Source organism: Ursus maritimus, unplaced genomic scaffold, assembly GCF_017311325.1.
Source record: "Ursus maritimus isolate PB19 unplaced genomic scaffold, ASM1731132v1 scaffold_1, whole genome shotgun sequence".
NCBI lineage: Eukaryota > Metazoa > Chordata > Mammalia > Carnivora > Ursidae > Ursus > Ursus maritimus.
This window is the reverse complement of record NW_024423343.1, coordinates 34,903,066-34,975,154: the sequence shown is the minus strand read 5'-3', so window position 1 is coordinate 34,975,154 and position 72,089 is coordinate 34,903,066.

Genomic DNA, 72,089 nt, shown 5'->3' with positions numbered 1-72,089 from the left:
CCTCCCCTCCGGAGCGAGCGGCGGGGGGCAGAGGGCCGGGACAGGGTCGGGACAGCACCGGTCGCCTCCCACGGCGCCGCCCAGGGCTGGCGACGCGACGCGCGGGCCGGGAGCGGAGCGCAGCGCTCCCGACCCGACCGCACCCCGCTCCCCGGCCCTGTCACAGCGTCTGTTTCTCAGCAGCACTTGCCGGCTAGCTCGGCGACCCTCGCTCCTCGCGCCACAGCCCTCGGGGCCACACGACCGTTTCTCTGGCACTTCCCTAACCTGGTGTGCGGATCTTTCAAGTGCGTGGCAAATTCTACGTTGCGGGGCCGGGAAGGCAAGGATAAGTCTTGATAATTGCGCATTGGTCCAAGCTCGGGATACCTGCTTCTGAGGAAACCGGAATTTGACATTACAAAATAAATAAATAAATAAATCGGTAGTCCTGTTTTCAAAGTGTAGCGGGGCACTGAGTATGTTTTCGGGTAGTGTGGACTGATTTTACAGCAAAGCAAGCTTTAATACATTTAAATAAACACTAATTAAGTTGTAACACCTCTGAAAGCATTAAGCACACCCTTGGGATGCCAAGAACTTCCAGTAATTCGAGACCTTATTTCCGCAGCACCTCACCTCCATCTACCTACCCCTGCCCCTCCCCCACCACAGCTTCCCTCACCCACCAGGACACCCTGTGCATTGCCTGGCTCAGTGTAACTGCTAAATAAACGCGTTGGACCAAATTCCTACAAACTCAGCTGACAAGATGAACGCGAAAAATATAGATCTCTATTTTGCATATTCTTATTTTAATTTATTGGTAGCGAAAACAAGAAAAAAATGTTGACATTAAAAAAAATAACCCAAACCCATGGAATGAAAGTAGCAAGCCTGTAGCTACCCCATAAAGCACACCTAAAAAAAGAGTCATTATCCATGAAATAAACACACGCGTGCGCGCACGCGCGCGCGCACACACACACTCGAAGCTTCTGTATTCTAAAAATGTAGCAGGTACCTCCAAATCAGAGCTACGGCACCACGTTTCTTGGAACAAACTAGTCACCACAATAAAATTAGGAAAACAAAGCCCAAGAAAATTGAACAAGAAAACTAAAACACTAAACGGTGTGTTTGTATGTGTTCACTTTAGAAAAGACACTGAAATAATAATAAAATTAAAAGATTTTAAAACAGGAAAATTCTGTAACGTTTGCTTCATTTAAATTAATGTTTCAAGGAAAATGAGTTTCAACTAATTTAAATCTTTGAATGCTTTTTAAATTATGAGGAGACTTGACCACAAGGTTTGAGCAACTTGCATGGAGCCCTTGAGCTGGCTGGTTAGTCCTAGGCCAGAGATGAAAACTTAACTGTACATCTGTGAATTCTGCCTCGCTGCCTTCCTCCAGCAACATCGATGAGAACGGCGATCATTTACGACAACTTTAAACGGCAGATACTGAGGCAAACACAGGTAAAAATCACTGAGCAAATTGATCACAGAGAGTCATAGGAGTCCGAATGCCTAACTGTTCCACAAAAAACAATATTTCTTATTTTAAGAAGTGATTTTCTTAAACCATTTAAATTCTCAGAACATTATGGGTAGACCGAAAATATGCAGATAAACACATTAAAATATTTTTAAACTATTTCCTTCTTTACTTACTTTCCAAGACCTGAACTCGGGTTTATGCTTCTCTTAAAAGAATTCCCAAGCTTTCTTTTCCAAGCAGCAGGACTAGGCCTCCATCAGGGCCCTGTGATTGCAAGCTGAAGGCAAGAGAGAACACAGGAATCCGGGATCCGAGCGAACTCAGGTCTTCTTGACACTCAGCTCAACATCTTCAGGATTTGGCTTCGGCAAGAAGGAGGAAAGTCCTGATTCTTTCAGGACCATAATTTCTCCCTGAACACACCAAGTTTATTAGTTTCGGAGCTGTTAATTTGACACTTGCCTTCTTAGAGTTTACCTAAAAATAGAGTGTGGGGGAGGGGCAGGAAGGCAAAACCAAAAACTAAAATGTAAAGGATTCTGACGAGGATGGCAAAAATCATGTCATTTATAACATTTCAGTCAACAGGCTTACTGCATGCCACATCTTCATAGAAATCCTATTATCAAAGCCACCAGACACTATATTTGCTTCCTAATTATAGACCCTGAGCTAACAGTTACTTTTTCTTCCCTGTAATAACAACAACACTTTGTATTTATCTAGCGCCTTTCTTCCAACAAGCTCAAAATGCTTTGCAGACATTAACTCCTGAATCCCAGGCCTCTGGCAAGTGGCATCGGTGATGTCTCTCAGTCTCTACGATCTGTTGTTGGAGAAAGGAAGGCACAGAGCAGCCGAGGACTCAGAGAGGGGCCTGCGGAAGGAGTTGAACCCTTGGACTTGGAGCCTCCTCCACTGTTTGCTTCCACTTGGTCAAGTCCTACTCGACACTTGCAGCAAACCAGGAGAATTCTTGGGTCGGACGAAGCTTCCATTTTGGATATTTTCCTTTCTCCCTTGGCTTCCTGATCATGACTTGCAAAAATCTTTAGCAGAGCTGTTCATTAATTCTGATTTCGAGTTTAGCCACAAGGATCTCAATCACATCTATCATTCTCTACCACCACGAGCAACCCCTGGGGTGCTTAGGCCCCCCCAAAAGTGAGAAACGAAACACAGGCCTTCACCGGGGAGGCTGGAATTGCCTTTTAGACAAATTTAGCTGGAGGCCTGGGATTTTTACCTTACACTGTTACTGAAAGTTTCCAAATGGATTTCCTCAGTGGGCTCCTTTAAAACTTAACTAAAAATAAAACACAGGATTGTAGAATCTTGGAGTTAGAAAAAACTTGGAGGCCTTCTAGAATTCCCTCTCTAATATTGCTGACATACCATCGTTCAACTGTTGCCTGAACATTTCCAGTTTTCAAGGAACTCAGACAACAGCCCGTTTATTTTTATAATAACTCTCATTGATAGAAAAGTCTTCACATGGCTGAAGCCATCGGCCTTACAATTTCATCTCATTCAAGCTAGTTTTTGCCCTCAGAGAACCCAGCTTATAATCACTCTTCCATGTATCAGCTCTGCAAAAATTCAAGGATACAATAATTTTCCCTTTAAGTTTTCTCTTTGCTGAGTTAAATCCTCGGTTGGTAGTACTTCCTCCTATGACATGTTTTCCAGACCCTTTGCCTTTATCATTGCCCTGCTCTTGTTGCGCTTCACCTGTCAGCAGTGTCCCTGACACCGGGTCGGTTCTGACCAGCATAGATCACAACAGAGCTACATCCTCTGCTATATGGTCCTCTCTGCTTCCAGTAATGTAACATAGGATTTCATCAAATGTTGCTAGCCATAATGCTCTCCTGCCCACTGTTCATCTGGAGTTCAACTAAACCCCTGGGTCTTTTCCATCTTAAATAAGAGTAAAGCAGGCCTCCTTCATTCTGTTCGTACAGAGGTGGACTTTGAATCATTGCTTCCCATTAAAACTAATTTGGTTAGTTTCAGGTCCAGCATATTGAAATCCTTCTGGTTTTTATTTTGCCATGTTGGAAATATTCTCTCCATATTCAAATCCAAAACTCATTTGATAAGTCTTTTTTTATGCTTTCGGTTGTTCACTAATGTACAAAGTTCACCACGTAGGTGGTGCTATGCTAGGTAAGAGAAATACAAAAATAAATAAGGTAGTTGTCCTCAAAGCACTGACCATCTAGAGGGATGTAGAGATGGGGTGCGCGAGACATGAAGCTAAAGAGATAGGCTGGGGTCTGCTTGTGAAGGCCATCACTCACCCCATTAAGGAGACTGCACTTGGCCCTTCGGGCCTCAAGGGATTTTCAAACAAGGAGAATAACCTGACCACATGTCTGTGGTAGGAGAACATCTCTGTCAGTAGCAAGGACGATGGGTTGAAGGAAAGAACGCTGGAGTCAGGTCGGTTAGGAAGCTATTGCAAGATTCAGTCAGGTAAGAGTTAATAAGGACTGAAGTACAGCAAGGGCGAGTCTAGAGAAGAGGAGGGGACAGAAGTGAGAATTTTTTGAAGATGGAATCAACAAGATTAGGTGACTGATTGAAGATAAAGAGTAGGAAAGAAAGAGGTCAAGAGCAATAGTCTCAGGATTTCAGTTGCAGTAACTGGTATTATTCACTAAGTTTAGAAAGCTTGAAAGAGGCAGAAACTACTCTAAGGATTGATGGTTGGAATTGGAAGCTACAGGTTTGCAGTTTTCTTCAATATTTCTCAGCAGCCTGGGATCATAATGAAAGAAAAGGGAAGGCTGAACTATTCCAAAGGCAGGTATTGGTAGAAGGCCAAAGTCTGACGCTGTCATGCAGGTGAATGTCACCCGAGGCCCTAGGCCCAGGGGGAGGAGGAAGCGGATACGTGGTAGGTATAGGGAAGGACCAAGGCATGGGAAATAGGGAAGCACGTTTGGTGGAAATTCAAGAATGGAAAAGGCCAAAGCTCAGGAAATTGTGTTAGCCATCTAGGTCACTGCCAACAATGACATTCGCAGTAGTACATTACCCAAAAACCTGTTCTTGGGGCTGACTTCAGCCCTTAATCAATACCAGCTCTAACTACACGGCACAATCATCAAAGTAATAGCTCCTCACCTCCACAAGGCAGTCATGTGTGGCTTTATCAAAGCCTTACTGATAATGCTCATTATGTAGAGAATACTTCACTAATAACCCACTAAGAAATGAAAAGTCCTTTGTTGTGAAGGGTCTTAGTGATCCTGTGTTAGCACCTAGAAATCACTGCATTTTTTCCAGGTATTTATCTCTTTGATTACCCATTCTTGAAACTTGGAAATAATTAATAATCAAATTTACCATTCTATATTTTCCCCATTTCTGAAAATCAAGAACACATTTTTCCAGCTCTATTCTTTAAGCAATTCCCCCTTTCATTGTGATTTCTCAAAAACCCACAGGTGTTTATGAGATCACACCATGAACTGTTATTTAAAGTTCTGGCTGCGACTCGCCTGCGCCTTGAGATGTGAAACTGGTAGGTTTTGCTCTAGGACACAACACCTTCTCTATTTTCTTAACCAAACTTGCACTCCTCTTTCCAGTTTGAGGAAAATTATTTTCCTTAATAAACCAGATGGAGTCAACACAGGGGTTGAGGAGTTCTGCTTCCTATATATCACCTCTTACATTCCAAAATTTCCTAGCTTTTCCTTGTTTCTTCCTCTTTGGAAACATAGCTTGACTAGTTTTTGTGGGGGTTTTTTGTTTGTTTGTTTGTTTGTTTGTTTGGGCTTTTTTCTGTTTTCACAAGTCTCAGTTCCTTAAGGATTTTAGCTTTCCTGGAATAATAATTCTAATTCCTATTACTCTATTGTATATATATCATTGGGAAGTGTCTTAGGACAGGTTTTGTCAGAATGGGACCCCAACACAAGGCTGTGTAGGCAACAGATTTATTAATGAAATAAACCCAGGAAAATCTAGTGAGAGAATGGAGGATGTAAGACATCAAAGGGAAAAAAACCAAGCAAGGATGTAATTCAAACAGATGCCTAGCCTCAGCCTGACCCCACCATGTTTGTCCCCAGCCAAAGCAAGGAAACTGCATTTTCATAATCCTGCCCCGGTCAATCATTGACTAGGGGTACAGGGGTGGGAGGGGGTGGACAGTGAGTATGGGGGGGGGGAGTGTCAACTAACACGTTCCTCTGGCTCTCTGCATGGGGGTGTGTGTGTGTGTGTGTGTTCATGTGTGCACACACACACTAGTTCCTGGGCAATCTTCAGTAGTTCAAGACTAAGTTCAGTAGTTCGAGGGCAATCTTTTGACAGGTGCTAGCCGGCACAAGCAAAGGCACACAGAAGCTGCAGAGGGAATCGAAGGGGATTTGTACTAAGTATCAGCAGGGTTCACATATTGTCAATATAAGCCGATACTCATATTGTCATATTCAATATGTCCAATATTCTATTTTTACCTTTTTCATACTTTGACAACTGAGGTCATCAAAGGGTTCTTTGTGCAATCAAGTTGGTTTGCAAAGTGTGTCTGTCTTTCCTGTGACAGGATCGTTGGTGTCTGTGTTGTCTGAATTCCACTTTTGGAATGCACTGCTTGTCGAGCTGTCCTCTCCTGAACAGCCTGGGCAAGCCACCCCGCATCCCAAAGTTGCTCCCACCAGAAACCTGGTGTCACTCTCGAGTCCCTTCCTCTCCATCGGCAGCCCCCTCCTACACTCACATGCACTTGGAGAGTCACCCATTCCTGTCTTCCTACCTCCAAAACACGCCTCAAATCCATCTACTTTTTTTTCCATTTATACTGCCTAGTATAAGTCATCATCACCTCTTGCTTATATTCCCATAAAAGCTTTCTGTTCTCTAGATGTCCACATTTGTGCCCCCTAACCCATTTTCTACATAGTAACTGGAATGATCTTCTCACAACATCAAGCAGACCATGTCAGCCTGTCCTAAAGGATTCCAAGGCACTTAAATGAAAGTCCACTCCTTCCCGTGCTGTACAAAGCTGCCGCCTGCAACCTGAAACTTGCCATGGGCCCCTCATCCCCCTGTTCACCGCACTTCTGCCATACCTTCCTAGATTTCCATCCCTCTTCTTGACCTCAATGACTTCCTCCATGGTGTTCCTGTGTCTGGAATGTTCTCCCTTCTGCTCATCACTCAGTACTTCCGACTGATCCTTCAGATCTCTGTCTTTCCTTGCCCTGGGCAAAGTTGGTGCCCCAACCTGTTATTCTCTCCCATAATATGCACAACACAATGGAAAGAAAAGCTATGGCAAGGTTCTTTTCCTAGATAGTATTTAACATGGTTTGTAATTAAATATTCATTTATGTCTCCCCCCACTTAGACTGTAAGACTCATAGAGGAAAGGAATGCATCTATTTTATTCTTTGATGTATAGCCAATAATAGTTGTTGAATAATAAGTAAGTTCTTATTTTCCTAAATCATTTTGAAATCTGTCATCCTATGTTGAGGACATAGGCTTGAATTGCAAAACAACAGCTTCCACTTACAAAACATACATTTTACAATTAGCGTGAAGAAAAACCATGCTAAGGTGGCAGTTAGGACCTCATGAAGGGACCCGGGTCTTCTCATTTGTAGAGGCTCCTAGTGTTACAAAGAAGTTCTTAGGACTTGAAAGCCTCCCAAGGAGCAATAGCATAGAACAGGGGTATTATGGGCTGAGTCGTTGAATTCACATGTTGAAGTCCGAACCCCAGTAACGCAGAATATGACTGCATTTGAAGGTAGGACCTTCATAGAGCTAATTAAGTAAAAATGAGATCATTAAGATGGGCCCTAATCCAATATGATATCCTTATAAGAAAAGGAGAGTAAAACAGAGGCCCACATAGAGGAAAGACCGTGTGAAGACACAGGAAGAAGACGCCATCGAAAGCCAAGGAGAGTGGTTTCAGAAGAAACTAGCCCTGCTGATATTAGATCTCAGACTTCTAGCCCCCAAAACTGTAAGAGCATCAGTTTCTGTTGTTTAAGCTCCCCAGTCTGTGGTGCTTTGTTATTGTAGCCTGAATTGACTAAGACACTTGAGGGAGTAACATCTAAAGTGAAAAGAGCATTTTTCTTCTTCTTCTTTTTAAGATTTTATTTATTTATTTATTTATTTATTTATTTATTTATTTATTTAGAGAGCAAGAGCAGGAGGAGGGGCAGACACAGAGAGAGAAAGAATCCCGAGCAGACACTCCACTGAGCACGGAGCCTAACATGGGGCTCGATCTCACCATCCTGAGATCATGACCTGAGCCAAAACCAAGAGTCAGACACTTAACTGACTAAACCACCCAGGCATCCCCCAAAGAGCATTTTTCTTGATGCAGCTGAGGGCCCCACAAGTATGGGCTCACTCTACCAGCGCAGACCCAAAGTTTCAGGATTTTCTCCACACCTGGAGGTTGAGTTGGAGCCAGAGCCCAAAGGACTGCTTCTTACTATACCACCGGAAAAGTAAGTTTGGATCTGAGGTCCCCACTGCTGGTCCACTGAGGAGCAGGTTTGTCACTGGCCACAGGGCCACAGTGATTAAGGCAATGTGACAATTATATTCAGAGTTCTACTTTGGGTGAGTGTTTCACCTTTACACTCACACTTCAGCCTCTTCTCCCTATGCCCGCTGAAATAATCACTGTAGGCAAAGTCCCCACTTCACAAGAGAATTTATCAGTTTTCACTCATCTGAGTATATCTGCAATCCACAAAGGAGTGGATATGTCCACAAAACTTTCCATATGGGATCCTCAGAGACCCCATTAATTGAAAGTCTGACTTATTTTGTCTATTACTTCACAGTATTACCCTTTAAGATGCATTGTTTTAAGTTAACACATCTTCTGCCTTTTGAATGCTGAGGGTCCTGGGAGGAGTGTGTGTGTGTGTGTGTGTGTGTGTGTGTGTGTGTGTGTGTGTGTGTATCTATATTTGGTCAAACTTTTTGTGACATTTAGTTTGTCATTTAGGTTAAAGATTTTCTTCTAATCTTTCAACATATATATGATCAAGTGAGCTTAATATTTCATAAATTTTGACTCAAGTTCAAGAAAACCTTTGTTAGTATTTCTTTAGCCCATACCTTGGCTTCAGCCCAGCATATTCTAATCATTCATTAAACCGGTAGCAAAATTTTACAGGAAAGCCAATTGGGCATAAAAAGGAGGAGTAGGATGAAATCGAGCAAAGGAAAATATAGGATATAAATCAGGTGAAAATCTACTTGAAAGGGAAAGCTGGGTCATAGTGAACATTAGCTGGATAGTACATTAGAAATCCCTCATTTACTCAAAGAAGACAGGGATTAAAATGACTTGTTTACACTCTTTGCATGTTTTAGAAAACATATATATTCTTAAATGCCTAGAGAATTTTGGACAATAGTGAAAACATATTTTATATATTTAATCCCAGGACTTCAAACCTAGGTTTCCATAATAAAGCTTATTTTACACTTACAAATTATTAAAAGTTATGTGCTAAAACCTGGTCCCTGTGCACACACAGCAGCACCTTGTGAGTGACCCCCGCCCAGCCAACTGCATTTGTAGATAGAATAGGGAGACTCTATTTTGTGTGCTTCTAGGCATTCTAACTCTGCACAATTTTGCACATCAATTTTCCTCTGGCATGTTTTGAAATAAAAAATGCTACCATTATAGATGAATCCATATTAAAAGAATGATACTCTTTGGGAAAAATAATACATAAATGTTCACATTATTATTAACACAGTAGAGTTCGTTTAATCTCTCAGAAATCTTTAGCCTTCCAGCAAAGCTGATTCACACCAGGGCTGAGAGATGCGGCCTATCAGGGCAGTCTGCCTCCCACTGAGGCTGGGGACAGCTGGCCAGGGCCGGGAGCTGTGGGTTCTGCTGGGAGCGCCACACAGGGTTGACCTCTGTCTGTCTAGCAATTCAGCGCCTGCCCACAAGTGGGGCGGGAGCATCAGCAATGTGACAGATGGAAGGGCAGCCGTCCTCAGGGGGTTGGGGGGAGAACTGAAAGGGAGAACAGAACAGGAGGAAAACAGCAGGGGCACTGAGTTAGAGCTAACCACAGTGCAGTCTTATCTCTGCTCCATGACCTGGGCAATTCTAGAACTTTTCGAGGCCCTGGTTTCCCACCTCTCCAATGTGGGGTGATGGGGGAAGTAATAGTAACCTCCTGTCTTGGAGTGGGTTCCCAAGGAGACAGACTCTGAGATTCCTATGTTGGGTGCAGATGGCCCTTAGGAGCAAAGAGCCCAAGGGAGGCAGGATCGGGCATGGGGAGGAGTTAACTGTGATGACGTCTCAACAGCAGTCTCAGTTGGTCCTATAGGGATCTCCTGAGAACTGCCCTATAATTGAGACAAAGGGGCAGGTGTCTGAACCCCCACACCAACCAGTGCCTGGATGAAGATGGCTCCCCTCCCACGTAGGTGACTTGCCCCTGGAAGACGCAGCTCTCTTCAGCCAACTGCGGTCCTGGGAGGGACGCAGCTGAAGCTCAGAGCAGGCACTGATGCTGGCAGTTGTACAGGGTTTGGGTAGCACACAACATCCACTGCCTACATCCCCGAGCCACTCGTGGACCAGTACAGCCCATCTGGAAACGGCTCCTCCAGGCTTACAGGCTGTTTCTCTTCGGGAAAACGGACTTTGGGAGGGTTAATGGATGAACCACAGCCCCCACAACTGCAGCTGGTCCTAAGGCTGCACATGATACTTGTCCCCCTATTCTGCTACATGTTCTAGATTACCTTTACCTTTAGCATCTGTGCTGGTCTAAGTGGCTCAGATGGTGGAATGACCCAGATGCTCACTCCCGAGTGTTCTGAGCCCCTGGTCCTTACGTCCTTCTGGCTATGGCTGTTGCACATGACCATTTACAGTCAAACTTGGGTAACTGAGTACCAAGAGATGACCCAGTGGATCACCTAAGCATCATATGAATTCTTTCCTATTGTGTAGCAGCTTCCCTACTTCCGCTGATTAAATTCCACCTGCCCCACGATGACTCCCTTGTTTGCCTCTGGCACACATAGACTAAAGTGACCAGGTTGCAGCTGTAGCCTAGAGTTGAGAGGAATTCTTACTGCAAGCCCTCCTGGAGGCATTTCCCCCCCGAACCAGAACCACGAGATCCGCAGAGCCCAGAACTGCAGAGCTGGGCAGCACGCACGTTGGTACGCTGCACGGGTGCTGCAGCGCCTTCTGTGTCAAGGCTCTTTCCACCCTCAGTGGGCCCAGCAGTATATCCCTGGTCAGGTGGTATTGGGGTGTGTCCCTAACTAGAGATCAGCAGCCAAGAGGGGAGCTGGGGATAAATCCTAAGGCAGGGATAGTGTGTTTTCTTATAAGGTGGAGGACGCTGCTTCATCTTCAGACAAGGGGAGCACTGGCCTGGAGCAGGGAAGAGTGGGCTACTTTGGCAGGAGCCAAGGGTCTAAGGACACTTGAGCTTCCAAGGTTTTTTAATGCATCCACCCAGATGTCCCCATTCCAGGTCATAGGGTCCCACTCCTTCCCAGTCAGGGTTCTGACCTGAACATAGCTGACTTGCTGGACAGCAGACCATTCAAACTTGTCTGGTTCTCAGCTATGCTGGTAATTAAGTCTTGAGACTGATGCTCCTGCATTTTCTTCTCTCTGGCTGCAGGCGATGGGATAGTCCTTTCCTTTCCTATGCTTCTGAGAAGGCCTTCTGGATTTACACTTTGCCTCAAATTGGTGACCATTCACCCTCACTTTTTTATTGTCTTTCTTCAGTGCATTGATCTCACTCAGCAAGAGTAACCTAATTCCATTGTCTTTATAATTACTTCTTTTCCTGAGCCTCCCAAGCATCTGAGATGTTGTACTTGCCAGTGCCTTTCTTTCCTTGGTGCCTTCTCCCCAATCACAGTCAGTAGAAGTGTTAACAATTGCCCCGCTACAACATGCCAGGGACTGTCCACATCCCATCCATTACCAGGAATGGGGACCTCATTGCCAGTCAGCTGGCAGATGACCTAGTTCCAAAATTCCACTTTAGAGATTACTTTCCAGGACTATTCCTGGCACAGAGGTCTTTTTTTTTTTTTAATTTTTTATTATGTTATGTTAGTCACCATATAGTACATCCTTAGTTTTTGATGCAGTGTTCCATGATTCATTGTTTGCGTATAACACCCAGTGCTCCATGCAATACGTGCTCTCCTTAATACCCATCACCGGCCTATCCCAATCCGCCACCCCCCATCCCCTCTGAAGCCCTCAGTTTGTTTCCCAGAGTCCACAGTGTCTCGTAGTTCATTCCCCCTTCTGTTTACCCACTATTCATTCTTCCCTTCCTTCTCCTACCAATCTCCCTGCTATTTATGTTCCATAAATGAGTGAAACCATATGATAATTGTCTTTCTCTACTTGACTTATTTCACTTAGCATAATCTCCTCCAGTCCCGTCCATGTTGCTGCAAATGGATAATCGTTCTTTCTGATGGCTGAGGAATATTCCATTGTATATATGGACTACATCTTCTTTATTCATTTGTCTGTTGAAGGGCATCTCGGCTCCTTCCACAATTTAGCTATTGTGGACAATGCTGCTATGAACATTGGGGTACATATGGCCCTTCTCTTCACTACGTCTGTATCTCTGGGGTAAATACCCAGTAGTGCAATTGCTGGGTCATAGGGCACCTCTCTTTTTAACTTTTTGAGGGACCTCCACACTGTTTTCCAAAGTGGCTGTACCAACTTGCATTCCCACCAACAGTGTAAGAGGGATCCCCTTTCTCCACATCCTCTTCAACATTTGTTGTTTCTTGCCTTGTCCATTTTTGGCACGGAGGTCTTAAATTGGGTTCTCAGGGAGGCAGACTCTGAGATGGGGATTTGCATATGGAAATTCCAACGGATGTATTCCTGCAAACAATTTGTGTGGGGAGAGGGGAAAGAGAATAGGACTGAGCAGAGGGAAAAACTGAGCTGCAGTGAAATTGCAACAGAAGCCCCAGCTAATCTTCTGGGGGGATCTCTGGGTTTGAGATGGTCCTTCAGAGTTGTCTGAATTGAAGTGAGGGGGCTGGGCTGGTGATGCTCCCTTACTGACCAAAACATATCATTGGATGTGAGCTGCCCTTGGGCCAGGAACACAGAATTGCGTGAGGCCGTTCCCTCTAGCCAAGGGCAGTTCCAGGGGGAGGGCCTCACTAAGCACCAACAGCAAACAATCGTCTGGGCAGGGAGAGAAATCGCCATTACATCTAGCAACGCTGTTTTGAAAATTTCACAAGATCATGAATGTAGAAAGGCTTTAAATTTGTTCAACACTTTATAAATCCTTTATTTTTATTACTTCACAATTTTGACTTGGATTGGCCCAGGCAGGGAATCAGCTGCCGTTGTCAATAGGAATGATCTCTTTAACGATAAGTCAGACTGTCCCATGTTCCAAGTCATTGGCCTTCAAATAGTCCATCCTCTTAATCTAAGACTCCAAATTCCTGGTAGGTTTTAGAGAAATCTCTAACTGAGCATCATGTGAAAATGAATTTGACTTTTCTTTTCCTGTTCAAGATTTTTCCTTCATTGAGCAGTTTTAGAACATCTGAAGGGTTAAAGGCTAGTATCATTGCAAAGTTGAAACAGAACCGTAAGTTTAATATTATTTTAAAGTTAAAACGATTTAACATGACACCAAGCTTGAGTTAACATTCTACATGGTTGTAGAGATATTAGGGTTTAAACAGATGTCAGCAATTTTTTTACAAAAAGGAAATTGAGTTCTACAGATGGTGAAGACTGAGGAGCTCAAAGTGTCGTATAAAAAAATGTACATTCAAGTAAAAAGTAATCATCTTTATATTTCAAGTTTGAAGACGCCCTTTTGGTGATGAGGATAATTTTCAAGCCTATCAGACAGAAATCTATTTACCTTTCACTTCCATATCGTACTTTTTTTCCTCTGCTACGTTTTCTAATTATGAAAGGTATTTGTGAAGTAATTAGGACTTTATCCTTTCCCAGTTCCCACCCTTATTCTACCTAATTTTTCTGTTAGCACAATATTGTTCAACTTGCCTCATCATCACATTTTCCATAGCAACAGGCCATGGTGTGGTAAAAATCATTGCCTTCTAGATTTTTATTATTTTCTATATATAGTTGGACTTCTTTAGAAAGTTGTAACTTTCATGCACTTACTTAATGGAGATGCTCTTGCCATTTAAGGAAAGGTTTTCAAGGATGTAAGAAAATATTTAGATATGTCAGTTTCACTCATTATCACCAGTTCTTTAAGTTATATTATTTGGACTCAAAAGTATAAACTTTTCCATAAGTGATGATACAAAATCCACAATTTTAAATGAGGGAATGTAAAAATACATCATCTACAAAATTATCACTTCCTGTTTTCTCCCAAACAATCAGGTGTTTTGTTTTGTTTTTTTCCAAATGTATAATCAGTCTTGTGTACTTGAAACCCTGACGGCTGGAGAAGTTAAAAAAAATGCACCCCACGATTTTGCTTGAACAGAGAGATTTGTGAGACTGAAAAGAGGATGAGGGATCTGCCGTCCACTGTGGATAACATGGGGGTGCCTCCATTTATATATGTGCTGGTTTCTGGCTTTGGTGCCTAAGACCTCGGGAAAAGTGTGTTCTAACAAAGTACCGACGCTGCTGGAGAATATCTGTGCTATTTCCAGCCTGAGGAATATCCACACATACACACTACCACTGGTTCCCAAACCATCCTGCCCTCAGGGGCTAAAATTCTCCTTCACACACAGCTGCCCACCACCACACCCAGCACCCTCTTTCCAGTGGATTTAGGAAGGACTGCCAGAGCCATGAAGGAGCTGAAGACATCAGATGAATGTCTCTTCCAGCAACTCCCAGGGGGACCATAATCCCAGCTCATTCTACCCATCTCCATCTAGAGAGTTCTATCATTTTGGGTCTTTCTCTCTCTGGCTGGGCACTACTTATTGTCTTTAGAAAATATCGTTAGCTGTTTATGACCTGGTATCTTCCCTCAGCCATGGGAAGCAGGTTGCCTTCTTTCCCTCCTTCCATCTGCTTCTGAAAATTACCCTAAGTGAATCCTGTCTTTTAAGAAGTGAGGGCTACACTCTGTATCACTCTGATCTTCTTTACCATCACCATCTCAAACAATGACACCAGCTAGCTTTTATTTACATCACTCAAATAGCTCCATTCCTTATGATGACCCTGTAAGATTGAGTTTGACCTCACCTCTCTAATGAGAAAACTGAGACTCAGATAAGTAACTTACTCAATGCCACAAAGCTAATAAATGACGGCACTTGAATTAGACTAGATCTTACACCTCTCCCAGCAAAGGCTGTGGTTAAGGCGGCAGGCATCCATTCCCACCACAGTTCCTGCACACTCGAATGTAGCAACGTCAGGGTAGGTAGAAAAGAAGGACAGAGTGACTACAGACCAGTGAGATAGGGTATCTCTGAGTAGCTGTGGGGAGAGTAGAGTTTTTCAAATAACATTACTGCTACCGATGCCTCCCAAACCCAGGGCTGTGATTTACCAAACCAGCAAGTAGGTTGACTCAAGAACAGACCAGAGTTCTCTTAGACAGCCCCTGCATGGCTTCTCAGTCACTTCAGCCTGACAAGTGGAAGGAGATTCAAGACCCTCTCACTGTTCCAGCACTACCGGTCCTAATATCAATAGGATTGCAAAGATAATGGATCCTCATGCCTCACTTAAGATCTCTGGACTCCCCACACAGACACCATTAGGCCAGAATTAGCTATTAGGATCTGTTATTTCTTTCAATCTTATTGTTAATAGGATCGGCATTGCCTGAACATTGAGAGATCCTGGAACCTTGTTCTACTCAGCTCACTGAGCGGCAGATATCTGTTTTATATATGAATATCTTATTGCCATTTTTTGCCTTTATATTAAACCTATTTTAAAAGCATAGCCCAAAGCCATCTCTGCCTTTGGCTTCTTTCTCTTTGCGCTTTCTTTGAGCTAGGAACTGAGCACATCAATAGTTGCTCTGAAAGCTTTGATGCTTCTTTGGCAATGACTTCAGTCCTCTGCCTTTACCACAGAGCTGCAGCGACTGTCTTATGTGGAGAAGCATAGTTGTGGTTGATAAAATGCTAGTTCAATAGGGAGAAAAAGTGAATTGATTATATTGAGCATTTTTCTGTCACTTTTCTAAAAGACAAAAGAGAATAATTTTGGTTCCTTCATCTATTCCATATATACACTAATTTTTTAATTACAGTCAAACATTATTAAAGGAAATCCAAGTGAAACCAGGGGGAAAATTATAACTACGGTTTAGTACATAGGATTCTGTTTGGTCTGGGGAGGGGGGAGTTTGTCAGGCTCTTTCAAGCATTTAGATTTGTGCAATATTTGATTATGTGTACAATTACTCTAAAAGTATTTTACGCAGTATAATTACATGAAGAATAATCCATGGTATGGAAGGTACTGCAACCCTCTTTTGCAGGCTGACTTCTGAGAAATAAGGATCCTACTGCCCTCTGCCTAAAACCATAGTTTAGTTCCTCATATCCTTTCTTATCCCAAAGATTTTCTAGCTGCACAGCTTTGCCTTTGTGACTCACCATCCTTCTTCCAAGAGAGGCAGTGTGATAGTGGTTATGTGCAGGGACCCAGAGACAGACAGCACTTGTTTAGAATCAAGGCTGCACCGCTTAGTAGCCTTATTCACCTGTGTGGCTAGCTATTTAATGCATCCCGGTTTCTTCATCTGTAAAGTGGGTATAAAACACTATCTGCATCATAAGATTACTGGGAGTATCAACTGCAATCCTGACTACCATGTTATTGGCACATAGTAAATGATAAAAGTTAGTTGTCATTATTACCAGAGTGATGACAGTCCTTAGAGGAACTGTGGGGACAGACCATGTGTGTTTTAGGAGGCTTGCTTGCCACATGAGAAGCAATTTGATGGATGTTGGAAAAATCCCTAGAGATGCGGATTCTGATTCTGTAAACAGTTTCTGGAAATGGCTGCTGCTTCTTCTGAATGACCAAGATGGTTCCAAGTCCTGGCAGGACAAAATGAGGCCATGTTCCTTTGACTGACTGTGCAAATGAACCGAACACTGGAGTCAAGCTTTGGTTTTGACATTATTATTCTTTCTTTTAAGATGATTTATCTTTCTGGGGACTCTTAAACTATGGTGATAATGACTGCTGGCTCTCCAGAAATACTTTTCAAATATAGAAAAATTGTGTGGGGGTGGGGAGTGTTTGGGGAAGAAGGGGAGCCCTGCTTGAAACTAGGATTTGCAATCACCTCTGAGCTCTGCTGCTGTTTCTCTATTAATGAGCTTGTAATTTGATTATTTCATCAGTGTTTCTCAATGGGTGGTCCCTCTGAATCAACAGGGGGAGGGTGTTTGTTCAAAGTACAGATCTCAGGGGCGCCTGGATGGCTCAGTCAGTTAAGCAACTGACTCTTGATTTCAGCTCAGGTCATGATCTCAGGGTCCTGGGATCAAGCCCCTCATTGGGCTCTGCACTCAGTGGGGAGTCTGCTTTAGGATTCTCTCTCTCCCTCTGCCCCCCTCCCCCGCTTATTCACTCTCTCTAAAATAAATAAATCTTAGGAAAAAAAAAAAAAGAAGAAGTACAGATGGCTGGGTCCCACCCTAGACTTTCAGGATCAGAATCTCTGGGGCTGGAGCTGGGCAGTCTGCAGCTTAATCAGGTCTCTGGGTGATCCACCCAAGTGGGAGAACCTCTAATAGCAAATACAAACATGTTAGTGTCACTACTGACATGATTGCAGCTTCAAGCACTCCTGACTTTGTTCTGAGAAGGCGAAAGAGATGATTAATACCTAAAATTAAGTATTCATTCATGGGCCACGGGCCTTACATTTTCACTTTTCTGTAAATGGAAGTTATGAGAGCTCCTGAACTCTTTAAATGTAAGAATGTGGGGTGCCTGGGTGGCGCAGTCCTTAAGCGTCTGCCTTCGGTTCAGGGCGTGATCCCGGCGTTCTGGGATCGAGCCCCACATCAGGCTTCTCCGCTGGGAGCCTGCTTCTTCTCTCCCACTCCCCCTGCTTGTGTTCCCTCTCTCACTGGCTGTCTCTCTCTCTGTTAAATAAATAAAATCTTTAAAAAAAAAAAAAGAACGAATAAAATGTTTAGTGTTTGGGGCTCTCTGCTAAGAGGTAGCATAAATGTGCCGAGCATTTTTATAAGAGAAATATGTAGGTGGGGTTGACATATGTGTGCCCCAAATCCCCATTTGCCGTAATTTAAGAAAATAGATACCGAGGTGGTGCCAGTGAATCTTATAGCTAAGCTACTGTTTCGGCTGGGTAGAGGGAGGGCACACCTAACCCAAGGGAGCTATAAAACATCAGCTGAGCATTGATGGAGTTGGGAGTCAAATAGAAACCTGTTCTCCTGTGAAAACATGCACATATGTGGAATTGCATTGCTATAATCAGGACACAACCAAATTCACAGATGTGCCCAATTTTCTGTTTCCTCTATATTTTACCAGTTTCACGGCACAGTGACAAATGAGGAAAGTACTAAACTGATTTTACACAGCATCTCTTGGAAGCTGCTCACAAATCTCTCTGGTGGGAATGAACCTCACGAATGTTAATAGTTAAGTGCTACATCTGTCTAATCCATCTCTGGGACACACTAAGCTCTCTGTTACTTTGCATATAGCAAATTGAAGAAATCCCATTATTCTAAGTCAAGTTTAAAAAAAAAAAAAGATTTCCTTAAAAAAAATCCATCTCTCCCCAGTGATTTTTCTTCTTCTATTTTCACATTTTCAAGTGCGTATGATTGATAATTATAAAATGGACTAAAAAAAAAGAATATCTGACAGAAAATCAGAGCAGGGCAAAAGATAAACCCCTAAGTCTTGTCACTCCCACTGTATGTGTTTCTCACAACTTTTTAGCTCCTAAAATTCCAGGAAGCTCTTAAAACTTCTCTACCAACACCCAGAAAAAGAAAGGCAGGATTTTCAGAGTTTGGAAAAAGAGAAAAAAAATATTGTAATGGACAATTATTTTTTTCTGACCATCAGTGTATACCCCTACTCCCACGTTTTTAAAATCTTCCTTCCTTCCTTCCTTCCTTCCTTCCTTCCTTCCTTCCTTCCTTCCTTCCTTCTTCCTTCCTTCCTCCTTCCTTCCTTCCTCCTTTTCCTTTGCCGGCAAGCACCAGACTCCACTAAGTGCGGTCTTGAGGGTCTGTCAGTTAAGACTTCCCTTCTCTCCCCCTCCCAGTGATTGAGTGCTGACTCAAGCTGGGTCAAGCAGACATGCTCTCCTGAGCTTTGAGTCTTCAGCACAGGATAGTAAGGACAGCCGAGTACTGACTCCCATGGCAGTGCTTCGCCAGTACTGTCCATTATTTCTTGTCACGCAGAACCCCAGAGCTGCCCTGAGTCCTGAACTTTTCCTAGTATGAACCTTCACTCAGTTTTGCTCCTTTAGCTCCTCCGCATCTTTCCCATAATTCCTCTTTTCCATAATATAGCCAAAGTTTTCTCCTGTTGCTTCTAATCAGAGGTGTGAATCAAAATCTTTAGCAACTGGCTTCCCAGTGGGAGAAGGCAGTGACCAAATGGAACATGCCCCTCGCCAAAGAGAATGGACGTTGGTGAGGGTGCTTACCAGTGGGCTACTCACTAACAAAGAGCTTTTACTACAGATATTAGATCTCACCATTCTGCTCATTTTAGGAACCGTGGCATTTTAACCTGAGTCACCCAGCTTTACCTGCAGTCATGTGATAGAAATAATAGATGGTGATGTTAAGAAGAGAGGGGAAGATACTAACCAAGCAAGGATGGGCAGAGGGATTGGTGATGAATATAGCGCTGAGTAGCATGAGGGAAAAGCTGCACAAGGGGGAGGTCTGCTTGAGTAGCTCTCAGATCTGTAGAATCCTAGAGATTCTTTTGTGATTCCCACAAGGCACTAGATCCATGGCTTATGAAAGACAGGTCTTTGGTAGAAAAAGCACTAAGCACCCACAACTGGAGAAAGGTTTCCTTTACTGAGTTAAATGGTATTGATAGATCCCTCACTGACTTTCACACTTGCCACGGGAAATTAGAATAAAGCCATAACCTCCCCAATTAGCATCATGTTTAAGTGAAACTGTGAAAGACAGCATCTGGTTCGCTTGTGAGAGAAGGCGGTGCTCGCACATGAAGGTATGATGCTGCAAGTTAAAAATGGACCCAGGTAGAGAATGTGATCGAGTCTGTGCCTACCTCTGCGGTCTCCTTTCCATGGCACCACCTCAGCCAGGAACCCTCAATCCGAGCACACGCAACTAGCTACAATTTCCTCAGTGCACCATCCCGGTCCATGTCCTGCACAATCATTCCCGCCGCTTGGAATGCCCTTCTCCCACCTTGTCTAATTAGGGGCGTCCACTCTTCCACAGCCCCCAGTTCATGTGGCATCTCTGAGTACACTAGAAAAAGCACCCCTTGCTCATTTCCCTCTGTCAGAAAATTGGTGGACTCTCTCAATTTTGTGAAAACAATACCTTCTATCAAACTTTTTAGGAAAATTGTTATTTAAAAGATACTAATCTATAATAAATAACGCCCCTCACGTTCAACAGCACACAACCTGCATACTCCTGCAGATGGTTCTGGATGACAAAATATCCGGACACGCTCGCAAAGAAAAAGCTCAAAGCTCATAAACTTCATCTGAGAAGCATTCCTCGTGTGTGTTTCCACTCTGTCTAGAGCGCTGGCTCCACTCTGTCTCTAACAACGGTTTTGCATGTGTTTGTTTACATACCTATCAGCCCCACAAAGAGGGAAAACACTTGAAAAGAGAGACTTGCTTATTCACCTCTGGAACTCCAGTAACCAGCAAAGTATTGGTAAATGATAGACGCTGAGTAGATTTTTGTTGAAGAAATGAATGAAGAAATGCTAATACACGGTACCCAATGTAGGGCCTTGCACATAAATAGCATTTACTCACTTAAACTCCTGGAAACAACAATTGGCAGTATTGGTACTTTTATACTCCCCCCACCCCGCCCCGTTTGGATATGGGAGGGGAGGGCGCAAGCACTCGCGTGCACACACGCCCATGTTTATGGGTGTGTTCTGATAGCTTAATGACAAAACATCAATTCCAAGTGAGGGTACTTTCATCGTTTAATACTGTGTCTTGCTAGTACCTCACACAGTATATATGCTCAATAAACATTTGCTAAATGAATAAATGAGTGATCATGAATGAGTCAGTGAGTGAATCAGAACAAAGAAAGTGTCACCATCACTCTTATTTATAGGCTAGAAATATCGAGACTTGTTTTCTTAATGAAGTGTGGCACTTAGAGAAGTTTAAGAGTCTATCAGCATCATGATAAATGTTTGAGAAAAGATGTCTTCCCCTAATATAAAAGAAACATATCTCTTCTATTACGATGTTAGGAGCAGTGATACAAAGAAGGGTAAAATCCCACAATATTAGGTGCAGAGTAAACTGATGCTCAGAAAATTAAAGGATTTTCCCCAATGTTTTCAGTAAGGTGATGTTCCAGAAAAGACAGCTTGTAAACTCCGACGCTGATTAAATGTTTCCCTGACCTTTCTACTGTAAGGCCCACAAATACACCAATCAGCAGAGGTCCCTCAGAACTGCCGCTGCGCTCCACTTTCACCAGAGCAGAGCCGAGGCTATAAAAATAGTTGAAAGTGGGAATTTGTTTTTTTAAAAAAGAAATTCAATGTCCAGGAACTATTGCTGGGTCACCCCAAATTCGAACACCATCGGAGCCCATTCAGTGAAAATTGACATTGGCGATGGATAATCCTCATCATGAAAGATCTCAATTTGTTGCATACATGTTATTTTCTCGGGCTGGAGAGTAAGCTAAGACAAGGAGAACCAAGGGAAACATGCTTTCTGGTTAACCCTGAGACAGCTCAAAATTCCTTTAATCAGAAGACTCAAACATTCCAGTTACTCCAGGTTTTACTGGCTTTGAATCCGTGTAGGATCAGAAAGTCTCAGAAAGATCTGAGAGTATATTTGTCAGTAGAATCAGGGAAGCTTTTGAGTGACAAGAATTTTTCAAAACATTGACATGAGGTTTAATGGGGAAGACCATGTCTTCTACTTACAGTGCACCAAACAAGTAAGGAATGGATGTCTATGCTCGTTGAGGCCAGCAGACATTGCCAGATTGTTTTCCACACTGAGTATTAAAGGTATGATATCTGGAGCCTCTGAGATTTCCGAGGACCTAAGAAAGAGTTTAAAGGATGAAATTTTTTAAATTATTCAAAAATGCAAAAAAATTGGCAAAATGAAATTAATAAATGTTTTATTAAATGTCTCCAAAACGTAATACTATGTCAAATTCATTAAGCGTTATATTTAGAACTCGTGAAATTTCCATTATATTTAAAAGCCATTTGTTGGCTAGATTTTATCATTTTGCCAAGTGATCACAAAATCAGTCAACTGTAGATTAAGTATGTTATTCATAGCCAAATAATTTTTAGCATGAGAATATAAGCATCAATTTTGTAAAATGTATAAAAATTATAATATGGGTACATTTCCATATATTTGGTATCAGGCACGCTGGAAGAGAGATTGCCTGGGGTCTCCCGAGGTGGCTGGAAGTCATGGTGACACTATCACTTGCAGTGAGAAAGAACCCAGTACCCAACACATCTTTCTTTCTCACTCTTCTCTTCTGGGGTCGACTCATACGGCAGGAGGCAGTTGTGCAGGGTGAAAGAGCACTGGATTTGGAGTCAGAGAGCCAGGTTCAAGTTCTAAGTGGGCTACCTCCTTTGTTATATGACCTGGGGGCTGAGGCTCAGCACAACTAATGGGCTCCGTCCACAGAAAGTGATGAAATGAGACCGTACATTAGGTCGTATGAGATGAACCATCTATTTGTAGAGCAGAATAGACTACCAACATCACTTTCTTGTGTTTCCACCTGATATTTGAAAGCATTTTGCAAAGTGTAAGTAATTACAGGGATTAAGATGCAGAGGGACTCAGAAAGTAAAGCAAAGGAAGGGTGAATGCCTAAACAGACTGGGAATAGCAGCGGGAAGGTCCCAGAACCACAGCACCAAGGCTTCTAAGTTTCTCACAGCCAGAGGCAACTCTTTGATCCCTGGTCTGGCACCCTCTGTGTTAACAGTTATAGCCTCCTTGCCAGCATTCCCCCAAACTGTTGTTATTCAGAGGTCTGGGAAGGACCTTTGTGCATCCCTGAAGTAGAAAGAGATATTGCTTTGACCTTTTGTCCCCCCCACCTGCCCCCCAGCCCCCTTCCCTTCAGAGCAAATGGAGAGAACAGGGTGGGTATGATGGGAGCAGCAATATGCTCTCCCAGGAAGTTCCAGTCCTAGAAGCTTGCATTTGCTCTGTGGGGCTAACAGATGCAGAATTTCTAGTAACCTATAATAGGTTTCCACATCTATCTATCTCTGTAGAAAACTCCACAACTACTGGTTAGATGATGACTATACATATTTCATATGGATGTTGCCTTGGAAAGTTTCTTCTTCTAGGTTTGCAACTTATAGAAACACTGTCTTCTTAGCTTGGTTTTATTCATGGAAGAGTAGAGACATAACCTGGGGGCTGACAGAACCCTGAAGGGGAAGAGGCTCCCTCACTCACAGTGGGGCAGGGGAGTCCCTTATCTTGCTAGACTCATTTCTTCATTAATTCAAAATAATAATTACAGCTAAAAGGCCAGAGGGTATCACAGGAAGCTTTTCAACTGGCTCTTTTGCTAGAAAGGAAGTTTTGGGGGTAAAGCTCCCCCCTGCCACACTTTCCTTCCTCACTCGAAACGCTGTTTTCCACTTACAGGTTTGACGAAGGTTAGAGGGTATCGGAGAAGCTTTTAGAAGGTTCTCTAGAATCCTCTGACTCCACCACACTTGCTGGGTTATGGGAGAGGGACAAAAGAACTGAAAAGAAAAAGTAGGGGGAAAGACAAAGGGAGCCAGCTCTCTGGTCTCCTAACACCCACTTGGTTGTGGCTCCTGGCTGCTGAGGGTCACCTATGAGTGGCTCCTGAGGATGGACTGTGACCACCCTGCTATAGATTAATTCTTTCCTCTTATAAAGTTGGGCTTCAGTATACTTAATGAGGGAGAAATAGGATGTGATTTTTTTTCCTTCAGAATCACTCCAGTACGATCCGCAGAATGATTAGCGTGGCTCAGCCTCAGTTGGGATATTATGGCTTAAATTATTCCTATTAGTTTCCAGCTGACCTTGGAACACAAACATTACATCTGATTTCAATGAAACTTTAGACTTTGTTGTTCTCAGTCAACTAATGAAACAGTTGAACCTTCCCATGACTTGCGGTAATTATAATAAAGGGTAAGTATTATCACGAATAATGCAAACTGATTTACAAGATGGCAAAGTGATATTCTGGAAGTCGGGCACAAAGACATTAAACATGTGAACCAAACGCAGAAAAAAATGAAGGGCCTTCGAAAAGGTTGATCCATGACTGTCGAAATACAGCCCCACCTGGCAGTGTGGCTTTTGTACAGTGAGTTTTGGCACAACTGACTGGTTACAAGAAACATTATGTTAACAGGAAAAGCCACTTTAAAAGTCCGTTTGATTTTTCAAGCTCTCAAATACACCCTAAACGTTTAAACCAATACTCCAAACTGATTAAAGCATTTATGGAAAATAAAAGTGTTTTGCCATGGGGGGAAGAGATGAGGGATCTTGGTTGTTGATGCTTGTTTGTTTGGTTTTACTGAGGTGTAGAACAGAAACCCCAAATTTGACAGATTTCCCAGTTCTAATTTAGTTTTAAAAGTTTAAGAGTTTATGCCACCCCAAACAATTTATCCAAACTCAATGAATTTTCAAATCAAACCTAATGACCCTCCTGCCGCAGGAGTGGGGTGGTGCCCTCTTCATGGTTATATTCTTACGACTGAATATAATAGTACTCGACATATAGCAGATGCTTAATAAACGAATAATGAAAACTAATTGCCTAAAAAGTGGGGACTCAGCCTCAGAACTCACGTTGGAACATGCTAGCATCACATCATATTCAAATGGACATTGCACAGATGTGTCATATGTGCTGTTTTTTGGCACTAGAGTGTCACATCTCAGCTTTTTCTGTCCCCGACTGCCCGTGTGCTCAGGGAACTCCTCTTCATCCTACAAATCACTTTTTCAGAAGAGTCCCAGACCTGTGATGCCCAAGGCTCTGGAGTAAGACTGTCTGGGTTCAATTTCTGGCTCCGCCACTTTAATAAGAAACTTGACTATTTTGTGCCTCAGTTTCTCCATATGTAAAGTGGGTGTTTGTAAGGATTAAGCATGTTAATGTGTATCATCTGAAGGTCACTCAACAAATGCTAACTCTTAGTGCCTTCAGTTACTTGTCACACGGCCCCGCGATTGTTTGTTTACTCGTGTTCCCTGCGCTCACAACTCCTCCAGTGTAGGCCTTACGTCTCTTTATGCTGTACTCACCAAGTTTACAAAGCACGGACTCCAAACTTTGCAAGCAATAAATGTTTGATGATTTGAATAAACTAAAACCAACGCATTCCCGAGTCAGGTGTGAGGCTAATTTCTCTTATTCTTTAGGGAGGTCCTTCCAGTTGGAGAAGATCATTGGGTTAGAAACCTGTAAATTCCACTTCCTATAATTCACCTTGCTGGGAATGAATTAGAGACATTAATGTTCACCAAGAATTGTGAAATAGCTAGTGTTTCACTGTGGCCAAGCTTTCTTTTAGGGACATACACATTGACTTGCAGTGCAATTTTGCCTTTAAGAAACAACTGCCTTTCCTTGTTATTATTTTGAACAAATTCACATCATTCTTACTGCATTTCATTTTCTGAATGAAAGTCACCTCCTTCCCAGCTACCATGGCCAGGGTTGGGAAGAGGAGAGGTTTAGGGTATACCACTTTCTTCCAAAACTATCACTGATTGGAAGAATCTCTTTTTTTCCCAACTTTTAACCACATTTAAAAAACTTGTACAAAGTGTTTCCCCAGTTTCTGTTCTGACTGATGTCATTCCCCAAGAACCTAAGTATTCAAAGAAAAATCATAGTAAAAAAATGCACTTTTAGGCCACAAAACACAGGATAACACTGAAGCTAGTTTGTTGTTTCTAGAAAAATAATTGCTTCTATACTGAACACTTGGTGTTAAGCTCTGGCATCAGGTTAAAAAAATGTGGACTTATTTATAGGAAAATATCAAAGAAATACAAATAAAGCTACTACTTGCATAGGACAAAAACTGTGACTGTGGTAAATGAATGACTAAGAATTGAGAAACCCTGGGTCAGAGAATGTTCTTGAAGTTACTCAACTATTCTATGAGGAACAGAGGAGCAGTTACATCCCGGAGGCAGGATTTCCCCACCAGTCTCCTCCTCTGTGCTCCTTCCGGCGCCTACTTAGGGAAATAGGGTGGTCATGCCATTAATTGCCCTCGGAGGCCTTGAAGCCTAAGCCACCACTGAGGCAGTCATTATACAAGAAAGTGGGAAATGGGTCCCCTAGCACAGTCTTGCCTTTCTCTCTGCTGTAGCCGAAAAACGTCAATTTCTTATGACCCTTATGCAATAGTCTCCTCTCTCAGCTGAGAGGATTCAGGTCCTGGTTGATGATTATTTTTCTTTCCTATTATGGAAATGAACCACTGAGTTGTCCTCATTAAAAGCAGCTTGTCATTTAACCATAGGGGAATTACAGACAAAGGAGGTTTCTTAGGTCATTGGGTGCTGCCTGCCAGCCTGGACCCTCCCACCTACCACAGTGTTATTTCCGGTTCTTTGTCCACTCCATTTTCTGTGTCCCACGTACTCCTTCTGACCACGGCTGTATCACCTGACAGTGTCACTTGCAGGCATGCAGTTATTCTTGACTGTCTACATCATCTCTCTCCTAGGCAGTGATTCATCTTGATTCCCCAGGGTGAAGTATGCCTTTTGGGCTTCCCCCACTTCGCACAAACAATTCCTGAGGGTTACTTTGCACCAGCCCCTGAGGCCAGGCCAGGAGATATGAAGGTCCGGAAGACCCAGTTCCTGAGGGCCCAGGCCTCTCTATACAATGACTTTTTTCACTTTTTTCTTCTCTTGCCAACCTGCTGCTGTCCTGAATTATTCTCAGGACCCGCCCCAGGCCTACCTGGGAAATACGGCCCACCGATGTGCAGGGAATCTGCTTCTTCTGCCAGTTCCTCCTCAGGCATCCTCTGCCCTCACACAGGTTCCCTACAGACACCACCCAGGAGGTCCACCTCTGTCCCAGCCTACCTCTGTCCTGCACGTCCTCACATTTAATTAGCAGTTCAGTTGTGGGAACAGAATGCTAAGCATTCATTTTTTTTTCTTATAATTTGAAGGCATTGCTTCAGTGTTGTCTAGCACAAAGTATTGATGATGAAAATTCTGTTGATCATCTGATCTTCATTCCTTTTAGGTAGTAGAATAATCATGACTCCTGTCCACCAAGTATTTAGGGTGCTTTTCCCTTCCCAGCACTTGGTAAAATGGCACTTCTTGGATCCCTTGAGCTTGAATGGGGTCACGTGACTAATTTTGGCCAATGAGTTGTGAGTGTTCCTCCCAGACCAGAGGGTTTACTCTGAGAACCTCCAGAACTCTCCCCTTTCCTTCCACCATGGCAAAGGACAGTGTTCCATGCAGTGGAGTCATCAACCTAGGTTCCAGAGTGAAAATGGTGATGACCCAGTAACACAGCCTCTTCATATCTGTTGTATATTCTGGAGAACTCCACCTCTCTTGTGAGATCTTCTCAGCCCCCCAAAACCCTCACTACAAAGTTCTGGGCATAAATCACACACTTTCTTTGGAGTATAATATTCTGGCTTTATCCTAAGGGCAAATGTTCCTACTACCAGACACTATAGTGGGAGTAGGACAGGGATGTTCTTTCAAGAATTAACCTGGTAACTGACCTACCTTACTCTTTGCATTTTGTGACTTCGAACATGGGGCCTTTCTGGGGCTCCTAAAGCACTTATTTATGGTATTTTGGGCTACGGTTTCTTCAGCCCTTTCTTTCTATTCTGATCACATATGCTTTTTGTATTCTAGGAATTCTTCAACATTTTTGACCAACAGATGGTTTCCAACATGGTTCTGCTTTTATTTAAAAAAAAACAAAAACAAAAAAACAAACAGAAAAAAAAAACATTACTGTCAATTCAAAGGGATCTTTGGAGGGAAAAGAAAGGTAGTTGTCCATGCTCAATCCACCATTTTTAATTAGAAGTTAAATGTCCAATTTTAATTGAGTTTTCAACCCAGTGGAAAGAAAAAAATCATACTGATTCTGAGTTGTCTAAGTAAAGAGCAATATATGAGAGCCTTAAGAATACAAACCATCTCCTTCTCCTGAAGTCTTTAATAAGCAATTGTATGAACCTTTAATAAACAATTGTACTTAAGTTTTAGAGGCACAACTTAGAAGGGCATGGCAAGGTTAAAGGGGCCTAAAAGGATATAATAAAGATGATTTTGAGGCTTGGGTAATAGGGTATTTGAGGAGAAGTAAACAGAATTAGTACTATTTATTTTAGCCAAATAAAATTTCAGAGTGTCCTAATATAGTAATGCATAAAGTGCTAATGTGCAGATCAAATTTTCTGTATCTCTACTAAGGCCAAAATAAGTAGAAACTGACTTTAACTACATAAAACAAGTTTTAGGCGAAAAATACAAAAAGAACTTTCTGAATGTTAGGGTTTTTAACACAGGCAGTGGAATACCTAGGGAAGACACAGGAACTAGTTCTCCAATTCTTACCAAAAATAACAAAAAACAAAACAAAACAAACAGAAACCCCCAAACTGGGAGAGTTGGTTTAGTGCGTAGATCTGTCTGAATATAGGAGCTTGCATTAGACTCTGTCCCTAGAGCACTAGGGTTTTCTGAGAAATGAAGCTGTGGTAAGTCTTTGGCACAATGGAAGTAGATCATGAACTGCCTATAAAACTGTAAGCATGTCCTCCATCATCCTTGGAACACGACATAATTCAAGAGAATCCTGAAATAGGAATGGGTTGTGTTGGAGTATTTTTGCCAACTATTTAAAAGCTCTTATTTAACTTTTCAATTATGAACTTGAGCCTTCTTTGGGAGTTGTCTTCTTCCCATAAAGACTTCCCAGATAATGTTTTCCTAGCAACATTTGACCAGACAGCCTAACATATACCCTGTTAGTTATAAACCCTAAGCTGCTTATTGTTCTCTATTCAATTATCTCTAGTGCTACAGTTGTTTTTTTCTCCCTATTCATTGTTTTGATAAAATTGCCAACATGGAAAAACAGAATAAGAGAAATTTGTTTCTAGTAAGGACTATCTATTTTAGCCAAATAAAATTTCACATTTTCCTAATATAGTAAGTTTTCATTTTTTTTTAGTTTGACATTTTTTTCTTTATTTTTTTTAATTTTTTTATTTTATTTATTTTTGATTCATTAGTTGTGTATAACACCCAGTGCACCATGCAATACGTGCCCTCCTTACTACCCATCACCAGCCTATCTCATTCCCCCACCCCCTCCCCTCTGAAGCCCTCAGTTTGTTTCCCAGAGTCCGTAGTAAGTTTTCAAATGCATAAAGTGCTAACGTGCAGATCAGGTTTTCTATATCTCCACTAAGGCCAAAATAAGTAGAAATTGATTTTGCAGGAAAAAAAAAAAAGATTTAGGTTAAAAAAAAAAAAACTCTGACTGTTAGGATTTTTAACTTTGGCAGTGAGATACCTAAGAAAGGGACGGAAACTAGCTTTCCAATTCTTAACAGCCTTTTCTTCTCCAGGATGAACTGCACTCATTCCTATTATCACTCAGCAAATATTCACCAAGTTTCTGATAAGTTTCAGGTCCTATGATAGGTCCTGGGTGAACAAGAGTGGATGTGAATAGCACAGTACTTGTTCTCAAAAAGGAGCCTATGTTTTAGTAGCAAAAACAGACATTAAAAAAGCAGACAGCTAGGCAGTGAGATTCAGCAATTCCTATTATCTCCATTTTTCAGATGAAGAAACTTGGACTTAGCCTAAGTAACTCATCTCAGGCCATACATCTTTTTGCGAGGTAGATGGGACATATATTGTATTGTATGTACAAGAGCATACAATTTTATCAAAAGGAAAAGACCGAAAATACCCCAGTGATAAAGTTACTGATTAAGTAACAAACATATGATTAAGTGTTAATATGAGGAACACAGAAAATAGTACCCTGGAAATTCAAGAAAGGGTAGACGCTGATAGGAAGAGACCGCTATGCTGATGCTGCCAGCTCTGGACCACACCAAGAAACTGCTCTAAGCAGTGGTTTTCAAACATGGGTTTTTGTTTTTTCTTTTAAGGATACTATTTATTTGTCAGAGAGAGCGAGCACAAGCAGAGGGAGCAGCAGGTAGAGGGAGAAGCAGGCTCTCCACTGAGCAAGGAGCCTGACCCTGGGATCACGACCCGAGCCAAAGGCAGGTGCTCAACCCACTGAGCCAGCCAGGTGCTCCAAGCAGTGGTTTTCAAACAGGGTGCAGGAAAGGACGCTGCCCCCCACCCAGGGGACAAATGGTAGTGTCTGCAGATATTTTTTATCGTTATAACTGGGTGCTACTCTGGCATCTAGTCAGTAGAGGCTAGGGATGCAGCTGAGAATTATCTGGCCCCAGATGCCAGTAAGTGCTGAAACTGAGAACGAGAAATCTTGCTCTACAGCTCAACCTTGGCTGCCCATTAGAAACACCTGGGAGGACTTTACCCCATATCAATAGAATCAGAATCTCAAGTGTTGAGAAACGGGCCTTGAGTGACAGTAGTTTTTAAAGTTCTCCAGGTGATGCCAAGGTATACCCAAGGTCGATGAGAACTCTTCTGAAGGACAAAATGAAATGGTATTTGCATATATATGTAAACAACATATATAAAGGGCAAAATGAAAATATGTAAACAGTTGAAAATTGTGTTGGTTAATACATTTGCTCCCAGATTTATTCTCCACTTTTCTTCATCCTGTGTAGGTCCCCAGGAAGCTGTCCAGGAACCATATGACTCAGGCTCCCTTGCCCTCTGGATCCTGGGTAGACTCAGCCAATAGAAGAGGTACCACCTGGACACTGGTGGTGGGAAAGCAAAGCTAGTAGGTTATTTTCCCAACTTCCTCAATGTGTTGCCACAATTCTGGCAGTAGCTCTGTTCCTCTATGGCTACCGCTGCTTTGGGGTGGCTGCTTTTCCACGGCTTTAGCTGTCACCTGGGCTCTTCCCCTTATCCTTCCTTGTCCCTTCAGGCCCAGGGTAGCAAAAGTTTGCTACTCCTGCCAGTTCATGCATACATCTCTGTGAATGACCCCTCAGTTAAAAAGTTACTTCAAAATTCCAGTTGAACATGCTGTCTGTTCCCTACCAGTCTGGGCCAGTTTCATGAGCATGCAACCTGTGCAATGATATTGAGCCCCACGCTCTAGAAAGGTCCACACTTGGTTTACTCCTCTGCTGTATTCCATCTTGGAATTTGTAATACTTTTGAATGAGAGGCTCTGCATTTTCTTTTTTTCACTGGGCCCCATAAATTACATGCTGATCCTGCTGCTGGAACTCTGGCTGATACAAGGTTATTCTTGATAGGAAGGAAATGACAGCATGAGCAAGACCTGCAGTTAAAAATGCACTTGGTAGGGGTGCCTGGGTGGCACAGCGGTTAAGCATCTGCCTTCGGCTCAGGGCGTGATCCCGGCGTTCTGGGATCGAGCCCCACATCAGGCTCCGCTATGAGCCTGCTTCTTCCTCTCCCACTCCCCCTGCTTGTGTTCCCTCTCTGGCTGGCTGTCTCTACCTCTGTCAAATAAATAAATAAAATCTTTAAAAAAAAATGCACTTGGTATATCTGGTGAATGGTAAAATGTGGCCATTTCCAACCTCGCTGAAAGGGTAATCCATCATCACAGGTCGTGGCGATCTCATGGTGATTTGGAAAAAGCTGATGGAGTGGGGTCTGCTGCCAGACAGCATCACCTGGCTGCCAAGTATGTCCAGTGGGTCCTAGCTTAGGTCAGGTGAGGGTCGGTTTAAGACTAACCAGTTTTCCACATTTCAACTCTTGATGTGCCTAGACCTATTCTGAAAGTCTCACCCTAGATATGAATAGTAAGACTCCACAGGTAATGTGTACACATTCCAAGAAAAAATATGTTACCATGCATTAAGTTCATTTTATTCTTACAATATGCCATATAGCAATAGTGCGGCTGGAGTAACACCATGTTTAATAAACATTTTTATTGAAATATAACATAAATAGAGAGAAGTACTCAAGTCATAAAGTATCTATAGTTCAATTAATTTTCAAAGTAAACACATCTGGTAGTCTGATAAAGAAAGAGCATTATCAGCTCTCCCAAAAGCCCCCTTTGTGCCAACCCCTTCTCCAAAAGTGACTACTGATACCATAGGTAAGTATTACTTACTTTATGGAAAAAGAATCATACAGGATGAGTTATTTTGTCTCTTGTTTATTTCAGTCAGTATTTAGGTTGTGAGATTTATGTTGCATGTACTTTTTTTAAGATTTTATTTTTAAGTGAGCTCCACACCCAACATGGGGCTTGAACTCACAACCCCAAGATCAAGAATCACATGCTCTACCAACTGAACCAGCCAGGCACCCTCTATGCGATATGTATGAATGATTTCTTCTTTCTCTTTGCTATATAGTGATCCATTGTAAAAGTATTCACAATGTATTTACTCATTCTAGTACTTATGGGCATTTAGGTTTTCAGGTTTTCCTTATCATGAATAATGCTGCTCTGAACATTCTTGCCATGTCTTTTGGTGCACATGTACATGTGCATTTCTTTGGAGCATATATTTAGAAGTGCTGTATTGATAGGAAAGCTGTCAGCTTTAGTAGACATTATCAAAAAATAGTCCAAAGTGGTTGTATCACTTTATACTGCTACTACTGATGGAGGAATGTTCCAGTTGTTTCAGATCTTTAATGATACTTAGTGTCATCTTTTTTTTTTTTTTTTTTTTTTTTTTTTTTTTTTTTTTTTTTTTTTTTTTTTTTTTTTTGCATTTTAATCATTCTGCTGGGTCACAGCAATTCCTCATTGTGACTTTAATTTGCAATCATTCCCCTGATGACTAATGTGGTCAAGAACCTTTTCATATATTAATTGTCCATTTTGGTATCTTCTTTGTGCAATGCCTATTGAAGTTCATGCCCATTTTTCTATTAGATGGTAACTTCTTTCTTTTTACTCATAGTTTTTTGTGCAAGTCCTTTGTTGTTTACATATATATGCAAATACCAAGCCCCACTCATGATTTGTCTTACTCCTTTTTTGGTATCTTTTGACAAAAGGAATTCTTAATTTTAATGTAGTTCAATTTAGGATCTTTTCCTTTATGGTTAGTACTTTTTGTGTCCTATTTCAGAAATCTTTGCCCCAAAGCCATGAAGATATCTTCTATTCTCCTATATTGCTTTCTAGAATATTTATTGCTTTACCTTTCACATTTAGATGAATAGTCAAAACACTAAATCATGTGATTGCTGACAGGTAGATGTCAGGGTTCATTTATTTCCACATTAAAAAATGAGCTATGATCATTTATTTAAAAGACCACCCTTTTCCTATTGTTCTCTAGTGCTACTTTTGTTATAAATCAAATATCCAAATAACACTGGCTTTAGTATTATGGTAATGCTGAGCTTACAGATGAGTTATATAGAATTATTATTAGTTATTTTCTAAATGTTTGGTAGAATTCACCAGCAAAGCCAACTGGACCTGAAATTTATTTTCCCCTCTTAGGAAGATTTTTATCTACATTCTATTTCTTTAATAGATATAGGACTCTTTAGATTATCTCTTTCTTCTTGACAGAGCTCTGGTAGTTTGTGCCTTTCGAGGGGAATTTGTCCATTCCATATAACCTGTGTTTATTGGCAACTTAGTTTTGTTAATCTTTTTTGTTGTTTTCTTATTTTCTATTTCATTTCTTTGTGTTCTAATCTTTATTGTTTCCTTCCTTCTGCTAACTTTGGGTTTAGTTTGTTCTTCTTTCTCTTAATGTACGCATTTAAAGCTATAAATTTCTCTCTTAAAACTATTTTTGCTGCATCCTATAAGTTTTGGAATGTTGTGTTTCCATGTTTGTTGGTCTCAAGATATATTTTTATTTCCCTTTTGGTTTCTTCTTTGACATATTGGTTGTTCAGGATAGTGTTGTTTATTTTTTATGTTTTTGTGAATTTTCCAACTTTTTTTCTGTTATTGTTTCCAGTGTCATACCATGGTGTTTAGAATAAACACTTGATATAATTTCTATCTTGAATCTGTTGAGACATGTTTTGTAACCTAATATATGATCTATCCTGGAAAATGTGTTATGTATGCTTGAGAAGAATGTGTATTCAGCTATTGTTGGAGGGAATGTTCTATATATGTCTATGAGGTTCATTTGGTCTACAGTGTTGTTCAAATCTGCTGTTTCCTTCTTGATTCTCTGTCTGAATAATCTATCCATTGTTTAGAGTGAGTTATTAAAGTCCCCAAGGATTACTATATCGCTGTTTACTTCTTGTTTTAGTTGTTAGTATTTGCTTTATGTATTTAAGTGCTCTGATGTTGGATGCATATTTACAGTTGTTATATCTTCTTGATGAATTGACCACTTTCTCATTACATAATAACTTTCTTTGTCTCTTTGACCATTTTTAGCTTTAAGTCTCATTTGTCTGATATAAGTAGAGTTATTCTGCTTTCTTTTGGCCACATTTTGTTTAAAATACTTTTTTTTATGCCTTCACTCTAAAGTCTATCTGTCCTTAAAACTAAAGTGAGTCTCTTGTAGGCTGCATTTTGTTAGGTCTTGTTTTTTTAATCCATTCGGCCATTCTATGTCTTTTGATAGGAGAATTTAATCCATTTATATTTAAAGTAATTATTGGTAGGTAAGGACTTACTGTTGCCATTTTGTTAATAGTTTTCTGACTGTTTTGTAGCTCCTTTGTCCCTTGTTACCTCTCTTGTCTTCCTTTGTGATTTGATAACTTTTTGTGGCAGCATGCTCTGACTCCTTTATCATAATCTTTTGTGTATTTACTACAGGTATTTCCTTTGTGTTTACCATGAAGTTCACATAAAATATTTTATATCTGTAACATCATATGTTAAACTAATAATAACGAGCTCCTGGTAACCACAATTCTACTTTCTGTCTCTATGAATTTAACTAATCCAGGTACTTAATTTAAGTGGAATCATACAATATTTGTCCTTCTGTGTCTGGTTTATCCATCTAGCATAATATGTTCAAGGATCATCCATGTTGTTACATGTATAAGAATTCCATTCCTTTCAAAGGCTGAATAATATCCCATTACATGTATATATTGTATTTTGTTTAACCATTCATCTGTCCATAGATATTTGGGTTGTTTCCACCTTTTCAGCATTGTGAATAATGTTACTACACACGATAGTGTAAAATATCTGTTCAAGTCCCTGCTTTCAATTCTTTTGTGTGTATACCTAGAAGTGGAAATGTTGAATCATATGGTAATTCTATGTTTAATTTTTTGAAGAATCAACATACTGTCTTCTACCAAAGATGCACCATTTCACATTCTCACCAACAATGCACAAGGGTTTCAATTTCTCCACATCCTAGACAAAACTTGTAGGTTTTTGGTTTGCGGGTTGGTTAGTTCTTTATTTTAATAGCCATTCTAATGCGTGTGAAGTGGTATCTCACTTTGGTTTTGATTTGTATTTCCCTAATGATTAGTGATGTTAAGTATCTTTTCACATGTTAATTGGCCCTTTATGCTTCTTCTTTGAGGAAATACTTATTCAAGTCCTTTGCCTGTTTTTGAACTGGGTTGTTCCTTGTTTTTGTTGTTGCTGTTGTTGAAGAAAAACATTTTAATAAGATAAACTGATATAATAATGCCAGGGTATAGTATTTCCTAATACAATGTTGCCCAAAAAGTTTTTGAAATAATTAGCAGTGCGTATGTCTCACAAAGGACTTTTATTCAGGATGTATAAAAAACTCCTACAACTCATGAAGACAAACAACCCACTTTGGAAAGGACAAAAGATTTAAACAGACACTTCATAAAAGAAAATATACAAATGGCCAGTAAACACATGAAAAGATGCTCAACATCACTAGTCACCAAGAAAATGCAAGTTTAAATCACAGTGAGATACCATTACACACCTACAAGAATGGCTAATATTAAAAAATAAAAATACTAGTAAACATGCGGATGTGATATAACTTATACACACTTTTATGGGAGTATAAAATGATGCAACCAGTTTGGAAAAATATTTCGGCAGTTTCTTAAGAAATAAAACACATTTATCATACAACCCAACAATTTTACTCCTAGGTGGTTACCCAAGAGAAATAAAACAAGTCAACACAAAGACCTGTAATGTTTACGGCAGCTTTACTCCTAGTGGCCAAAAGGTGGCCACGACTTAAACGTATATGGACAAACAGATGGTGATATGTCATAAAATGGAATCTACTCAGCAATAAAAAGGAACAAACTACAGATACTGCAACATGGATGAATCTCAAAAATATGATGCTGTGTAAAAGAACTGAGACACCAAAAAATACATACTATATAAACGAAGTTATAGCAAATCTAAAGTAAGAAAAACTAATCGATTATGGCATAAAGTAAATAAGGACTTGCCAGGGCCTTCAAGGGAGGAAATGGACTAAAAAGGAAAACAAAGGAACTTTTGGGGATCATATAAATATTCCATATCTTGATTGTGGTGATGCTGTTTCCATAGATGTATGCATTTCTCAAATCTCATCTAAATGTACACTTAAAACTCGGTGCATTTCATTGTATGTAAATGATACCTCAATAAAGTCAATTTCTGAAAAAGTAATTTCTTTTAGCAACCAAGGAACTATGACGATAATTGAAGTTTCCAGACTGTGAGGATATACCTAGGTCTGACCTAAGTATGACAAATCAACACCTTACACTGAGGAAGGCATGTAAGTACCTAGCTTCCTTTACTCATAAACTGAAATAACTGTCCATAATCCCATTAGTAAAATAATTACATTTGCTCTTTCTTTTTTAGATTTTCTGAATCTGCCACTACATTTCAAACAAATAAACTAAAGAATAGAATAATATATATTTAAAATGTTTGGGTTACCAGAGAGCAAAAAAAACATTATTTATAACATTCCCCAAGTAAATGGAATAAAGCATTTCAAAATTACTTCTTTTGTATTTCAAACATAGTCTGTTGCGTTGAATGGCCCTTTAAACATAAACCAAGCACATGGGAAGTTCCAAGGGTGTCACCTAGGTCTTCAGTTCTGTTATTGAATTGTTAGACAAAATTGCCTACATTTTTTATTTCAGAGCTCACGAAATTGTACAAAATCTATTTGCAGTTTTGGTGGATAAAATGTATAAGCCCAATGAGGGAAGTTTCTCTTTAAATCATAAGGAATTCATTGAAAAATAATCATTAAGAATAACATAAAACATTTTGATACTATGAATAAAAAGGACAACCCAACCATAGAAATATACTCTTGTGTTCTACATATTAGCCTCAAAGGATAAAATAAAGTTGTTATCTTGTGAAAATAAATCTAATTCTTGCCTTGGATATAGCCTGGGTAGAATGCTCTATCTGATGGCATCATCTCCTAGGGTTTGAGATTTTAACACTAAGAAAATGTTGTTTTCCTGTATTTTCATGACAAAATAGCAATCTTGTTAAAAGGATCAGATTATAAAAAACGGGGAGAGAAGCAGGGAGAGGGTAGAAAAATCTCACCTAGAATAGTCAGGTTTCAGGAAGATGTCCTAATGACCTGAATCTGTATATTTTTCTGTGGAGGTGTGACTTCCACAGTGTGGCTGCAATTAGCTGTGGAATAATTATACAAATTGCACTGAGTCGTTTTACTCAGATAAATTCACCCCTTAAAACTAGGAAGTGCTGCCCGTTTGACCAGAAATCTGTGATTTTAAAGATTTTTGAGAAAACAATTTTTCTCTCCTTCAAGTTGTACCATGGGATCCATTAACAAACCAAACTCTTCTGTTCATCCAGAAGAATGTTATCTCTGAGTGTTCTGATTTTCTGGTTTTGAATTATACTTAATCATGAAACTCAGGGCTTGTCTTCCCTCAAAGCTCTTCCACTGCGATAACATGATTTACTAGAAAGTTACTTACCATATAACGCAGCTTCAAAGACCAAATCCCCCTTATTTGCTCCTTAGAGTTTTTCATTACAGCAATATGAATTAATGCCAGTTGTTACGCCAGGAGAGATCAAACTGAAACTTCCACAGAAGTCAAGTAACAGGAATCTCACAGGGATTGACAGAAACTGTGATATGCTCTTCAGTGACTGATGGACTCTGCTTTCTGTTTAAAAGAATAATAATAATAAGGTAGCAAAATTGAACAAGCCCCCAGGGCATAAAGCAAACTGTAAAAATAAATACAAGGAGAGTAATTCACAAATTTAAAAATACATAATCAATAAGGATGGGTGAATATGGCAGCATTTTGAGATAGAACTGCATTTTCAACTATTTTTAAAATGTTTCCCATTTGGCAGAACCCCAAATGGGCTTTGCCAAGCACTTTTTCTTCTTAATTTTTAAGTGCGTATGTATTTCAAGGAAAATTTAATCCATATGTTCCTCTCTCATTTACACAATTTATCAAAATGTTGCTTTGAATGAGCCATTTAATGTCTAAGAAAACTGAAATACTTCTCCCCCCATAGTAGTTTTTAGCTTTTTTTCTTTGTGAATTAAATATGTGTTTGGTACTACATATGAAGCTAATTGAAAAATATTCAATTCTGTTTTAATATTCAGAATCATATAAAGTCCGATAAAATTAAAAATAACAGAAGATACATCCCCCTATAGTAATATATTTTCAAGTTTCTAGAAGCCTTCTTTCATTCACATGGTTCCTATAACTCAAGGAATGTTAGAATGAAAAGATAACTCAGAAATGTTAAAGTTTTTTCTCTCACTTTAAAAACTAGGAAACTGAGTCCCAGAGAAATGAAAGAATCTGCCAAAATCACAAAACTAATTAGTGGCAGAGCCAACACATATATCTTCCTATTACAGTGACTTCTTTGGCTTTTCTGATTTTAATTAGGATTTTATCTATATCGAAATACATAGAAGCATCAGTATAATACTAGACCATAAAAAAACGTGGAGCTCACTTCTGCATGAAATGTAGCTGCTTGCTTCCAAAAGACCAACACCTGGACAAGGGATAGGCTGGACATGAAAAGTTCAGCATCTGGTGTTGCCACTGAAAATTTCAATGGCTCAAGGTACCATGTGATCCTAATTGCATCTTCCCGTTACCATCTCCCCAAGGGTAGGTGATAAATCCATTTAAAAGAAAAATTAAGTCCCATTATAGTCTCAACCCTTACCAGTTACATGCTACAGAGAAACAAGCTGATTAGGCTTTAAGGTTAAGGACATTTTTTCCTTCCCTCTCTCTCCTCCTCTTCCTTCTTCTTCTGCCACTAAAGGGGATCACTCTGGGAGACACAAAAGTCTGGTGATGGGCATTCCATGATGTCGGGAGGGTCTGAGGGAAGACATCAGTCCATTGGATACGACCGAGGTACATCTTCAGTTTGCCCTCCATTACCAGTGTCTTCAGGCAAGAAAAAAAAAGGCACAGATGAATAAAAAACTGCTATCCCCAGGGAAGGAAAAGAACAGAAGACTATTGGGGCTTCCATTTGTTATGTTAGCAGGCAGTCATAAACTACAGACCACAAATCACAATCAAAAGAGCTTTGTAAAATTCTGTAACCTTGTAACTTACCAGTATTTATATTGTGTTACTCTCTGTTTTGTAGCAGCAATTCTCAGCAAAATCTTATTTTTTTTTAAATATGATGGGAGGGGGCATATAATATGTGTATGCCTTTTGGGACAAAGGAGAGAATTGGAGGACCGTTTCTGGAGGGAGAAACCAAAATCATACAGTGCAGAGCACCTCAACCACTTACTAATTGTTTAACCTTGGGTCTGTTACTTAACAGCCTCTCTTTGTCTCAGTTTCCTATCTATAAAATGGAAATAGTAACAGGACCTACTTCATAAAGATTAGTGAAACAATACATGTAAAGCACTTAGGACAGTGTTTGCATATAATAAGACCTCAGTAAAAAGAACTGGTTGCACTATCATTTTTTTCTTTACACTGAAATAGGAAAATAGGCTGAATTCCCAGGACTCATGGCAAACAGAAAAAGAAAATACAGGAAGATCATTTAGGACTGATAAGGAGATCCAAATCTTAGCAATCGTAAAGCTATTATAAATTTAGAACTGGGATTCTAAACTCAACTATACACTCAAGTGCAAAACAAGCACTCAACTGATGGTACTACAACAAGCGCCCATATCATTAGTACCTGTGGCATTTGAAACATCGTAACCCTACCTTCTATGCTGATCTCCAGCTGTTAAAAATAATAGTAGATTGGACAGCCACTGGAACCCAATGCAAAACACTCAGGAATCTTCTGAGAATTCCTGGTTTGAGAAATGGTAACTTTGGCAATAATGACCTTAGACATTATAACTTTGGGGAGGGAGTGAGATGATTTCTGAGCTTTTTTCTTGGTGAAGTTTTTCTCTCTTGATTGTAATTTGACTGGTTTTACCAGATGATACATGGACTGGAGAGCACCCTGGCTTGAGAAGTGGGAGGACCATGATGGCAGCCTTGGCCTTAGGTACCAATCTGAAGACAACATTCTATTTCTAGAGGGTTCTTGGTTATGTAAAAATGAGGTGAGATTTGGTGGTCATAAATGTCCCCACCACTCTAATACGTTGTGGACCTATAATGGTATACTTATAAAATAGTGAGATTACTTTTCCTGGCCATCATCATTCTATCATCAGAATAGATTTATATAGCACCTTTCTTTGAAAGTTCCATGCATTCTATACACAATTGCGAAAAGTGAGGAACATGGTGAATACAATATGCTTTTGCATTGGATCTGAGTTCAAATTCGAAGTCTCCCACTTTACCAATGGCTCAATATTGAGCAAATTACTTAATTTCTCTAAGTCTAAATTTGCTCAATCATTAAATATGGTTCAGGTTCACTTTACCTATTTCATAGAGTTGTTCAAGAATTAAATGAGAGAACATAACTAATGGGCTTACCTCCTAATAGGTGCTCAAATAGAAGAGAGGTATTATTCTTGTTATAGGAAAATAAATAATGGATTCAAGCCTGGAAGAAGGTCTTTCATTGAAGGAAGTGTCAGATGGCATTATGCACATGAATAATGCTCCCAAACCTAAAAGACTATCATTTTTTGTCATGTGCTAATATTATCAGTAGAGACCCTGGAGGAAGCAACATGACGGTGTTGGTTGAATGAATTAATAAAGTTGCTCCCTTCAGCCCAGACTCTTGGACATTGCTGAATACTTTCATAATGTGTTAGAGTCAGATTATATCATACAACTGATCATTGTATCCATAGTACCAGACATTTTGGGCCTAATGGACACAAACATATATTGATGAGAAAGTGAAGTGTTTCATATTTAAATGATTTTTAAAAATTAAGTTTGTTCCTGATAGGTCTGAAATGGCTAAAAAATAATAATTTTTCATAAATGGGAGGCAGTACATGAGAATACACCCAAAGAGGCCAATTGTAAGCTATGCATAGCAATAGTGAACAAGTATTCTCTAATCAAAAGGGCTTTACAGATGGACAGCTCCCCCTTGATATAAGGAGACATTAATGATACAATCTATCTTCAGGCTTGACCCAGGGCCACCTTGAAAGGAAGGATACAGGGGCGCCTGGGTGGCGCAGTCGTTAAGCGCCTGCCTTCGGCTCAGGGCGTGATCCCGGCGTTCTGGGATCGAGCCCCACATCAGGCTCCTCTGCTGAGAGCCTGCTTCTTCCTCTCCCACTCCCCCTGCTTGTGTTCCCTCTCTCGCTGGCTGTCTGTCAAATAAATAAATAAAATATTAAAAAAAAAAAAAAGAAAGAAAAAGAAAGGAAGGATACACGTGAACTTCAGAAGAGGGAGTCTGGTTGCTAAGACCAGGCAGGACCACTGCGTTTGACCTCTCAGTTGACAGAGGAGGTCAGGAGCCAAGAGGCCAGGGATTACTCTGTCCGCTCTGCGACCTCCCCTGGGTTATTTTTGTTGCCCGAGTCTGTTTCCTATGATGATTACCAATAAAAGCTCTAAAGTAATTTTAAATAATAATGTACATTCTGGAATAGTGGTGGGAAACTGCTCCACACTCTGCAGCCAGACTTGAATGTGGGGAGGAAGATCACAAAGGATAGAGGAAGCAGGCTGAGTCCAAGAGGCCTCTGTGAGGAGGAAGAGAGACGAGCAGGGGCCGAGAAGGGATTCTGAGAACTCCAGATTACAGTGTAGTATCAAGCAAGGGAACTGCTTTCTCTCAGTTTCCAGCAATACAGGTTTGGAGGGTTATTTTCTCCAGGTTTGCAATCTATTTAATCTATCTGTACTCTAGTACATAATAATTCTTTCTCACAATTTTTTCACAGTGCTTTCTGAAAGAGTTTATTTTCTGGGTTTGGGAAATGCTGAGAAGTCCAGCTCACTAGGAAATAAATTCAACCTGATTACTTAACCAAACTTCCTGAATGGCCAATATATGAATTTATCTCCAACTCAAAAATGAACAGAGCATTGTCTTACCAAATATCATCATTTCCTGCCTTTGAGAAGAGACTAGAAAGACTTGTGCTGAACCATTTCAGAGCATTTTAGATATGTCTTCTGCTGAAACCTGGAAATCAAAGCAAAAGAGAAGAAAAATAAATATATAAAAACAAAATTTGTGAGCTTTGGGAAACAAGTGGTTTTGGGGAAAAGCTAATTTTCAAAGGTCTCCATCTGCCCCATGGCCACTCCCTTCTCTTCTAGGACCTTTCCGCCTCTCTTCATTCAGTTTTGAGTTAGAAATACTGGAACTGATCACTTTTCAGCCTCAATAAGTCCTTGCTAATTATTTTAACATTTCAGGTTCAGGAAACCCAAACCCAGTGTTTGTTAAGTGCTCTTTGCCTTGATTTGTATGCCCTCTTATATTTCAAGGGAAGTTGGGTCCATGTGTTTCTGATTCATTTTTACTTAACTCATCAAGACATTGTTTCATGAAGGCCATTTGATGTCCAAAGATTCTGCTGAACCTTTTGTTTGTTAAGCCATACAGCCAGTGAAGCAATATGCAGTTTATAACAAAAGAACAGAATTAGGAGACCCAGGAACTAACCATCCTACCTCTGTCCCTCATGTGCTTTCATACACTGATGAATCACTTTTCTATACATCTGTGTTATCTGGGGAGTAACAACAATGTTTTATGCAAGGTTTAGAGAATTTTATAATAAAATATAATCTTGGGAAGTCTTTTGTTAAGAGTAGGTCATGTTATAAATCAATACCAAGTTGAAAGAATGAATTTTTGCCTGGTGTTGAGGCTGTTTTACTAATTTTCCTGGCTAAGTACCACAACTCAAAATTAAAATTTCAAATGGTGATTAGACAAAACATAATATTTCACCTGAAAGCATAATTCTTATATGGCTCTATATACTGGAAGAGTTCTATATTTTCTACTGGTTTCCTTTTTGAGCTAACAATCACACCACCAATCTGTTTAACAATTTGGAGAAAGTTAAGAGGTAGATATTTGCCATAGAAAGACATTACTGTTTTTTATTCAAAGGCAGAAATTCTTCTAGTGTTTTATCTTGGAGTATGAAATACTAAAGTCAAAGTTCCCCTAAATGGAATGGCAACAAATTTAGCAGATATCAAGAATAATATAATTTGTTTTTATTCATTCATTCCAGTTTTCCACTGGGCTCATTATACTACAGTTAACTTGCCGGTCTGTGGGTTTTCAGGTGGCATCCTGATAGTTTACCAAGCCTCCAGGGGGCAAAATAGGATTCAAGAATCAGTTCTGACGGGGTCAAAAGCAGAAATCAAGGGAGTTCTCAATCAAAATGAGAAGGAAGTTACAGGAAACATGTTCAGGCAAACTAACAGGATTTACCTTTTTGGCTTTTAGTTCAGGAAGGCATCTAGAAAAAAAGAGAGTGATCAGAGGGTTGATGAAGACCTTTGAAAATTAGCTTTTTATCCAAAACTCTTGTTTCCCAAGCTCAGAAACTTTGTATCTATCTATCTATCTATCTATCTATCTATCTATCTATCTATCATCTATCTATCTTCTCTGGATCACTTGATCTCCAATCAGGGCCCTGGAAAGGGGCCCAGGCAAACATGGCATAATCACCACCTAGAACAGACTGAGACACACAGGCAGAGGGTCAGTAGACATGGATGTCGTCCCCTTTTCTCAAGCTTCTGAGGAAGAAGAGTGGTTGGACTGAGCATGGCCAGATATACCACGGGTATGCTGCAGGAGAGGCACCTAGCCCCTCTTCTGGTCTTTTTGTAGAGTTTGCACGAAAGCATATAAGGGGGGTAAAACAATGTAAGTTTTGTTACTAGCTGCTTACGGGAAGTACATATCAGGGCTGGGTCCAGCACCAATATCCCTTGGAGACCTTGTGGCAAGTTGAAACCAGCCATTGACCCTCCTGCTGAGGTATTAACTAATACCAGCTGGCTCCTGCCAGGCATACTAGAAAGATTCACTGGACAAGCCTCTTTGTCGCTCCACAATTGGTAAGCTATTGAAACCTATTAGGAGAATACCTACTCCTTGCCCAGGGACTGGGATGAGGAAATCAAGAGAGACATAATAATATCAGTATTTGATTCATGGTAGGGGGAGGTGGGACAACTAAAGGCTAGCCTTCCAGAGTTCACAGTCTAGTGAATGATGTCAGAACAAATACTGACCACACAACATGGAAAATGATCTCATAGAGGTGTGAGCTACAAATGACGTAATGGTGATCAACTCTGGTGGCAGGAGGGAGGGTTCTTAGAAGCCTTCCCAAGAAGTATATGCTCATGGGGAGGCAGGCTATGGGTGCGTGTTGAAGAAAGGGCATTCCAGGCAGAGGGAACCACATGTAGGCAGGAGCCTTAATTACAGCCAACCCAAAGAAAGTTTGAAGAAATATTCCCCTCCCACCGTTTTATATATTCTGGAGGAGTCAAATCATAAGAAGCTGAAGTCCAACAGTGTAACACAGTTTCCAAAAATTTCACAAACAATTAAGGAATGCCAGGTCCATTTCAAAAGCCAAGATTCTTTTAGAACCCTTTAGATAATGAATTGTCCCTCAAATGTCTTCTGTCCCCTTCTCCTACCAGAGTGGTCTGGTTGACATCCTCTTCCAATTGGTCACAGAGCTGGGGCAATATTAGCTCAACTGCTAGTTGGCTTGCTTATCTTTTGGTCTGAGTGTTATTTTGTCCCACCTAGTACTCTAGTACCAACCACCCAAGTACCTTATATACTCTAAAAGAAGCACAGAACTCCCTCTGGTCGGGTCAAAGAATATAGCTCCTCTAACAAAACTCAAAGTTCTGAAAATAAGAGAATCCTTCTTGTTAAGATTGATGGTATTGGTTTATAATCGTTCCTGCTTCAGAAGCTGAGAGGCTTCATACTAGTGGAGTCAGTGTCATCTCCCATGATCTGGGTCACCAGAAAGTTGATATACTAAATCCTTTAAAGGCTTACATGTCTTTGCCCTAAAAAAAATGACATTCTGTCTGTATCAGTGATGCCACTGCACTCCAATCACCAGCTAACGACTTCCACAGTCACTTGGTAGCCCCTGTCCCTCTCCACTTCCCTTCCTCCTCAGCCAGGCAGCGGATGAAGTGACATTCTCAGTAGCTCAGAAAAGGCTTCAGGGAGTTGTGAATTTTCATATTCATACCTCTCAAGCTGGCATGAGAGTCTTGGCTTTTGCTATTCAATAGGAGAAATGGGAATAAAATTTAGAAGCCCGTAAATAGATTTCTTACTTGTAAATCTTAACATGTTTTGAAAAGCTTGACGCACTGAAGTGGGTGAATCTGGCTGATGTTAATTTAGTGAGAGGGTGTATTTGTTATCGATTGCTGTACAGCAAATCCCCCCAAAATTTAGCAGTGTAAAATAATAATAACCACTTACCTCTCATGTTTCTGTGATTCAAGAATTTGGGAGTGGCTCCGCTGGGTGGTTTGGGGTCTCATGAGGTTATCAGCAAATGGTCTCTGGGCCTGGGGTCATTTTGAAGGCTTTTTCACACACAAGCCTGGTACCCCAGCTAGGAAGACTCCAAAGCTGATGGCTTGAACAAGTGGAGCTCCTCGAGGAGGTCTCTCTACTTGTTTTCTGTATCATGGCAGCTTTAGGGTATCTGAACTTCTCACGTGGCAGCTCAGGCCCTTAAGGGCATATCTCCTAAGAGTATAGAGTAGAGAGAGTAAGGTGGCAGCTGTGTCACTGCCTGCAGTCCACCTGCAGAAGTGTCAGGAGATTGCTTCCCCTCACTCTATTTGGTAGAACTGACTCACTAAGTTTGGCCCATGTTTATGGGAAGGGTAATTAGATTCCACCTTTGTATTGCAGAAGTGTCAAAGAATTTGCAGATTTGTTTTAAAATAATCACAAAGGAAGTCAGGAGGAGGGGAATATCAACTGAAAATGACATATAAAGCTAATTATCATCATTTCCACTGACATGTCTTTGAAATTTGTCATGAATCAAACTCAGACTTTTAAAAATGTTTTAGTATAATTTTTGCCTTTTACCTAGTTTCTAGTTTTTTGTTACATAATTCTTTTTTTTCTTAATGACATCAATTTTCTTTTTAATTTAATTGATTAAATTTTGTTTTGGACCTACTGTATGCTAAGCATGTGCTAATTCAGATACAGATGCAAATCTGTATACTTTCAAGGAGTTCACAGTCAAAATTACAATCCCTTGTGACAACTGCAACATTAGAAGCATAAACAAGGCATAGAGATGAAATAGATATGGGAAAGAAAAATCACCTGATAAAATCGTAACATATATTTTCATTCTAATTCACAGCCTTGCAAAATGAGACCTCAATTGCACCTGTTTTAAATGGGCCATAAATCCTATTGTTAATATTAATTTGAAGTATTCCCAAAGGTAGCCTTTAGTGATAAAGCCAGACAAAGATTTTTTGAGGTTAAAACACAAAGGCTTAAGCATAGGATTCTCATCTAGGTATAAATTATTGAGACGTCATTTGGTCCAGCCCGTGCATCCAAGCAGATCTCAGCCCAGCCCAAATCTATAGAAATCTATCCTACTGTTTTCAGGAGAGTGCTGCTAGGAATAGCTCTTGTATCTCATACGGTGAAAGATATTTACTACACTGCAGGAGGCCCTGATGTACCATCAGGTACGCAACCGTTAAGAGGAAGCCCATGCAGAAAGAGAAGGGCACAGGACAGCACCTCAGAAAGGCCACACTCAGAGGCTGGAAGAAGGAAGAAGGTCACAGAAGAGACAAGAGATCGGCAGTCAGAGTTAGGGAGGTAGAGAGGAAAAGAAGAACCAAGACAGTCCAGTGTCATGACAGCCCAAGAAGGAAGACTTTTCATAAGGAGAGAGGTGACAACCCTGTGAATGAACCTTGTAGGTCAAGAAGGATGAAGGCTAAGATCGGTGCTTCTCAAATCACAAAGCAGTTCAAGGAGTCACTGGTGATCTTCACATGATAGCTTCAGTCGAGTGCTGGAAAGAAAAGCTGCTGAGATTGCCCCAGATTACTCAGCACACAATTACCAGGCAAGGGGCCCTGCAGTTCTACTGGGATTGCAGCAAATTCCTCAATGCAATTCAACAACTATGCATTTGAGCACCTTACTGTGTTTCTAGCCACTCTTTAAGTGACTCCCCACTCCCCACCAAAGAGATTACATTCCTTAGCCCAGTATTCATTGCTTTTCAATATCATTAAGTCTCCCTTATCAATTACTATGTCCTCACATGCACACTTTACTTTGTCCTAATATGATTATGCTTAAAAAAAAAAAAAATCTCATGTCTAAGTTTTTATTTCTCTCTTGCTGCCAGGGAAGAAGTCCAAAGAGGCTAATTCAGAGATTCACCATGGTAGGGATGTGTTATAGGAAAAGAGAATGTTTAGATAAAAATTTAAGGCAGAATTCAGGGAAAAAGTCATCTGGTTAAAGAACATCTGCTGTTCTCCTACCTAGAGGGTAGGAGCTGATTTCCCAGAAGAGCTCTTAATTGCATTAAAGTTTATCAGAAAATTGCTTAAGCATTTATCAGGAATGCTAATTTCTTTCCAGAACGATGTTGGTTGTGAACTGTCTCACACACAAAATATTTTATCCCAGACCAAGTATGGGACAAGTTTGTCTCTCATCTATTTACCCTTCCTTATGAACACTTCATGATTTCTCAACATCAGAACATTTTCTGTGCCTGCATGAGCAGCCCCACTCCCCAGTCCCTGGCACTTCTTATTGTTTCCGGCCAAATCCAATGTTCTCTCCTCTTTATCATGGACTATTCTAAACTACAGTTGTTGTTGTTGTTGTTGTTTCCATTCTAAACTAGAGTTCTTTTATTGCCACTCTTAATTTTTATTGTCATTGACTGTATTTATATTTCTTATTTTAACTACAAGAAATTTTATCTTTTCCCCTGTATGTACTCATTAATGTTACATACAGGTAGAATAATAACTGTCTAATCCATAGTATATAAGATGTTTTATAACGCAATCTTCAATCTGTTGTACTTCATGGAAATATTTCATAACCTAATTACTTTATCATTAGTCAGATTAGATTCAGTGGTGAATCCTCAGTACGTGTCTCCTTCCTCATGGGATAAGATGGATGCTTCATCTTTAGCCATTGCATCCTTACTCTCACCAACAGGAAGGGGGAAGGGGAGAATGACATGCCCCTTCTTTGTAAGGACACATTTCAGAAGTTGCACACAGTATCGTTAGAATTGTTAATGTACTGAAGAGCCAAAGCACATTCGATGACATTCCATTAGTTATAACTTAGTTCCATTACAGCACCAATAGTAAGGGAAACTGAGGAATGAGCACAGTTTAAAAATCATGGGTTCCACAACTGAGGAGGAAAAAAGAACAAATGTTGAGGGAGAGCTAAAAGTCTTTCCTTCTATTGCCAGCTAATTCTAGCATTACCAAACCTCACTGGTCAGGAAATTCTTGTTTTAATTTAACTTGTTTTTCCACTATCCCAGCATATTTATTCCTCTTGGATTCTCAGTAAATACTAAGAGACTCCATTTTTTAATGTAGCAAAATATCAGTTCCAAGCTCTGGGAGAATATATATATTATATATACATAACAAAAAATGTTGGGAACCGCTTTTATGTAAAACATCATGGTTCCCAACTTTTTCTGATCATGAACCACAATCAATAAATATTAACCCCTACAATATATTTACATTCACCTATTAATATATTTACGAATGTACTATTATATTATATGAATTATAAAACATGCACAAAAATTAAAATTGGAAAGATAAGGAATGAATACAAATAAAAGTTCTAATATTTCCTTCCCTCACACCAATGGACTTTCTGAGGCAAACACCAATCTAACAGATGTTAAATATCTTGACTTACGCTCTTCAGCTATCATGCACATCATCATTTCAACTGAGAATTGAACCAAAGCCTAACAGAGAAGGCTAGAACAACATGCTAACAATATACGTTGTTATATTGTTATGTCTCACATGGAAAAGAAATAACAATTGTTGAAACTCCCACATTTTGGGTCTGACAAACAAATTAAGCGTCTCGACAAAATGTCTGCATTGAAAAACCCATTTGGGCTTTTTCACAACATAGTTGACTTTGTTAAAGAGTTCAATGTCTTCTTGTTTATGAAGTTTTAATTTTACTACTATTGAGTTACTCAGATGGAATAAACAAGGAACACTGCTGTTCTGCTCATTGTGGTCATGAATTACAGGGCCCCGGAGAAGCATGTTGAGGTACTTTGGAGTCTCGATTTCAGTGTGCTGTGTGTATACTCTGTGTGCTTCTACACAACATGAATGTAGACTTTAAAGTTTTCAAGTTGAATTTGCCGGACCAGTCATGTTGCATTTCCCTGAAGGCAAACCCCAAGATTGACAACTCTCCCTTTGTGTTACAGAATAAAACTGAGCAATCAGTACCAAGCAGACCCTTGCCACATAGCTACTCACTGATATCAATTACTTAGCCTAATTATCTTGACAAAGTATACTATTCATTTAAATCTTTCATTTTCTGGAACCACAAAAGCAAGAGACTACAGGAAAAATGATCACGCCATCTTGGAATTCCTAATATCTAATATATAGGCTTTGATCAAAGTCAAGCATGAACCCAATGCCTTAAGAATAAAAAAGATTTTAAAAGCAACTTAGAGAAAGTTCAAATATGGCTTTATGAAGAGAAGCTTTGAAGGAGAACATGGCTTAAGAGAGATGGGGGCTCTAAAAATGAAATTCTGACACATTATGATAAATAAAGGCAGAGATAAAGACATCCATAAGACTGCTCAGAAACTCTCTGATGAGCTTAGATTTTGAAAGAATACATATAAAAATGCAAGGAAGGTCATATAATCAAGGACACACATCATAAAATGTATAAGAAAATTGTCAGGATCGTTAATGTGCTGATAAGCCAAAGCTTACAAAAGTGACAGAGGCAATAAAACCTATCATTTCAACTCTGTTTAGATCACAGATGTGAACAAGAAGTAAAACGTACAATGCTGGAGATGACAGTATAATGCTAGTAGATGAGAGAAGCATTTCAATCAAGGAAAATTATCTTCAAAACTTAGGAAGTCCAACATGGGTTAAAAGGGTACACGGATTTTGAGAAAGAATGCGCTGCTTAAATGAATCCTATACTCCATCTCCAGAGGACTTGCACCCCAGGATTCTAAGGGAACTTCTAGGCATGATTGTGAGGTGACTTGGGGTTATCACTGAATCAAAGAGATCCTGACATATGTCAGGAGACTGGAACAGGACAGATTCACTTTGGATTTTTCAGCAGGTGGGAAATACAAGGTTTGGGAGCAGATTCTAGAAACTGTAAATAAGTAGACATGATGTGGTTATCTTGAAAAATCCTGGAGAGGACTATTAAACGGGTGGGCTGTTGACCTTACAAAACAAAATGCTGATCAGGAAGATCTGGTATTTATTTAGTGAAAATCCACTCCAAATGGGCTTCATTCCCTTTTTAGTAGATAAAGTAAAAGATGGACAAGTAATGAACATGCACCAGTAACATGGCACAGAGGAACTCTTATTAGATAGTCTCTTTAAATACCAACATGAGAAGCAACCTTTAAGCCACCTTTAGCCACAAAGGACTTTTTCTTATTAAAAAATAATTTATTTTCTAAATATATAAGCAATATTTTTTAAAAGCATGTGGACGTATAGTACTTTCTCGACTCCAAGATGCAATTCATTTTGAGATCATACATCAATATAAAAACAGCTTTTTGGGTTGAGAAAGGAAATATATTAAATGTATAATTCATCCTAATTTATGAAGCACTAAAATATGAAAAATGCACCTTAGCATTGAAGAAACACACACACATATTTATAGGATTGAAATCGTACATTTTATTCACTTGGCATCTGAGTATAATCTTTGACTCCATGTAATTTAAAATTCTATTAACATAATTTCTAGTGAATTGGTAACACATTATAATTTATTCAGTTATTACTCTATTATTCTGAATTTTTGTTTTCATATAAATAGTTCAGAAGTATTTATCTTAATCTGATTATTTCCTTAGTATACATTTCTAGAAGTGAAATTATTGAGTAAAAAGATGTTTTAAAGATTCTTGATACACAGTACCGAACTAATTCTCTGAAAGCTCGCACCAATTTACATTATCACCAGCAGTAGTTTGAGGAAAAGCCCATTTTCCCACGATTCAAAATGATCTTTACTTTTCAAATTCTTTGTTGATTTGGTAGGCAAAAACATCATTTGACTAAGCAAATGATTTAATGTGATTTGGATTTTATTGACTAGAGCGACATGGAGTATTTTTCCATACAAATAGTATTATTTGTGTTTCTTCTGTGAATTGTCCGTTATTGGCTTTTATTCATTTTTCTAATGGCAATGTATTATTTTCCTTCTCAATTATTATGTGGCCTTTGTATGTCAAAGATATTAACCGTTTGCTGTTAGATTTATTGTAATTTTTTGTGTTTTTGTGTAAACAATTGTATCATTTTGTTTTAAATCTGCCTGTTCTTTATTTTAAACTCATCCTAAAGAATATATGCTTTTTCATTGGAAAGCTTAGAAAGCTTACTTCAATTGTTGTATCTGATATTTGACTTTACCTCTAGTATTTTGTTTATTCCTTTTGTTTCTGAGTAATGTCTTGCTGTTTATTTTGTGTGTGCCTGTGTTTTAGTCTATGATTGGTGTTTTGATTGCTTTTATCTTCCACAGTGATTTGGAACACAGACAGCTTATTTTTTTTTATTTTACTTGTGATTGCTGCTCAGTTTTTAAAAATCATATGTGAACCTATATTTCACAAAATACCAAATTCAAACAAAACCTTTGATTCTCATTATGTGATATTAGGAGTTTGGTATGTTTATATTCTCCCTATCCCTTACCTCCTTCACTTTCTGGCCTTTTTAATACAATCTGGGATTAGATCTAGATCATTACTACGAAATCACTGATTTTCCATTTTATAACTTTTAAAAGATTTTTTATATTTCCTTTCAAAGGAATTATTTTATTTTTGCATTCAATTTTGTATGAATGTAATACCGATTATTTTTATTTAAATGTATGTTTATTTGGTTTCATTGCTCACACTCAGCAGCAGTCATTTTATATTTGAACTTTAATGTTTCTGGGTCCTGGATATTTTATGTAATTATCAGACAACTAGATTTTTAAAGACCAGAACAATAGACTGACCAGATAAAATTTAACAATGAAGATGGAAAAGGAAGGAAGGAGGGGTCCTTGATTGGCAATAATTGTTACGAAAAAGACCAGGAGATTTGAGCTGTTCTAATCTCAATATGAGCAAACTGTGTAAATGATGGTTTAGAAAGCAAATGCAAATACAAATGGCATGCTAATAAGCACAAGTCATAGGACAAAATGGTAGTAATTCCACTTTACTGGTTATGAGCCAGACAGTTTTTAGCTGCTGTACTCAGGTGAGTTCTGAGCCATATTAACATTTAAATCTAGCAAGCGTCCAGAAGGGCAATTAAAAGAGAGAAGAGTCTGGAAATCATGTCATATAAAGATTGATTGAGGGAACTTGGGGCTTAAACTGGGAAAAATGGGATTTAGGAGCCTGTAGTACTCATTTGTTTAAAGGCCATGATAGGTATCAAAGACTCATTGATCCTGGAGGCAGATGTAGGAGAATGAGTCAAGTTTCAGAGGAGAAGATTTTGACACAATAGGAAGAAATTTCCCAACAGTACAAGCTGTCCAAAATTGGCACGAGCTGCCTGACACACTACCATGCTTCCCATCCCCTTACACAGTGGAGGGCATCTGTTGAAGATGGCATACAACTTTTTTGATATTGGCAAAGAAACAACTGATTAGAAATGTTCTTGGGACAAATCTATGATTGTGTGTGATCTCCCAGCTTTCTCCTCCCTGCTACACAACCTTCCCCCCCCCTACTCCCAACCTTGGTTTCACCTGCTCCTTCTCTCCCTTCCTTCATCTGCTTTTACAGGGTAAGCCCCTGGGTTTGTTGTACAGAGGTAACAGGTCTGGAGAAAGGGAAGGACAGTAGGAAACACTCCTGCTTGCCAGCTTAGTTTCTAGAATCACTTGGTTACTGAGAATATAGGAAAAGTGTAATTAATATTTTTAAAAGGATTACTTGATACTTTTAAGAAGTTCAAGGGATGGAATGCTGTGAGAAAAGAGAGATAGAAAGGCCAAGCTTTCTCTCCAAATGTTTGCAGGTTTTGGAGTGTGAGAGGCTCCAAATGCCTGCATGATACTGCAGAGCAGGAGAGAAGAGGAAAGGACATATGAACAAGTTCAGAAGGCCACTGTCCTGAAATAAATAATATTCCCTGCCTGGACTGGCTTGAGACAAAAGTCTTATGGACAAAAGATGAGAAGAATCTACAAGAGTTTCTGGATCCTATTTACATAGTCAAGTCACAAGACTCTCAGTGAGAAGAAACAGGATTTTAAATAAGATCCCTTCTCCCACTTTAAATATTATGCAGATGGTTATATATGCTGGCTAGTATTAATCACGTGGTAAAATGTGTAGGGTTGGCATTTCATAATGTGAATTCACTTATTCTCTATTAACTATGCCCTGCTTTCATAAAATCTAACTATGAACTCCTCATGTGTCTCTGTGTGTGTGTGTATGTGTGCATGTGTGTATTACTTCCCTATCACAATCAAAATTATGTTGCTCAAATTGGGCAAAAAGAGAAAAGGAACTTTCTTCGTCAAATGCTGCTGATGGCTGTCATAATGTTTAATTTTATGTGTCAACTTGGTTGGGACATGGTGCCCAGACATGTATCCAAACATTATTCTGGGTTTTTCTGTAAGGGTGTTCTTGGATGAGATGAACATCTAAATCCGTGGGCTTTGAGTACAGCAGATTGCTCTCCATAATGTGGGTGGGCCTCATCTAATCAGTTGAAGGCCTGAATAGCATAATAGATGGACCCCCCCACACACACACATCCAAGAAGGAAAGAATTCTACCAGCAGACAACCTTCAAACTTGAACTGCAGCATCAGCTCTTCCCTGCTCTCCTAGCCCCCAGCCCACCCTGCAGATTTTGGATTAGCCAGCCTCCATAATTATGTGAGCCAATTCTTTAAATATTTTTCTCCATCCACACACACATACTATTGGTTCTATTTCTGTGGAGAACCTTGGCTAATATAGGTACGCTATACATTGTGGCTATAAAAAGACACTCTGCATATGAAAGATCAGATTACATGAACCCACAACTCTGGTTCCACTCTGAGATTTGACTTTGTAACAGACTCCAGAGTCCATATACAATCATACTGTATTATTTACCAGACACAGTGTTTGTATGGACAGGGTTGCAGGTCACCAAACCAAATCTATTTACGAATGGATTGGGCAAAAACATTCAGGAAGGCATTGTTTAATTGAGTGATGATAATCAAGGCATATACATATTAAGGATATTGGCAAAAAATGTGAGTAAATTCTTGGGTTAAAACAAAACTGGCATATAACAGATTTCTCACTGTCCTGTGCAGACCTTTCAGTAAGAGAACACTTACTTAAAATGGATTACTTATCATCAAATGCTACAGTGAGAATTCTTCCGTAGGAAGTATATTGAGGTTCTTTTCAGAACATAGAGAAGATAATCTGTTCTTAGGAATTCATATTCAAGACAGATTATTCAGTTAATGACATCATTTGGGTATCCCATTCTGCAACTATAAGGAAGGGACACATTTTTTTTCAAAGACCGAAGACCCTTTCATCTCTCTTCCCACTATACAACTCCATTTAGGTCTGAAATTTTGCATCCAAAACTACATGAGCTTAGATCTGATTCATCACAATCCTTTCCAAGAAGAATTATCTTTCAGTTTCTTCCAAATTAAAACAGCAATAGAATGCCATTCCATAAAAAGCACAATGATATTATATAAATTGGGAATAATGTATTAAAATAGAGTTTGTATTTGGATGAAGTTGCTAAAATAAAGAGCAGAGAAGAACAAATGACTGTGATGAGTCATAATGCAAATGAAAGGACTTGGCTTACTGCTTATACAAGCTAGAAGGACAATAAATGGTAGAGTCCTTTCTTGCTACTCAAATATTCATATTTCCAATTAAATCGAAGTTCAAATCCAATGTATCACTCAGGGGTATATTAAAATTTAAACTTCCTACAGCTTTAACAGGCTCGATTTTTAGCACCACCAGTGACAATCTCATGTGACTGAGACTTCCATATAAGTGGGAAGTTGGCTAAGTGGCCAGAAACATCCTACCCAAATCTGATACGCTTCTGAGAGTCTGCAATTGGCTGGTGGAAGGATGGAGTGGCCCATTCACATTCTTGACAATATTTCCCTTTGATCCTGCATGCATTTCTGTATGCATAGACCCTTACAGTAATACCTAAGACATTAAGACTTTCAATTCCCTGTGGAAATCATATTCCTCTGTCTATTGTCTTAGAGCTCACATTGTCTACAGCAGCTTGCCCAGGGATATATGGCAGCCAGCAAAGTCATGATGTTTGAGAAGCAAGAGGACTGAGAAGTTTTCAGTGTGTGCATCTAATGATCTGCTATCTGTTCTCTTGTAGGTGCCCTGAGGGCAAGGTCTATGCCCGCTTACTATAATTGTTAGTATAATCCATAGGATAGAAGCAGTGGCCTATGGATGCTTCGTAAACACTATCAGGTAAAGTGATGATGGGTAACTGTCGCTGATGTTGTTATCACCCGCCAAAGAATGAGACTACATTTATACTTTCAGTAATTACCTCCTATGCCAAATTGTTCCCATATGGACTCAAACATTGCCACGTTAGGCTCGATTCACATGAGAGCAGTGATTACTCAATTATTTTACCATGATCAGAGGCCAGTTTGCAAAAGAAGCAACTTTCACAGTACATTAGACAAACCTTTGGTCCGCTGAGGGCATGATCTTCACCCAGAAAGTTGAGAATGAGGTGGGAGTGGGACGCAGCAATTTTTACTGAAGACAGATGGCGCTGTAAACTGCCCTGCTTTCCAGAGCTGTGGCCCGTGAAGCCCCACAACTTTTTGATAAAGCAGCAGTTATCTTGCTAACCACCTCCAGTATGTAACCTTAAAGAAGGTCTACACAAACAAGCACCACCACGTCAATAGCATTTTTTACTGAATTCTGTGCAACTTCAAAGAAAGACTTCTGAGTGTATGGATGGGGATAAGGCAGATATTGCCACAGACTCAGGCACACCCAGCAGGCCACAGCCCTACCCTCCTCTCCTGTTAATACCAGCAATTTCCAAGTTCTCTGGATTAATTACCCACAATGTTGAATAAGAACATTTTGATTGAGTCTCAGGTTAGGTGTCAATTTAGTTGACGGGGGAAGGAGGGTCTAGGGGAAGAGCAGATGTTGGAGACTCTCAAAGTCACTTATAATCTTTAAGGAATACTTCAGTTTTAAGCATGAGGATACATATAATTTCTTTCTAAAAATTATTAATTCAGTAAAGAACAACTTTTGAGAAAATGTATATACTTTCTAAAAATGTGGCAATAAGACAGGTGGCATATCTAGGAATAGATTTAAACGCTAAAAGATGGCTGTACTTAAGCTTCTCCACAAACAGACAAAGGTTTCTGTGGTTTTCTTTTTTCCATTGAGTCTATAATCTGTTATGATGATCACTTCATTAAAATTTACCACATGCTGACTTGTATTTCCTCTGCGGAGTTAGTGCTTCCTCCATGTTGATACCGCTTTCCCTTTCTCTAGACTGATCTTGATTTGACTAAAATAATGTGCAGTCAAATAATAACCTAAAAATGGAAAACCTTTTATTCCAGAATGTGATACAATCACATTCAGTAATCTATAATGGAAACACTAATACAAAGAGAAACACCAACCTGGAGGCCTATAAGCATAGGAAATATTCAGCCAATAGTGATCACCACTTTTGTGCCTTTGGCAAGAATATGACTCAGGTGACAGGATTTTGAAATAGAGCCTTAGACTGGATAATAATATCTTTGTCCAGATACTGTGCTACCTCAAGACCCCCTAGGACATCCTCCTTCCCAACACATATGTACATCAGCTTTCTATCTTTACTTCAGACCACCTATCCATTCTACATTATATTCATTTGACTGTACAGATTTTTCTGAGCCTGAAGTCTCCCAGAATTTACGGGTAGCTCCATTCTTACTGTGTGGCTGATCAGGGTTCGAGTCTTCCTATAACTCCAATGCGCTTATGCATGCATATATAAGGGGGAAAATTAAAGCAAATCTCTAAGTAATCCAGTTAAGTTGCAATCAATTTATATAATTCAGTCAATAAGTGTTTTTAAAATACTATATTCCTAATCCAATGTTGCAGGAATACAGACCCAATTTCTGTACCCAAGAGCTTTTATTAGCCAGGTGCAGAATGCAAGTTCACAAACACAAAAGTGACAATAAAACAACTTATATTAAAATACAGTGTAGTAGAAGTTCAAAGAAGAGCTAGCACATGAAAGATAAACCAAGCAAAGTCTCTCCTTGACCTGGCATGTTCATGGAAAGCTCTGGGCTCCTATTCACTTCATATGTGAGAAAGATCTGCCTGAAGTCTTAGTTTGCAACATGAATAGTTATGAAACATAAATTCTACATTTTACTTCGTAGGCCATTGGGAAAATTTCATTTAATAACTGAAAACTAATGTGGGGCATGCCAGAGTAGCTGGGGAAGTATCCCAAACTCACTGAGAACCCCAGAAGGCAGTCAGTGGGCTTTCTCCACCATTCATCATGAGTGTGAACAGAGATATGATCACTTTGGTAAAAACCAATTGGTTTTCTAAAAGGAAACCTCTTGTAGTCAAATTTATTTTTCTTTGTCATGCACTATGAATAAAATGATACTCATATCACTGCATGGTTCAAATTATTTCCTGGAGTGCTGTTGAGTTTGGGAACTCAGTGATCCCAATTTTAAAGTAATTCTTGGGAGTGAGGGGCAAAAGGAACGGGCACTGCACAGTGAAGCATTTCATTACCTAAGCTCCCTTACCTCCCACCTCCTAAAAAAAAGAAAAAAGAAAAAAAAAACCCTTCTTTATATTTTAGGTAGAAAAATTCTATTACTAAACTCTGAGATTGAGTTTCATCATTCCACAGGTTCAGTCAACACACTCCAAATGAAAGAATACAAACAGACATTTGATAAACTATCTACCATGTATTGAGCTCATGTCAGTTGATTAGAAGAAAATATTCTGAAATGATTGACACTTCTTTGACAATACTAATTTATTACCTGCCAAGCCGCAAGGTACACTTTTGATATACAGAAGTGAAATACCAGTGGACTAAAACTAACTCTAAGTTAAAACAGGAGTCATGCTATTCCAAATAGATCCCAGATGACTATGAAAAGTTATTCGTCTGGAGAATAATAATTAGATAAGTAATACATGTTATTACATAGATGACAAACTTCAATGCATTATACCATGTAAGAGCTCCTACCCTATTAAAATAAAAAGCAACACTGAACCCAAGAACTCAAATGGCATACAAATTTGGAATCAAATTCGGAGAGCAATAGATAGCAAAAGTTTGCTAAGTACTATTAAGAATATGACTTATTTCCTATAAATCAGTGGGTTTACCTCTGAGTTTTAGACCCATACATTTAAGGAAATGTGTTATAATTGGTTCACGTTGGGTTAAATGGCTGATATTTTCAACATATGAAACCTGTTATTTTGTAGCTGAGGTTTATCCTGCTTTCCTATAGCTTCACAAACTTTCCATTTTAAATTACAGAACTTCCATGCTGATTATAAACTTTTATCTTTAAAAGTGGTGCTGCCTTTTAATCATTTGCTGTAGTTGAACCTTATAGAAGATGGTACTGTTCTTCATTTTGACCAAGAAAGGTTTTATTCGTCTAGCAGAAGCTCAAGGTGTTATTAATATTCTAGGAAGTCTTGGTCAAAGGTGGAATTTAATGGAAAGCAAAATGTTTAAACACAAGAAGGTAGAACTACAACATACAAATGTTTGTCTATGTTAGCAAAGGAAATAAAAGTTCTTATTTTTTTTAACCTGTGGAATATATTGAGTGCTATTTCTCCCTTTATCAAAATTAGTCACAGCTGGGTTGGCTCAGGTAATGACTAAAGCTGTAGTCAGCTCGTTCGGAACCAGTTAGCATGATTCTCTTGGTGGTCTCCAGCTGTGCTCTAAGCTTGAAAACTGTGCCCCTGGAGATGGACAGTAGAGTGGTAAGTGCAGATCCACCTCCAGAGGGGCCTAGACTGCTAAATATATATGGTCCAGGGATAGTTGTTCAGTAGACTGAACCTCAAGTGATAAAGAGACACAGGAGTGGATGGGCTATGCAAGACTACATTAACGCTGATCATTAAGTACCAGTCAGTGTAAACAGCAATGATAATAACTAGGGCTTATTTAGTGCTGCTTAGGACCAGGCATTGTGCCATGTACTTCCTCCCTCTCCATGATGTGTTTTTGTCTACATTTTACAGAGGCTCAAAGAGTCTATGTAACTTACGCAGTAACAGTGATGGACCCATGGTTTGAAATAGGCATGTCTCATCCCAAAGCCCATTCTTACAATCCAGAGGTTTTCAAACCTTGATCTGTAGACCAAAAAGATCAGAGTCACCTAAGAAGTTTCTTATAAGTAAGCATATTACCTGGTCACAAGAGCCAAAGAATTCTGTGAATCTATGGGGCAGCCTGGGAATTTGGTGGGTTTGTTTTGTTTTGTTTTTTTACTATTCTCTAGGGGATCCTGACCCCGATCCAGACTTGAAAACCATTGTTCTAACCAGTGCCTCCCAATCTTATTCATATCAAGTCACATTAATAATGATATTATCTGCATGGTTTATAGGGTGTAGTGGACAAAAGTGCTCTCAGATAGAAGTGATGGGTGTGGATCTAGCCAGTGCCCATCCTACCCAGGCCTGAGGGATCAAAATTCCAGCACACAGGTAAGCCAGTCCCAGAACACCCAGAATGGGATTGGTGGTGCCTCAATCTAAAACCCAAAGTCAGGCTGTGAGAGCCCTACACTGCTCAGTGCTTTGATACCATTATCAGGAGAAACACTTGTATGAGAAACCAAAAGAACCAAACTTCTGAAATGGCTTCACAGTTTCCAAGTCTCTGACCTGCTCCCCAGGACAGGCTGCTGCACTGAGAGGTATATTACTCATTGGTCCCAGTCTAGACCAAAAAATGAATTACTTTTTGGGCAAAACATAAGGATCTCAGGCTTAGAAGTGGGAAGTTGGAGAAGAGAAGGGAGAGAATTTTTCTTCATTTGATCCATGAAGGTGATTTTTCTAATTTGATAATAAAAAGAATTAGCCCACAAGCTAGCAAATACTCAACAGACAGATGGGTTTCTTTAACTTCTCTCTAATGTATAAGCAGGTTGGGGCAAGGGTCTACCTAAAGACACTCTCATGCAAATTTGCTCACAGATTTTAAATCTAGGTTTGCATTCTGACTCTGTCACTCACTAGCTTTATGACCTTGAACAAAAGATGTAACCTCTCTAACCTAATCATATGCACCTCCTGTGAGGACTAAATGAGATAGTATGGGGCACAGCAAGCATCCTTTAAATACTGATTATCCCAACCACATTCATTGTGAATGCATGGTAGCCTGCACAGTGACACGGGCACGAAAGATTCCCCCCACCTCTCTGTATTGCTAGGATCATGCTGGCAGCAATTAGTTTTCTTCTGTTCTGAATAATGAGGGGCCACCCTGGTGCAAGCCATACCACCATACCACCATCCATGAAGTGCCCAAGCTGGAAATCTGGGAGTCACCATGATTCCTCCTGCCTAGACATGCTAGAAGCCTTTCAGTTCCACTATTGCAGCATTATGTACAATAGCCAAGCTATGGAAGCAACCTAAGTGCCCACTGATGGATGAATGGATAAAGAAGATAAAAATACACACACACAATGGATGGTGGCTGAAATAGATAAAGGGGATTAAGAGGTATAAACTTATAGTTAAAAAATAAGTAAGTCACAGGGATAAAAAAAAAATACAGCATAGGGAATATAGTCAATAATATTGTAATAACATTGTTGGGGCACCTGGGTGGCTCAGTTGTTAAGCGTCTGCCTTTGGCTCAGGGCGTGATCCTGGCATTCTGGGATTGAGCCCCACGTCAGGCTCCTCTGCTGGGAGCCTGCTTCTTCCTCTCCCACTCCCCCTGTTTGTGTTCCCTCTCTCGCTGGCTGTCTCTCTCTTTCCATCAAATAAATAAATAAAATCTTTAAAAAAAATAATATTGTAATAACATTGTATGGTGACTACACTTATCCCAGTGAGCATTTCATAATACATATAACTGTCATATCACTATATTGTATACCTGAAACTAATATAACATTTTATGTCAACTATACTTCAATAAAAACAGACAGAAAAAAAAAAACCCACTAATGCTTCTTTGTTATCTCTCTCCATGTTCCTTCAGCCTAAAGCACTCAATTTTCCATCTCCTTCTACTCTACTGTTACCTTTCTCCCAAAGAGGCCAAATTCATTGTAGATTTCCCTGATGCTAATGTGCGGCTCAGGTGTCCTCCCGCAGCTTTCACGAAACCCTGTATTTCCAGTATCTTAACACTGACTGCCCTGCATCATAATCACTTTCTTCCCAGTCTAGATGAAGCTGCTGGTACTGTATGTGCTGTGAAACAAGGATCTTGTCTTGATGATTGTTATCTCCCTAACACAGAACACAGTGGCTGGCATGTGGCAGTGACTGGGAATTATTTGCTGAGTGAGAGATTTAACTATGTCAACTTTCCCTGCTCGAAACAAGAAATGTCATAAGTAATTAGAACTCCCTTCATATTTAACCAAGACCCATGCAAGTGTTCTCAAGTCAAACCTCTCTGTTCACCTTAAGAAAGAGGTGTTGCCTTTAAACTGCTGGCTCCCGGCTCAGGACTGCACAGGATGGGAGAGGCAGCATGGTGGAAAGGAAAGGATGTGAGGTGAGAACCACAAGACCTGAGTTCTATTCACCAGTAGCACTATGAAAACTTCATTTTAGGCATTCAAGCTCAGTTTTTCATCTACAGAGGAGAAAGGTTAGACAAAAAGACCTTTCCTAGCTCTAAAATTCTGTATCACCAAAAGCACACGCCAGGCTTGGAAGCAACATCAGCACCATTCTTTCTTTGATTGATACTGAATTCCTCATTTAGGGCCATGAGGATAAAATGCCTGCCCCAGGCCTTCGCAAGTACACATCCTCAAGTTTTTCTGTAGCCCCCTTCCTGCTCTCTCTATAAGCACCATGTAAAGAGCTTTGCATAAAGAAACTACTCAGTAAATGTTCACTTGAATAAAGTAGGGCCATATAATTTACCTTAGTTAATAGAGAATAAAATAAAAGAATTTTTAATAAAAGTTTTTCTAATGGTTCGAGTCTCAGCATTTGGATCAGAAGAAGTTAAAAAGCTGGTAACGTGAGGAACAATGAGTAAGGCAGAATATTCGTTCCTAAAAACTTAGAGTACATAATACAGGACTTTAAAGGAATCGAGTTATTCTTCATTTGGGTATATCCAAGTTTCCGGCCGTCCGATATAGGAAGCTGGAGGCAATCCCAGATTTCTTCCTTCTTCTTTGTTTTTTTAAATCATCCATATATCAAATATTTATTTAGCACATATCATGTGCCAGGTAGTGTGTTTGGACTACAAGAAAAAAAAAGAACAAAGACATAGCTTCTGACTTCAAGGTCGTCTCAGTCAGTTTGGGCTGATAGAAAAGTCAAGATAATTACAAGATCTCTTGCAGGTGCCTTCCTTTTTGGATCTGTCACACTCAGTAAAGTCACTGATCATTCTTACGTGATCACCAACAATAGTCTCCTAATATGTCCCTTGGCCTATAACCCCTCCCATCTCCAGGACAATTTCTTTCCTTTTTTCTTTTCTTTTCTTTTTTTTTTTTTTAAGATTTGTTTATTTATGAGAGAGAGCACAAGGTGGGGGGGCAGAGGGAGAAGGACAGAGAATCTCAAGCAAGACTCCACACTGAGTGCGGAGCCGGACATGGAGATCTCATGACCATGAGATCACCACCCGATCCAAAACCAAGAGTCAGACACTTAACCAACTGTGCCACCCAGCCACCCCACCTCCAGAACAATTTTCGTGTTTTCTGGAGGGCACTCTGGCAATATGTATCAAAGTCATTTTAATTGTTCCTAATCCTTCAACCAGCAATTAAACTCTTAGGAATATATGTTAAGAACTTAATCAGATATGGGCACAAAGATACAGATATACAATGATGTTTCATGGGCTGTTTATGATAGCAAAACACAAGTAAATAATACATACATTCAATAATTATTTCTCAATTGGAATATTTCTACATGATGGAATGCTATGCACCTGTTAAAAATCATTTTGTAGAAAAGTGATAGGGAAAATGTTCAAAATACATTCATTGTTAAGTGAAAAAACAGGTTATTAAGCAACAAGTATACTCTGATGCCATTTAAAATATATATGTGTGTGTATATATGTATATGTATACACACACAGATACATACTATGTTACACACATATGTAGAAGAGTGATCAGAAAAATCAATACAAAAATGTTAACAATAGTTATCTCTGAGTTGTAGTATTCATATTTTTGGGTTTCCATTATATGCATTTAATGTGTTTTATTTATACAACAGAAAAAATATTATTAAAATGCAACCACACAAACCCAATTATGTCAACTCTTCAAGTGATCCATCACCTCAAAAAGCAAAGTCCTAACATGGCCCCTGAGAGTCCTCCCAACCTAACTCCTGACCAACCTCCGCATCTTTGGGTCCTCAAGCTCCCTTCCATTCACCTCACTCTCCAGTGCTATCAGACCTGTTTCCTCTTTCACCCATTCTGACTTTGCCCATATTGGGCCCTCTCCCTGCAATGCCCTCTGCCTTTCTGTGACTGGCCAACTCTAAATGACCCTGTGGAGACCACCTCAGAGAGCCTCCCTCAGAGACACTTCCCCTGCCTCTCCTGCCGCAGGCCTCTGAGGTGGTCACCACTTCCTCTGGGCAACCTCCAAGGATCTTCATGGTTGCAGGCACCCCCTTCTACTACGGTTACACATTAACTTGTCTGTGTTCCCTACAACACTCTGCAAAAGTAGGAACCAGGTCTCGGTCTCACTGGAATCAAGCACTGAGGTTGGAACATTACAGAGATTCAAAAAATACATGTTAGATTGAAACAAGTGACAGAGACTGAGGGAGGAATTTCTGCTTCCTACGCATTTTTGGTAGTTAGGCTTCAAGTTCACAGCCCACTTCCTCTATGTTAATTTACTCCAGGTTCTGAACTTTTGGACTCAATGAAATTTGCATGCCCTAGACTGAACAAGCTTAAGCATCTTCCAAAATACCTACTTTCCATCAGATAAGCTCATTAAAATAGTAAAATGACCCACATATACAAATACAGTTCTAAAGTCAATAAATAAAAAATGAAGAACAGTTTCATTGCTATGAGTAAAATGGTTTTGAGGTCTAAGTAAAAGAAGAAAAGTGTGGTATTTGTTATGGTGCATTGGTTTTGGTTAAATGTTTTGGTGAGAATAAATATGGCCAATTTTTATCAACACTAAATAATTACAGTTGACATAATAGCCACACTTTTGAGGATTATATTTTTCTATGTAAATATTTTCTTCCAAAAAAAACCCAAAATTACTTTAGTCGTGCCAATGTTACAAACGGTGAAGTGTAAGTCCAATAATATCATAAAACTGGAAATAAAAATTATTTTTAGTTTGGTCCCTTTACCAGAATTTCTCAACTTTGGGAGTAAAATATCATTAGCATTTTTAAAACTGTTTTTGTACTGTTCTTCTGTCACAGCATCATAATATGGATGATTCTGCCTTGAATGCAAATCCTATTGAAGGTCACTCGTGATTCATTTTAGCAAGTATTGCAGCTTTGTGCGTTCTCAAGTCTCCCTTCCTCTATACCACACATGTACATAACTTTATGAGTTTGGTATTTAATGTGCAATTGTCCTCTAACTTTAAAAGAACAAATTATTAACCAATAACAGCAAAGCAACACAAAAGCTTTTACTAATAGGATTCACAGAAATGACCCAGGCTGACTCAAAAATTTCTCCACTCATGCATCTATATTCTTGAAATAGCTTCTATTGAAATATAGCAACACTTAACAATGTACTTTCTATGCTATTCACTCAAAATTTAGAGGAAATTAGTGGAGGCAGCAGAAGAAAATGTGTAAGACCAAGAACAACAAAAAATGACATTATCCAGATTTTTTTTTTTTTTTTTTTGGTGAAACATAGATCAGACTAGCTTCATTCTTCTAAGGCCTCAATAATACTCTACCAGGCATTAATTTTAAAGCCTCAAGCCACCTTGAGTCACTCAATAGAAACAAAAATCTAAGCAGGGGGCAGAGAAGACTAGCAATTTTTTTTAAAAAAGAAATGCAACTAGAGAAAATAAGATGTGTTTTGTTCCACTAGAAATATGACTCTTCCCTTTCCCAATCTAACCAGGGCTTATTCTTGTAATATGAATAATATAGCTGTAACTCATCAGAATTGTCTACATTCTAATTTGAAAAATAGTTTCTATGTTAATCTTTAATAGCCTGTCTTCTGGACCAACAGAAAGAGTTACAAAAGAAGTCATTTACAGTGGCTTAATTGAGGCCTATGAGAAGCATATTTAGTAATGTGGTGCTGCTCTCCTTTCATCCAATGGCCTCGCCGGTATATAGATCCACCATTTGATCAGTGCATCTGGCCCCAGGGGCTTCATGGTCTGCAAGCCACAACCTACTAATAAGCACCCTCCAGCTTGTTTGCTAAACAGATCAGTCCTGGCAGGCACCCAAAAACTCCAGTCCTTGAAACTTGGAGCTCTTTAACTTGCAGGGCCTATTGTGTGGCAAGCAAGAGAATAAACTATGTACCTCATAAATGCAGAGCAATTATGGATCAGTTAGTAATACAGCTGTGGCTCTAAAGATTGCTTACCTAAACCAAATCGAGGCCTAATTTATTTTTGTATTGTCTTTGTTAAAAACCAAACAAACAGCTCTACAGAGCTTATATACACAGTAAAGAAAATGGCTGCATTTTCCTTATAAACAAGATGGCAACTATGGGCTTAAAAAAAATCATAGTCACTAGCTGAAGGTTTTCACTATGAACCGAGCCATTGCTTGTTGTAGCTTTATTAGGTTGGTTAAGGAGACAGGTAGAATGTTTTATTTGATGGAAGTTCGATGTAAGGAGGCTAGGGGACTATACGGTGCTATTTCTAGTTATAGATACCAGGTAAGGTACCATCAACTTCAATCACAAGGCTATAGAAACAAAGTAACCTTCATTTACAAAGCAATGGTCATGGAAATCCTCAGCATACTCAGTAAATATTTCCCAAATGTTTATCTCAGTTTTTGGTAAATAAATATTATTAGCAAATCACCCCCGACATGGATTCTGAAATGTTCCCAAATCAGTCCTTATTTCGTACGACTCTTTTTCTAATGGCCTCTCAGAGGTCAACTGAATCATGCCTCTAGCAGAATATAGCTCTGATTGCAAAGAACCTTTTATATATAGTGTTACCCAAATGATAAAAGGTGAGGAACTGGGGCGCCTGGGTGGCACAGCGGTTAAGCGTCTGCCTTCAGCTCAGGGCGTGATCCCGGCGTTATGGGATCGAGCCCCACATCAGGCTCCTCTGCTATGAGCCTGCTTCTTCCTCTCCCACTCCCCCTGCTTGTGTTCCCTCTCTCGCTGGCTGTCTCTATCCTGTCGAATAAATAAATAAATAATCTTAAAAAAAAAAAAAGGTGAGGAAATAAGGAGTTCTATAACCAAGGTAAGAGTTGCAACATAAATTCATATCTCTCAACACATTTCTCAAAAAAGAAAGAAAAGTAGTAAAAAGAAAACTACATAAAAACATGCCCTTGATGTGAATAAAACTCAGAATATCCAAACTTCAAATTACTGTAAGTAAAAAAGTATACATCAAATCCCAGCAAGCTACTTTCATGCTTCTCTTGCTCCTCTTGCCCCAGGCCTCCAGGAGAGAAGAGGGCAAAGACTATAGACTGATCTAAAATCATAGAAAAAGGAAGTCCATCCTACATGTGAACATGCTGGGAAGGAGTCCTGGTCAATCAGAGCAGAACCAGGGAAGAGATTTAGTGTATGTAGGACAAGAGGCGGCATCTTGGAAAAGCAACTTTTCCAGGAAAGGGAGAAGGGGGAGCAGTAAGTGGGAAGGGAGAGGTAAGTGCCTTACAAAACTGCACAGTGATGGGGGGGAAAGCAAGAGTGGGAAAGGTAGGATCCCAAACACCAGAGAATGTACAACTCTTCCTCCCATCAATGCCCTCAACACACACACACACACACACACACACACACACACACACACACACTCACAAAGGCAACCAGAAAAAAAAAAATCAACCAACCAACCAACCAACAAAAAAAGTCATCCATACTTTGCTACACTGACAGCAGAGGGAACTCTTGAACTAGGAATCTGCAAACCATCCCAAATCACTGCCTCATCCACAGAAATGCAGAGATGTAAGGAATCTTTATTTAAGAAAAAAACACCATAAAATGAAGATTAAAGCAATTCTACTGATGAAAATTATTGCCTCCCCCCTACACACACACACACACAACCCCTCACCCACCAGGAGGTCACAGAACTGAGGTTTCTTGGATGCCTCCACTCAGGAGTCAGGACTCTTCTGCTAGGACAGTTGCTCAGATAAATGTTTGCCTGTGAGGTCATGGCCACTGAAGCAGCAAATGAAAGCACAGAGGCCAGTTAGGATATCGTGAAAGGGAGACAATGTTGGAATGCTCTAGGAAAGATGATGAAAGTAGTAGGATTCAAGATGTATTTTAAAAGTAATACCACAAGTTGATGGATTGAATAGGAGATATGGAGGGGAAAAGTAAAGAATATATCCTAGGGCTTTTGTCTGGACAGCTGACAGAATGTAAGTACTGTGTGCTGAGATAGTACTGGGGGAAGTGAGTGAGAATCAAGAATTCGGGCATCTTAAGTTTCCAGTGGCTTTTAATACACATTTATGAATTTCATAGTTTTGAATGCTATTATAAATTATATTATGCTTTTAATTTCAATTTCTAATTGTTTAGTTCCAGAATATGAAATCATACCTCATTTTTATACATTGATCTTGTGTCCTGCTACCTTGCTAAACTCACTAATTAGTTCTACTAAGTTTTTTATAGATTCCTTAGGATTTTCAATATGGATAATCATGTCATCTATAAGTAAAAGCAGTTTTGTCTAGTCTGGTATGTATGCTTCTTATTTCTTTTTCTTGTCTTATTACTCTGGTTAGGACCTCCAATACAATGTTGAATTGGAGTTCTGTGAGTGTACATATTTGCCCTGTTCTCTATTTTAAAGGGAAAGCACTCAGCGTGATGTTGTAGAGTCTGTGTAGATGCCTTTAGCAGGTTGATCAATTTTCCTTCTGTGTCATTTGGTTCCTCAAAGAAGTAGATGCCAAGATGGGATTAGATGTGCAAGAGATTTACTGGGTGGGGGTGAGAATGCCTGTGAAAGATAAAGGGGGAGGAAGTGAAGTAGTCAGGAAAGACTTCATATCTGCTGTAGGTTTGACACCTGTGAAAGGAGAGTAGGAAGTACTGGTCTCTAACCAAGTGATATGAACCAAACCAAACCTTCACACTTGACAGGTCTGAGCTCTTGGTAACAATACTTTTCTCAGGTGAGGATTGCTGCCCATGTCCGTTAACAGTTACAACAGGGTAAAGGAGTAGCAAGCTGTGCCTAAGTGGATCAGCTGGGTTCCACATGTTAGACAGCTAAATATTTGAGTCTGACTCTGGAACTCAGAGGAGAAGTCTAGTCTGAAGCTATAAATCTGGGAGTCATGTGGTATAAATGTTTCTCCAGAATTGATTACACTGTATGGAGACAGGGCTCCTTTCAAACCTCAAGGCAGCTGGGAGAGATTTGTGGGGTGGACCCAGACAGTAGCCCCAACAGGAAAAAAATTTTAAATATATATTATTTCTACCTATGGTATTACAGAGTGATATGAAGAATAGAGCAAAAGGCTAAGTCCTGAACATTCTAATATTTAGCGATTGGGAGAAAAGGGAAAACTCAATCAAGGGAACTAAGAAGCAGCATTCATGTAGTAGGAGGAAACCAGGAGAGCATGGTATATTGAAGGCCAAGTCGCTAAGATGTTTTAAGAAGGCTACAGTGATAAAATGGTGTTAGAGGTTAAATAAGACGAGGGTGAGAACTGAACACTGGATCGGGCTAAATGTAGAGTTGGTAATCCAGCAAGAGCATTTTCAGTGAAACGGTAAGAGAAGTGAGGGAAGGAAGCAGACAGGTTGTCATGAAGAGGAGCAGAGAAGGCACCTAGAAAAGAGGCGAGATGGGTGAGAAGATGGGTGAAATAGGTGATGGGGATTAAGGACTGCACTTGTCATGATAAGCACCGAGTGAGGTATGGAACTGTTGAATTACTCTATTGTACACTCAAAACTAATATAACACTGTATGTTAACTAACTGGAACTAAAATAAAAACTTTAAGAAAAGAATAAAGGAAATAGGATGAATTTTTTTTTAAAGACAAGCGTTCTTTTGCGGTCATTCACAGGCATGTGCAGAATGGTGAAAATTTTGAGTGGCCCAACGTGTCCATTGCTACTTGAGGTGAACAAGGCAACAAGCTGCATCTTGTTTCAGCTCTGACACTGTAAATAAGTGTCCTTTCACAGCCTATGTGGTGCCACAGTTTTCACATTTTTGTGGTTTTTGTTGGTGATTTCACTGTTTAAAATATCTCTCAATTGTAGTGCTAAAGTGCTGTCTAGTGTTCCTAAGAGAAAGAAGACTGTTACGTACCTTATGCAGAAAGTATGTGTTAGATATGCTTCATTCAGGCCTGAGTTATAGTTCTGTTGGCCATGAGTTCAAAGTTAATGAACCAACAACATATTTCACATAAAATGTCTTTAAAAAGGAACACAGCATACGACAAAGTTATGTGTTAACCAGTTGACAACAATGTTGTGACCAGAAATTCACAAGACCCTAACCCTGTATTCCCCCTAAGAGCAGTGATTTAGTGGTTGCTAAGTAGAAATGACTCTATAGAACGTAACTGTTGCAAATTTCTGAGAATTGACTTATTTCTTTAGAAGAAAGTACAGTATAGTACAAAAGGCACTAGACCAAGAATTTTGACACTGGTTCTAGTTCTAATTCTTCCAATAACTAGGGAGCCTTCAACGAAAACTCTGGCCTCACTTGGTTTCTTCATCTATGAATGGAACTCTTTAAATTAAATTTTGCCAAGGCCCCTGAAGCCCTAGCATTCTATGACCTTGACTCATCAGGAAGGAAATTCCCAATGATAGTCACTTCCCAAGAAAGTGTCTTCTGCTTTAGATCAAACCTCCTCACTCTGTAAGAGGGGTGAGAGAGGGAATAATGTTCTTATAATAAGACAAATGAGCACCATGTTCTAGAGAGTGCCACAGAGATAAAATAAAATACACTGATTTTAAAAAACTGGGAAGTTTTCCCAGGAAAAGAGTTGCTTATGTCTTTGGAAGTCATATCAAAATAACCCCCACATGTTAACAGTACATGTCACATTAAGAAATAGATATTAATGAGGGATTTTAAAAGAAAACAGTCACAGTAGGTTTAAATAGGGTGCAGCCTTCTGATGACAGCTTTGAATACAGAGTGCCAAAATGCAGCCAGACTGAGTGAGGTATGGGCACATTACTAAAAATACAAGGAATACAAAGAGTACGGTAAGGTGGCAACCTGAATTCACACTCAGGGTTTTTAATATCAGAAGCAAGAAAGTCATTTGCAACTCTTTGCTAAAGGATGAGGTTCTGCTAAGTGTTAAGAATACAGGCCCATATGTGTAATGACAGAAGGTGAATATCTTACGGGGGGGTGTGAGGGGGCAGGGAGGGGATTGAAAAATGAAACAAATTCTCTGCATAATTTGGCTTTTTTTTCTTTATTAGAAAAACATTTATAACAGTAACTTGAAAATCAGGAATACAATTTTTTAAAAATAGTTTTTCCCTGAGTAGCCTTTGGTGCTTCGTGTGGACTTCGATACTGGGTTGTAGGGGATCTACGCCCCATCAAGGATTATACAGGACTGGTTGTACAGGACTATACCATTTTGCAGCACCTGAAGTGAGGTTTACCAGCTGGTCTGCGTGGGTCAGAATGCTAGCAGGAAATTGACGGCAAAAATCAAACTGGGATAGTCTCAGGATGGTTTTTAAAGGGACCATTTAAAAAATGGTGTGGGGAAACCACAAAGAATTGGGTAGTCCCCCCTAGGACTAGTAACAGTGAAACTGTTGCCACCCTTCTTCAGAAAGGACCAGGGGAAAGGTGGGCTTCCAGATCCTGGGTTTCCAGACATTGAAATTAATGAGTCGTGGTGAGGAGATCACCTTGG